Raw genomic sequence first — 60,948 nt, 5'->3', positions numbered from 1 at the left:
GGCCAAACACTGTTTTAGAAGTCTACTATAGCAGAAAAAAAGTTAAATTTCCTCTTCACCATAAGTGGAACAAAAACAAGCATGGATTGGAGAGATTTCATGAATATTAGAGACACTCTCCAATTTATAAATTATCCAAGACAGCCAATGTAGACAAAAAAGTGTAGACACGCAGTCTCTATTAGAAACATTACCAACAGGAGGTAAATCGGTATAGTATAATATAGTATATAGTCATTTATACAGGGGCAGAGATTATAGGCCTGTGAAAAACCACTAGTATACTGCATAATGGAATTTACATTAAATAATGGATCAACGTGTCTTTAAATCTCCCCTGTAGTGGATGGCCTTACCCACTTCCTTCAATCCTGGTCAAAATGGTAGTCCGGTAGACAGAGCTGGGTTTCAATTTGGTTTGATGTAAAGAAAGCTGTTATAACCCATCTTGCAGTTTGTTTTATAATATCATATTTTGCTACTACTACAAGTTAATGCGCTAAGAAAAATACATTTCCCCTTAAACTGCAGACTTAGCAGTAAACCAAGGAGAAAAATGGCTGAATACATTTGAAACGGCTGATATAATGCTATATATTTCATATCCACACCTGGGGTATTAACAGTTCGAGGCCAGCGTCCTAACCCCTTCCAATAATTTAGTTGCTGAATTAAGCAAAGGTCTGGTCCAGGAGGACAAGTTATGTTCATAGGAGGAAAGGGAAGAGTAGTTAATACAGGGCCAGTAGAGGGGTCTGTTCATTCTTGAGCCTCGGGCATATCCTTTGAACCCAAATCTATGAGCACATCTGTGTCTACATTCAAAACAAAGTAAATAAAAAACAGCTGTAAAAACTCTTACTACATTCTCAGAATAGAACATTAGCTTTATTAACTTGACCCAATACTAGAGATGAATCTCAAATTATCAACATTTTTTGAGTTCAACTACTACTGCCTCTTCTGTATATCAAGCTTATGTCATCTATTGTTTTGGAAATATAGCATATTATATATATATATAGCATATTTCTTGTTCTGAAAAACAATATATTGTACATCACATACATTTAACCTAACTAGTGTACCATAACGCTGTATATATTGTGTTCTACAAAAATAGTTATTGACATGAATAGCCTATTGGTAACGTATCATTACTAAACCGAAAGAAATCATTTTATCTATGAATGCCACTGCTCAACATTTACAAACAGTTGGAGAATACGTGAGGTGCAAAATACTGTAAGTATATCAAAAGAATACTGCAGGACACTGTATAAACCAAAATGATTACATGTAGTGACATAATATACATACAGATACGGTTTGTATGTGATCACACCAAATAAATTAAAGAAAAATTAGTGAAAAGACAGGTTCCCTAAAAATAAAAAATTTTCATACTAAATGAGGTATACTAATGACTGACTTCACACAGGTGAAAAATAGATACATCATCTTACAATAGGATGTTTTTGAGTGTTTGATCAGCAAAATGTGATCCGGACTGTGATGTAGGTAGACTACCTCACTAGATGGTGGTAACAAAATAAAATGTTCAACATGCAACTAAAGGCATATCATTATGAAGAGCGGTCATTCCCACTCTGTCTTAACTCCTTTTTTTCTGTTTTCCAGTCATCAGGACTACTATCTGTTTGCCTTCAACATTGCAATTGGTCAAACAACAATTTTCTCCGCTTCCTTCTTAATTGATGAATTTGCATGAACTTCGCACGTAGTCCCAATCCAAAATGGAAAACCCGCCTGACAGTAAGGTTTGTGTGGCAGAGTTATGTTTTTTTTTCTTGATAATTCTGATTTAGCATTTTTCTGCAAGGACAATGTTAAATGCTTGCATTCTGATGCTCTTCATTTTCACTGGACCTTGAAGCATTTTTGATTGATGCATTCTGATTTTCAGCTGGACGATAGGAGAGAGTACTCATTTTGGTACTGAGACTTGTATGTGTCCTTACTTTGGGTGGTATGTATTTCAAAAGCTGCAGGAAATGTTTCCTGAAATTCTTTCCGAAAAAACCATATAGGAAAGGATTCAAACAGCTGTTAAAGTAAGCTATGCATATGCTAATGGGCATCCCCGTGTCCACGACATCTTGAATATAACAGTTTCCGATTACTTTCAGTTGAATCAAAATATCCAAAAATGTAAACACTTGATGAGGAATCCAACAAAAGAAGAAAACGAGGACGATCACTACAATCATCTTAAAAATATCATCATTTCTCGCAGTGCCTCTGTGTGGATAACATGTTTTCTTCAGTGTTTTGCCAATTAGTGTATAACTTGTTAAAATTATGAAAAAGGGGACCAGGAAGCCAATTATATTCTTGGTTATGCCCATGCCAACCATAAGTGAGCTACTACTGTCAGTATACATAAAACCACACACTGTTGCATTTGCTTGTACAATAAAGATTAGTTTTCGATATATTATGTTTGGCATGCTTGCCAAAAAGGCAACAAGCCATATGGCAACGCATGTTATTCTGGCAATCATCATTGTACGACGAATGCGGGATCTCATTGGGTGGACAATGGCTAGGTAGCGGTCGATACTGAGGCAGGTAAGTAAAAATACTGTGGTGTACAAATTTAACGTAATGGCAGTGGAGGCTACTTTGCACAAAAATGTGCCAAAAGGCCAGTTATAATGCATGGCTGTGTAGGCGGCCCACAATGGCAAAGTGATCACAAAACACAAGTCAGCCAGTGCTAAGTTCATCAAGAAGATGCTGGCCACCGTTTTCATTTTCATATAGCAGTAAATGACAATCACAACAAGGCTGTTCCCAAATACCCCTACAATAAATATCAAGCTGTAAACTATTGGCACAGCTATGAAGATGTAGTTGTGTCTTCCTGATTTCGAGCAGTTGACTTGGATCCTTTGATCTCCGCTGTCTTGCTCTGAGGATATGTTCAGCAACATCTTGGGCAGTTCGTGCTGTATCTGTTTATACAATAATCTGCCTTTTACCTGCAAGACATAGTAGAACAAATTTTACATTAATATACAAATGGACAGCTGTCAGTAAAATAGGATGACACTGAAATTGTAGTATTGATAGCCTATCTAGTTATCAAACTAAATCATTGCAAATATACAATCTATTGAATGGAACAAATTCTTTCTAGCTGTTGGCAAGTTGGTCAGTACAAAGCAATGATACATAAACAATTAGGTCATATTTAAAAGGAAGATATACAGGTTAAAAATAAATGAATTCTGCCAGCGATTATTATTTTTTTGGACAGCATCCCTTCTAAAATTCACTAATGTTAGAAAATATTTAAGCCTGAATAAATACACATCCTTGACATTTACCATTAAACATATCCTTCTTGTGAACTTGCTACTACTACATCTGAGCCAAATAGTACCAAAAACATGGTGAATCATGTATTAAAATTGAAAAAACAAATCCAAGTTAAGATAATTAATTTATAAGTATAGAGCTAAAAAACAGTTACTGATAAAAAAACATGTGTTATCCCATTTAACCAATGTCTTTTTGGAGCTCTGTCGTGACTTACTGCAGGTGACAGGGTAAGTCACTAAGTTCACAAAAGTTGAAAAGTCAGGAGATAAATGAACACCAAGCTTTACATTGCCCTATTTTAAACCTGAAGGACTGCTGGAAAAAAAGGTGAAAGTCTGGAGAAAACTATTTTGAATATACAACTGGGTAGACCAACAGCAAAGGTCCATAAAAGATGTGCTGTTCAAATTATCTCAATATAATTTGCAATATATTAGAAGGTGTAGAAACATATTAGTTGAAAAAATATTTAACATTAGGTTCACATGTTGTAGTATATTCATTCAAATGTGAGTTCATTAAGACTCACAAATTGATCACCCCAAAACTTGCAACTGTGGGAGAATCAAGTGATAAAAGTTAAAAAAAAAAAAAAAAAAGACAAATACACTAAAGTGTTAAGTTCCAAAGTAAAATTTGCCTCACAACCCCAAGGAGTTAATTTTACTTGGGAGTTCATCCACTGAAAAAAAAACATTTAAAAAAGAAAACAAAAACAAATCATATGCCAGAACCCTCTTTTAACCAAGGGTGTGCTAAGGATCATGCCTCTTTTCCCCAACCCTTTGAATGGTAAGGCAGGAAGTAATTAATTACATAGGTGTTATACTAGTCAAGTATACCCCCTCTCCCCATCACTTGCTCAGAGGAATTAAAATGTATAAAATTTCCATATGGGAGGCACAGGCACCATACTGAGAATAGCATGGGGATGTTGAAAATAAACTAAATACCTTTTGTGGGACACACTCTGATCCCCACTATATGCCCAGAAATGTGAGGAGGTAATATGTTTTAATACTTTGGAATGGCACAGACCCCATCTTGTACCCCCCACCTTCTTCTATCCCTGCACTATGGGATAAATGGAGAAGTTTAAGAAAAAAAAAGTTAAAAAAAAATACATAGATAAAAAAATCTTACCTATATTCTACTATCTATAAGTCACCAAAGATGGGGCCCATCAGCCAACCAGCTGTGCAGAAGATGACACATTTGGATAATGATAATATTGTGTTGGTTTTTTTAAAAATAGTTTAATTATTTAAGCAAATTGTAAGGGAATATTCATAAGGGACAATATTAACACCCCCCACAAAAAAGTGAAATATGATCCTTATTTGTCTGCTGAATTTTCAGTTTACATACAGCCATATGCATTGGTTTATATATCTAACAAACTGTCTCAATTGAAACAACTTTATGTAGATGGACTTCTGTTGCTTTTTTGTGCTCAAGAAATGGCAGAAATATTAAGGAGCCTATGTAACAATGTATACATGACATAACATATGCCGTTATCTGGATGTATCGGTGTAGATTTCTTAAAGCGCATTGGAAACGTTGCACACGTTTTGAGCATTGACAGAAGTGTGTTTTTTATTTTACTATTTTCTGTAAAGTATAATCCGGTATATTTGTGTGCGGTGTCTTCTCATATCAAATGGTGCTGCAAAATATGAGGGCAATTTTTATATAATGTAAGTATATCCTATATTGTCTTGCTTCGGCATATGTAACTCATGTACTTCACGTTCGAGGAATTACTGATTTCAGCTCTTTATCTTATCAAGTCACACTCGAAAGGACTAAATATAGCATAACACAAAATAAGAAGGCCTCATCCGATGTCTGCATGGATCCAGATAGCCTCATGAGAAACAACAAACTTGAGAACAGCTGATTAAACCTAGCTTGAAATCAAAAGTGAATGAAGTACCCTCATATGTAAAAAAACAAATATGATTATTAAACTGATGACATTTCAAATTTATGAGATACTGTGTTTTAGCTAAAACTTTTTTTTAAAAATAAACTAGATTCTTAAATTCAATATGTATTTAAAAAGAACAAAGTATTTTTGGGAGTATTAGTGGAAGAAAATGGTGGCTGTACAACTGGAGACCTTTACCATGAATAATTCCATAGACATGTATCATTGAAGAGTAACAAAGAAACTAAAAAAGCAAGCAGCAGATAATTGTCTGAAGACCTCACTTATATGAGAATGTAGACATGCTGAATGGTTTGCAGATAAAAAATATCAGGAAAGACTAAAATGTATAAATATGTATAGCTTGGAAGAGATAACACAGAAATGGGTATGATAGAAACATTTAAATACACAAAACATCCAACAAAGTGCAAGAGGGAAGTATGCATCAATGGAAGAGAAATCATAGGAGTTCATAGCCTAAGACCACAGAATCTTTTATCTATATAGCGCCAACAATTTACGTAAGGCTTTTCACAGTGCATACGTTTAAAAGATATGACAAAACTAGAATTTATAGACTAAGACAAACCCACACATTAAGCAAGGAAGGGTCTTCTCACAAGCTTACTGTAAGAAAGTTTTATTTTACTGAGAAGGTGGTAGATAAGTGGAACAATCTGAAGCAGATTGGTAGAGGTTAATACAGTGAGGCAAACATGCATGGGACAGACATAATGCTGTCCAGAATATAAACCAAAGCCAAGCATTGAAAAGGTTTTTACAGCAAATGAGCAGACCAAATGGGCTGAACGGTTATTATCTTTCATCATTTCCCCTATTCTATAAACACTACAGTGGTAATGTTCCATATTCAGGGCTGGTGCAAGGATTTTTGCCACCCTAGATCATTTTGCCACCCCTGGCCCCACCCCTACAAGCCCCTCCCCTTTCCCCACACCCAACTATGTCCTACCCCTTTTAATGCTTGTTATGCTTGGCCGCCCCCAACCAAGTCTCAGCAGACAGCAGCTCAGCGTGAGCCTCCCTCCTCCTTCCAACATCTATGCGCAGGGCAGGAGCGTAATTACAATAGGGGCGCTGCGCAAGCTCTCATAAGGTCCTCCCCATAGTGACCGCGAGCCGCCCTAGGCGGGCGCCTACTTTCTCTATAGGTGGCACCGGCCCTGTCCATATTACATATCAGTGTCAATGTCACTGGCCAAGAGACCTCAGAACACGGTGCCTGTGGTAATAGAGCATGCCAAGAAACACCCAATGGCGATAATTTACTAACACACAAATCATAAAAAATCAGTGATCCACCTAGCTAGGTACCGATGACTTCTAGTTTGCCTATAAATCATTTAAGACCATATGAGAAACACAAGTGTATAATTTTACTACAGATTGGAACTATTGAACACTTTTAGAGTATCCATGTTGTATCCAAAAGCTACAGACTTGTTTTTAATGCAGTTTTAAACATAGGGCAACCATATGCTTGTCTTACGCATTGTGAAATTGGAATTTAAAAAAAATCCAATTTTGCAGGAAAAATATTTAATTAATTTTGTATATGTCTGTGCAATCAGCTGTTTAGGGACCTATTTTCTGAACAGACATGGTTGACACAAAATAATAATTGTTTTCATTTTTTAACAATTACACTTGAATTGTACAATTAGCGTCTGCAGTCCTTTTTCAATTATTTTTCGCTATAGCTTATATGGTATTGCCATGTCATGGATAAGGCTGGAGCTGACTGGCACTGAGTATACCATGTGGGGGGGCAGGCACATCTGTGAACCCATCGGGGGAAAAAAGACAAATGCATGGGGTTACTCCACAGAACGATTTATTCTAAGAATTCTTGGAAACTGTTTCAGAATTCTTGGCATATGATTGATAGTCTTTAGATTGTTTCTAAGCAAAAGGCACAATGTTGTAATTTTGACGGTGCCGCCAATGTATGACTTTTATCCTTTAATTGTATAAATAACATTACAACAAAACAAACACAAAGCAAAAAAGTAAATTGGTATGCACACCGTAAAGAGTCAGAAAATAACTCTGCTATGCTTTGTCATTGTTGATTTGGGTTCCCGTTTCTTATACAGCTGGCAGTGAGCTAGCAGACATGTAAACTTATGCTAATAACCTTTTTGTTGCAGCGATAAGATTACAAAGAACACAAAAGCACATGCAGTAAAGTTGTTAAGGCCAGACAGCAGTCTGCACAGACTATACAAGAATGTAAGACTTAGACATTGCCAAACAATGGTGTCAAATATAATAAATTCCAATTATTGCAAATTTCCAAATTCTGGTTTACATTTATATGCATATTTTGTGTCACTAAACCCAGAATTTCCATATAATTTCAGTGCCGTTACGAAATAGAAAAAAAAAAACAAAACAACTAAATTCCCAACATATGAGAGAAAAAAGGAACTGGATAAGAATAAAAATGAAAAAATGCTACAGCACATTTGTGTTTGGCATTGTAGAACTTGTAGAATACTAAATGTATAAACTGATTGAAACATCTCTGCTTTGCAATCAAATGTGTTTATTGCACATATTATTAAAATGTTACCCACCAACAGGATTGCAAGGATGGCCTGCAATCCGGTAATTGTAATTTACTCTTCATGTGAAACCAAGGTACGGTTTACTACAGTGAATGGCAAAATCTTTACCTTGGTAAGTGAAATAGAGTGTGTTAATATAATAAATCGGCATATCTTCAGTAAAAAGTAAAGGGGTGATGTTTGCTATCACTGAGCATTGAACAGCTGATATACACAGCGGTTATTAGCGGTTCTATCTATCTGGCAAATAAAACAATTGACACACAAAAAGCATGTTCAAAATAGAAACAGATGAACGGCACACAGAGAGGCACACAAACAAAGGCTGCCGTCCGTGACGACTTAATTACAGACAATAATATAATGTCGTCAAGACAGCGTGGTTTTAGAGATTACCATGGTTTGCAATACATAGATTTATTAAGTAATGGCCCTCCTCAAATCCAATGATATATTGGGAGTAAAGGAATAACTAAAGAATGCGCATGTGTGTTCCTCCCTCAAACATCTTCTATGTTTTCAATTATCACTTCAAACTAATCAGGTTTTTTTTAAGTAGGATTATGATAAGTATGAGTATGAGTATGCCAGGATCATACAAACATGGTTTCGCTAGGTTCCTGACTCATCTTGTGTCAAGAAGCGGTGAACACAAGCTATACTGGTATGAATTCCAGACTGGAAGATTTGTTTAATGAGAATACACAGCTAATACTAACAAGACTATTGAGTTTATGGGGTAGGGTTAAGGACTGCTCCGCGGACCATGTTAGTGATGGCCCTAAACCCGAGTACTATTAGGAACTTAGTGCAGAGTATATGAACTTTGGAAAACTTCCACTGAAAGGGAAATGAGAAATGAGAGAAGATGCCAGAAAATGAGATCTTGGCATGGAATGCAACCAGAATTTTAGCTCATGTTTTTACTATTTCCTTTGCCGGTTACTAATAATAGAAATATCATTATAGTGTTGATGTTCCTTTATATTTTGGTTGTTGTTATGAAGACAGCCAGTGATAGTGGATTAACATAACACATAACATAACTCCTAGTATTTAAATAGCGCCTTTCCAAATCTGCAGGTGAATAATAGTTTTTATTATTATTACTCAATGCATGGTACTCATTTATGATATGCTGGGCTTTAGAAAGTGAAGTCTTGTTGGTTTTTTACACAACGATGGCATGGTTCATTTAAAAATATTTACTTAAATTGGAAAAATCATGCATGCATATTAGGAATATTAGGAACAAAAACATATATGTTTTTAGATATGTGCTTACTGCAGGGAGACACACAGCAGATTATCAACTTGCCTCCTTTCGGCAATATCAACTTGAGCCTTGACTGCTTGCTACAAACCCATAAAAAACCTAAAAAACCTAATCTACTATGACACATACAGTGCCTCAGGGAATACTCCTCGGATGCCTTAATTCACAATAATAGTCGTATCACTTGAGACCGCTGTTGAAGATAAATAAATAACAATACCCCAGCGTAGTCCCAATCGCTAAAGCTGTAAAATCCTACGATGATGTAGAAACAGACATTTCTATGTTTCTAACCTAGCCCCAATCAATACATTTCTGATAATCCTCTAATTTGATCTGTTTTTTTTTAACCCTTATGGTGACTTATTGATTTAAATAAGCACATGTAATCGGGTTTCCTCTGGTATAAACTTATATGACCCATTTCCCAATCAAATAAAGAATTGATGATGTTTTGATGGGCCTTTCAGTCTTCAAAATTAAATTACTTCTTACAAAGCCACCAGGCTATAATTGGGAAGAAATACTGTTTTAAATCCAAACTCTCATTCACGTATGCAATAATAAGTGTCACACATACAAGATGACAAAATCCAGGAAATTCAATTAACGGCTAAAAATTCACCTTTCATTCTAATTAAAGTGCTGAGAACAAATGGAAAGCCATTGTTACTTGGTTACTTCCTACTTGATTAATACCTTTACAAATGCATCTAAATGGAGGGGGGGGAAGCTCAGAATACATTGCTAATAGCTTTTTGTTCTTTAATCAGTGGTTGGAAAAAGGAAATCTGACCGACGTTATAGACATTTATGTAACTTTCAGAGCATTGAGAAAAACATAGCGTTTCTAAAAATGATGGAAAGTATCATTATAAGAAGATCTTAAATTGCTTAGAACGTTTGTTACAAAGATGAATAAGCAACCCAACAGAAATGCAATGTTAACCCGCTGAGTGCTTTATGAAAGGGTACAATACATTGTACAAATTGTGGGGCACAGAAGGATTTATTTGTGCTGCTATTATGGGAGAAATGGTAGGGAATGAAAGCTGTTGTGCGTGTACTGGTGTAAATATAAACTGAATATCACTTCTATATTTATTGATCGCTTGTAAGCCCACCACTGCTCCAACATTTTATCAAATGACCAGAGAGGTAAAGTAGTTTTTTAGGGGTGTGGGTAGAGGTCTGTATAGGGAGTAGGCCTTTCATGAGATGCTAAAGCCTACTGATTGGAGTCATTTAAAAGAAAAACAGTGTTTTTATTTAAAGTGAAAAGATGCTTCTAAAAGAATACAAGGGACCTACTTATTAAGATAAATTCTGAGACAGGGTTCTAAACATTGAGCAACCATTTTGGAAATCAATTGGATATACCAACTCATTGCCCCACTGCCCCATGAAATAAATACATTTCTATTTAATCAATATAAAACATATAGTAAGAAAGTAATATAAGTGTCCAAAGCAAGGGCAGAGATTTAATGCGTAATATGTCAATCTGACATTTGAAGAAAGTAGTGCTTTCTACCCTGAAAACCTTGTTCTTGAGTCTACTGAATCTATATATTGTGAGAGTGTCAGAGGAAACGTAGTTAAAGAATCCTACATACATATACTCTCTGGAAGGTTTCTCACCTAAAGCTAAATCTCCCAGCAGGCACATTTCCCATTCACTTGAACCCAATTAAAAACATGTTTAAAGGTCAAAACAACAAAGGTTTAGGGCCTTCATACCCAGGGCATGAAGTTGCCCTGGAGGCCCACTACTTCACCAAGCAACATGTCAATTTGCTCCAAGTAGCTAATCAGTGCTATCTAACCCCCCAAACAGCCTTTTTGTGCCATCATTGTCCCAGCCTGTCAGTGCCCCCAACAGCTTATCTGTGCCATCTTTGTCCAAAATAGCTGGCCTGTGTCATCATTACCCTCAACAGGGCCGGCCCAAGACAAAATGAAGCCTGGGGCGAAGTTTAAAATGCCGCCCCCCCCATTATCTACCCTTCCTCTCCCTGCCCCCCCAATATTCTACCCTTCCTCTCCCTGCCGCCCCCCATTATCTACCCTTCCTCTCCCTGCCGCCCCCTCATTATCTACGCTACCCCCCCGCGTACTTACCTTTCAGCAGTCCTGCGGTGAGTCTCCCTGCTCGGTCTCGGTACCGGCTTGTAATGCTGAGCGCCGGCAATGACGTCATCTTCCGGTGCTCAACATTACAAGCCGGCACCGAGCTAGATGACTCGCAGAGGAGAGAGTGAGGGGCGCCGAGCTGGTACTGACAACTTGGTAAGCAAAAACCACTCTGCGCCCTCTCTGCGTCACTGATCAAGTTCTACATTGATCAGTGACCAGCATATCATCAAGAATGCTCTGCATAAAAGGCATTCACAGTAACACCTGACCAATTGTTCTCTGCCATGTAGTGGATGATGGGGACATCTTTATGCTTCTCAAATGAACCATCAAAAGCTAGTGATTATTTTGTCCCAGAATAATGGGACAGGTTTTATGGAAAACAAAGAAATGTGGTCTTTTTTGACTTCCTGTTATGCTATGTATATGTCTGAATTAGTTAGTACATGTACCTTAAGAAGAGGCACTTTCTTTGTATCCAGTTTGCATTTTACCTTTTAATACACCACTAGGTTAGCATTCACATATCAAAAGGCAGAAGAAAATGTAAAAACTGTCTTTTGCTCTTGTTGTTTTAAACCCTAACATAACTAACATTCTCAAAATATCAAACATGTTATTTTCTAACACTAAGCTGATTTTAAAATTATACACCACATGTTCCATGTCTTCTAAAATGTGTATCCTTATTTGATAAGATAATGCAAGTCAGTAATAGATATAATACACTATGTTATCTATGTATCCAACTGGAGTTCACCAAGTTCACTATGTGGAAATATACACAAACCTGGCTTTACAAACATCAGTGATTAATAAGTCAGTAGAACGAACTGCAAAATCCCATGAAGCCAGATTTTCTTATGCAATATGGCCGGCAATAATTGAAAAGTCATCGTTGCTGCGGAGTGTTCTGTTTCTCTGTGAGAAGCAGCAGATTTCCAATAACCTTTTGTTCCAGTTATAATTCCAACTTTTTGAAATACATTTATTCTTGGAATCAAACACTTTTAAGTAAGAACAATTAACAAAGAACATTTAACAAATGTTGATTTTTTTTTTTTATTAACCGTGTTTTATTGACGGTTTATTAAATACCTCCTAGTACAACATTTTTGTAAAATAAATGAATAAGCTTTGTTTTTTAATTATATGCACAATTTGTTCTGATTCTACCAGCAAACCCTCCAAAATATTTGGTGTTATTATGATGAAAATAAATGTAGTATCTAAGTACATTGCACATTTTTATACTGGATTGCAGTTAAGGACGGGGTGTCTTTTAAATACCTTCATAAGAATTAGACTAAAATGTAACACAGACTCAGGAAAATAACTTTATTCGCATAGCCCAAAGAAAATAAATCAGAGCTTTATAAATAATTGTGCAGCATTTATGGACAAAAAGGTATACAAATGGGTTCTATAAGTATTTTATCATTTTTATTGCCTTTTATTAGATGAGCAGGACAACCGTGTCATCTAAAACCATGTTTATTTATGCATGCAGCCATTAAAATGTTGGATTATCTATGTGTCAAATTCTCCACTAATTACGCCTTTTTGTCTTTCATTATAAACTTCACATGGTATTTTCCCAAAGGCAAAACTGCTAACTTTAGAAGAACGTCTTAAGCAAACAACAGAGATTTTATGTGAAAGTCTTAGAGTCAACATAACTTCTCATTGCTGTCTCTAGTACTTTAAATTTCTGGGAAGTACTTGCTGCGAAACAAACAAAGCAGATTTATGAGTGTTAATGACTATGGACTTAAATTCCTAGAAGATGACACGACTTTGGAATCTACAGGAAAGGAGATAGCTGAATTTTATTTTAAGATGATTTCTAAATACAAACGGACCTAATCATACATCTAGGATGAATTGCCATCAATAAGTAACACAAAGTTAATTTGATCAATTTGGAATAATATGTATTTCACAGAATCGCTCCAAGATGTGCATGAATATTACATTAAAATGCTCATCTGAGGAACGGGGTATTCCCCGAGACATATTTTACAAGATAAATTATCAATTTTCCCTCATTACTGGTGACCTTATGTATCTCAGTTACAGATGTATTACACTATAAATCCTGCGCTAATAAAGATATCTGACATGAACGTATGGAGTAGCCACCACAGCTCCTGGTAATATCTCTGATAGTAAGTATGTGTGTACATTTGATCAAGGGTGATATTAACCTCCACAGGCATGGAAAAAAAGTAATTATGCTTAAATGAATGTCCTGCCTAGCATTTAGTTATCAGGTGTTGTGAATCACAGCTGTACAATGTTCACCGTATCACCGACAGTACTTACGTACATTTCCTATCCCCTATGTAATCTTTCTTTATCTCTACTCGCTCAGATCAAGCATAGTCTTGCACGCTCTTAACTTTCCACAATTTTTAAGAAAACTAAAAATCAATGTCCTTTAATTCATCAATTCATCACAATAAGGGTTATGTATGAAAAGCTTTAAAAGTGTTCTTAACTCCATATAGACCAATTTAAAGTCTCTGCTGATTGGACCGTTACATTTGTTGCTAGGAGATAAAATAATTTTACAAACTTTTCACCATAATTTTTAATACATAACTCACTTTTTTCTGACTGGGTATTTAAATAGATCTGCAGTATTAAATGACTTTGTCCAGTTCATACATTATAAACTAGGCCCTTGATCATTGTAGAACTTTCTGAAGAGGTTAAGCTGTTCAGGACTCTGTTTGTCCCCTAGAACAGGACAGAAGATTTTTTGTGAAAATCTAGCAAGTCTTTGTGGGACATCAGGGTCTGATGATTAGGAGACCTGTTAAGGAGTATTGGTTAGTCAAGAATTACCAAGTTTAGCACTGCTGGATATAAATAGGTCTTTTATTACTCTTACTTAGTGAGAGTAATACTGGCTACACTTTTCTCTTTATTTTTCTTTTTGGCTACAAAATAAAAACCTATATCTTGGTTGTTAAGGACAGAGGACTTTCAGAAGCAGAAAGGGCTACTGGTGGCTTTAAAGAACATATTGGGCTGAATGTAATGCTAAAGGTAATATCACAAGTTACTGAATAGTAATCCTTGCACAGATTACAATGGAAAATACAAAATACTGGCACAAATTCATAAAAGATGTTGCTCCAGTTAGACAAAACAGTAACTGCACACTCCGGTATGTTAATCAAATAAACTTAAACAGATCACTCATTTTAGTCTTTCCTCTGAAAGCTTAATCACGTAGAACACCAAAAGCTCCTTGGGCTCACCTCTGCCACCACTGTCCTGACATCATATCTATCATGTCAAAGATATGCCGGCTGGGTACAGCATGTTATGGAGGCTTCTTCAGCTCTGTCCTCCATAGTGTAAATGGGGCAGTTGGGGAGATCTCCCTTCTAACAAGCCCTCTGAGAAGTGATGTGCTGGAAATCCTGACCAGACAATACCACGACTGTCTTTAACTGGGATAAGATTAATTACTGTTTTACTAGCACTAGATTTATATCCAACTTTGAATCCAGACCATTGCTGTTCTTAATGTTAATAACCCAAAAATACAGTGAGCAATTAATCCAGTACCCAGTAAGAGTGAATCAGTGATAACCCCATCTTAAGATATTTACAGTATTGGAACATAAAATAGACTTGTGTTATGTTTAACATTGAAATATGCGCACTGAGTTACAAGTCTGGCTGTTTTCTTTAGGTGAAAGGTCAATGTTTTGCCACTGTGTGCATATTTTATAGTATTTTTTTAAATAAATAACTTGAGGTTCAATAGTAAGTAAATAGAATCCTTCTCTCTCCATGCAGATACACTATTTGTATGCAGATTCGCACACAAATTACTAGAAATATCCTTTTATTTAGTTTTTTGTTTTCCACAATCCCCCACACTACAGTTTTGGTCCTCACGAATCTCTTTTAGTCGCAGAATTCCTGTGTTTTAGCATGGGAACTTGATTGCCTTCCAGTTGGTAAACTTCGTTCTGGTGATATAGCCACTAGAGATCACATCCATGTTACTGTTCCCTTGAGGAATATTAACTTTACTTCCAAAACTGTCCAGGGTCATGGGACAGTAAAGAGCAGTGTTAGGCAATCCCTGGTCTCCAGCTGCTGCAAATTACAACACGCTACAACTATTCCATCCAGGCTAAGCATCTTAGAAGTTGCAGTCTGCAGCACCTGGTGAACAGAAACATGCAAACCATTTTAGCGGTCCACTACATTATTGCAAATGCTACATGCTGTCAAATTATTCTAAAAGAACCACTGTAAACTGTACATGGGTGACAGAAAGCAATAAAAATCTCTCTTCTATATCAATGTGTATATATACCACTAGGGGGATCAAGGTAGATATTCTGGGTTCATGTATCCAAATTGCTTGGGGCAAAAGTATTTTAGATAAGGGATAATTTTGGATATCAGCTCTATCTTCTCACCTGTGTCCACTCCGTTGTTCAGGCTTCTTCCCATGGACCTAGAATGGTTCCTGTCCATTGTTCAAGCTTCCCAGAGCACTTCTGGTCTGACAAAGGGAGCGGAACTGCTCTGAAGAAGCCTGAACAACGAACAGGAAGTGTTCTGGGACCGCAGAGGAGAGCCTGAACAACAAACCGTACAGCAGGGAGAAGCTAAAAAGGAAGTGGAGACAGGTTCTACTGACCACAGGAGAGGCCAGACACATCTCTCCTGTCCCTCTCAGTCATGAGGATCCCTTATCTTAATTTCTTTTATCTAAAAAAAAATCATCCGATCATTTTGGATAAGGGATTTTCGGATAAGGGATACTCAACCTATATTAGTTTTATATTGTATTTATTATTTCTGCAGGCAGTGCCCCTGTGCATTAATCAATATCGCTGCCTAGTAGTGCTGCAAGATAATACTAACGGGTCTCTGTAGTTGCATATTGGAAACAAAACTCACATCATCAGATAGCTACTGTATACACATGCATTTGCATATAAACAACCTTTGGTGGAAATATCCACTGGTGTTTTTCCGAAAACAACAGTACCAGGTCACCTGCCTATCAGTAATCATGGTCTCTTCATAAGGCTACATTTTTAATCTGGTCAGATCTCTAATGCCCATCAAGATCTGATGCAAGCTGTTACATGCCTGGATACATGGCTGGAAATTCTAGCTGTGTTGCATAGAAAGCAACTAATTATCCCAATACCACTCCTAAAACGGATACAGCTAAACCAAATAATGGCCAATAGCCCAGATTAGCCATGACCACTATCATCTACCGTTTACACTCTATTATGCACTATATTGTTAAACTTGCACTGATACCTGCATAATTTGCCTCCTTTCTCTCCTTCATATTTGTTATCTTGATAGAAAATACAACAAGAACAGATGTACTGAGGTCAATGTTCTCCATGTATATTAAATATAATAGTTTGATTTATATAGATCAACCCTATTGAACACCTTTGGGATGAACTGGAATGAAGCTTGAAAGCCAGACCTTCTTGTCCAATATCAGTGCCTGACCTCGCAAATGCTCTACTGGATGAATGGGGAAAAATTCCCATAGAAAATATATATACAAAATATTGTGGAAAGCCTTCCCAGAAGAGTGAAAGCTGTTATAGCTACAAAAGGACATATTAATGTCTGTGTATTTAGAATGCAATGTTTATATAGTGTATATAGAGGTCCTAAGTAGATGTATATACTGTATGTGTGTGTATATATATATATATATATATATATATATATGTGTGTGTGTGTGTGTGTATGTGCTTGCGTGTGTGTGTAAACTGACAAAACTGTTCTAGTCTCACTGTAAACAAGGAAAGTTGAATGGTCTCCCCTTGAGGCGGTCTCTTTTTATTCTACATGGGAGAGCTTCAGAAATCAATCACAAATATCAATCATAAAACTATATTCTTTTAAAGAAGTACTGAAAAATCCATCTGATAAAATATAATGCAACATAAAATAAACAAATAAAACAAGATACCAGAGTATCTTCAAAAGAATGTTTTCATGGATGAATTTAAAATGTATCCTTATGAAAGTGATTTATTTAGCGAAAAAATGGATTTCTAAGTAAGGGCCTGTTGCATTCTATAGGATAAAATGGGATTTCATTGATGTTATACCTCTCCAGCTAGTCTACACTACATCAGATTTGTAAATTAGAAAATAATAAACTGCATTAGGTTCTTGTCAAAAGGAAATCTGTAAAAAATATGTTTAACTAGATATTCTTTAGCCACCCTATTGAATTACAGTCAACATGAAACAAAGCAGGATTAGCTCAGATAGAAAACACATGTAGTAAATTGAAGAGCAATAACTCAAGTTGAATGCAACATGATGCGTTGGTAGGCAAAATAATCACTTGCTGTGATAATACAATCAAGACTTTACTTACCAACTAAAAGGGAAATGATTCTCCTTCACGTGAAAAATAATATGCATCATCTGGTGGTACAACGTGATGCTGCTGAGCCGGATACAAGGGGAGGCTGGCAAGGGGGCAATTGCCCCCCGGGTTGCTTTGATTTAAATATAGTGGGCCTCCAATCTAAAGCTTTTTTGTGTTTCTTACTGGATGCTTCCTATGCACCTTTATTGGCTTTTTGAGCATTCCCTTTGTGTAAATGTGTTTTGGACAGGAGCAGACGGTACGCATTTGGCTCTGTTCACTTAATTGCATGTAACCGGAAGTCCCAACCTCAAATGTAAAAAAACGTTTAACCAAGAAAAAAATAAACATTTAACATCTTAACAAAAACATATACATTAGTGTGCAGGTGTGTAAATATGCTGTAAAGTTAGTATGCTTCCAAATTTTTTTTATTTTTGTAATTTATCAAAATGCAAAAAGTGGGCCCACAAGGCCGTTATTCGCGGCAATCTCATTAGGTTAGCTTCCCATAAGAAACGCGAGAAGCTCCGTCAGGAGCGCCTCTTACGGGCCGAGATCCGCGATCTCGAACGCATGCACAAATCCACGGGGGACCCCCAGGCTCTCCGCTCTTTGATCATCAAAAAGGGCGAGCTAAATCTGATTCTATCGGCCGAGGTTTTGAAGGCCCTTCAATGGACGAACCAAATTTTTTTTGAAAAGGGCAATAAGCCTGATACCATGCTGGCGAGGCGTCTCCGCCTCGCCACGAAGTCCCATGCTATTAGACAAATTCACACCTCCTCCGGTCATGCGTCCTCCCATCCTGATGTCATTTGTCAACAATTTACTAACTATTATACCTCCCTTTATGACGGTCATAAAGCCTCCCATACACCACAAGTTGCCCAATGCACGCAAGAGTTCCTGAGGAATTCTCGGTTGCCGACCCTCTCTCCAGGTGAGGTGCTGTCGTTATCCGCCGAGGTTACTCCAGAGGAGATTGACCTTGCCCTCAGCACCATGAAAGGCGCCAAGGCGCCCGGTCTTGACGGATTCACGGCATCTTACTAGAAACGTTATAAGCATATTTTGTCCCCTCACTTGGCCGCGCTGTTTACTAGTTTTTTATCGGGTTCTCAGATTCCTCCTGAGATGCTTTCGGCCAAAATCGTTGTGATCCCTAAGGAAGGGAAGGACGCTACCTTTTGCTCCAACTATCGTCCTATTTCCCTCATTAATGTGGACATTAAGCTATACGCCAAGGTTTTGGCGTTGCGCCTCGCCCCCTGTTTACCACGACTGATCCATCCTGACCAGGTGGGATTTGTGTTGGGTAGGGAGGCCCCCGATAACATTCGCCGCACCTTGGGTGTCGTCCATGCTTCCCGGTTGGCCCGGTCTCCAGCTCTTCTGCTCTCCCTTGACGCGGAGAAAGCGTTTGACCGGGTTGATTGGGAATATATGTGGGCGGCGCTCGGGGCCTTTGGCTTTACTGGGAATATACTGTCAGCTCTGCGTGGTCTCTATTCCTCCCCTAGCGCGGTGGTGGACACCGGGGGGACCGTGTCCTCTCCGTTCCCCGTACGAAACGGTACACGTCAAGGCTGACCCCTCTCTCCCCTTTTATTTGCACTCTGCATTGAACCACTGGCTGCCTCTATTCGTCTGCATCCAGACATCAAGGGGGTGCAAGTAGGGGATTCCCAATACAAAGTCAGCCTCTTCGCGGACGACGTGCTTCTTTCCATCACGTCCCCCCTGGTGTCTCTGCCCAATTTGTATGCCCTCCTCTCCCGCTTCTCCGACATATCGGGCTATAAAATCAATGCTTCGAAATGTGAGGCCCTGAATATTTCCCTCCCGCCCCATACGGTTAAACTACTGGACCTCAATTTTGATTTTAAGTGGCAACCCCACCGCCTCTGCTATTTGGGGTTTTTTTTGACTGTTCACCTCTCTGATCTCTATAAAGCTAATTATCTTCCGTTGCTGCAGCGTTTGAAGGGAGACCTTCGTAGGTGGATGCCCTATAACATATCTCTTCTTGGGAGGGTTTATAGTGTCAAGATGTCTCTCCTTCCTAAAATACTGTACCTTTTCCGCTCGCTCCCGGTCCCCTTGGTGTCCCGGGACTTTGACCTTTTCCAGGCGGAGATTTTCCGCTTTGTTTGGAGGGGGGCTAGACCGAGATGGAGGAGATCCCACCTTTATCGACCTTGTGCTGCGGGGGGCCTGGGGGTACCTCACCTGTTGTCTTATTTTCGTGCTGCCCAATTAGCCCAGCTTACGCTGGTCCATCTTGGTGCCTTGGCCCCGAGATGGGTCCCCCTTGAGGAGGCCATGTGTCGCTTGCCAGACATCTCGGAGGTCTGCTGGCTGGGAAGGGGCGTGCGTCCGTGCTGTTCAGGTAGCCCCACGTTGTCCTTTTCTCTTTCGTTGTGTGATCACCTTAAGTTGCGGTACTCTTTGCACCATACGCCGTCTGTTCTCACTCCTTTGTTTCGTAACCCGGCTTTCCCCGCCGGTATGTCCTCTGCGTCTTTCCTCTGGTGGCAGGATCACGGTGTAACTAAAGCTGGTCACATGTATTACAGGGGTAGTTTGCATTCTTTACACACACTCACTACTGCTTTACAGATGCCCCCTACTGAAACTTTTCATTTCCTCCAGCTTCGTTCTTTCTTGACAGCGCTCAAGTTTCCCAGTACCTTGCCACCTCTGACTCCGTTTGAACGTTTGTGCCGGTCGGGGGGGAGACGTCCGGGTGCGATCTCACAACTTTATACTCACCTTATCACCTATGCATTTCCTGACCCCCCCCCCACTGTCGGCTGTGGGAACGTGACCTGGGTCTCTCTTTAACTAAGTCGGACTGGACAGAAATTTACGTTAACACATTTTCGCTTACGGCTAATACTCTTATTAAAGAGGGGGCATTTAAGGTGGTTGGCAGGTGGTATCTCCACCCTTCCCGCATTGCCCATATTTTTCCGGGTTCCAGCGATTGTTGCACGAGAGGTTGTGGAGAGAGGGGCTCCTATTTCCACATGTGGTGGACGTGTCCCCTGGTTGTGGATTTGTGGACATGGGTCTTCGATCTTCTTAGTGAGATCATTGGTACTCGGGTGGACCGGTGCCCTTTGACGGCCCTGCTTAATAAGCGTCATCCTAATCCTCAATTCCTCAAGCATACTCACCGACTTATTCATAGAATCTGTGCTGCGGCGCGACTCTCCCTTGCTAAAAACTGGAATACATGCATCCCATCCCACTCACAGCTTCTGGCCAAAATATGGCATATTATGCACATGGAAAAACTCACCGCATACATACATGACACTTCTGAACGTTTTTTGATGGTGTGGACCCCCTGGATGTCTTCTGCTTACGCCGATGGCTCCACAGGTAGGATGGCCGCTTTGTGATCTACCTCTGCGGCTCTTCGGACCCGTTTCCATTTTTTTCTTTTTTTTTTTTTTTTCCTGTCTCTTTTCCTGTCTCTCTCTCCCTTTCTCTCTCTCTCCCTTTCGCCATTTCTCATGTCTCACCTGTTCTGAGGGTGGAGGGTCCATACGTTTGTGTGTCTGGTATTATTAGAAGGTCTTCTGCCCCCTCCCCCGCGGTGTGCCTCCCAGACAACTGCGACTCCCTTGTTATACTGCTCGCCTCTAGGCGGCTTTGCCCACTGTTACATGGGATCTCTGCCCTCGGGTCTCCTTCTTCCTTATCGAGGTCTCGGTTTCTTTGGTGGTTTCTGCCCGTACCGCCTCGTTTTTTCTTAATTTTTTTTATTTGTATGTTTCGCTTTGTATTTCTTGAATGGCTGGTATGTCAACTATGTTCACCCGGCGGGGCATACGCTTTCCACCTCTACCCTCTTGACCATTCTGGGGCGCAAGGCCCCTTCGTGCCTCTGATTCTGGTCTTGTTTCTGTCGCATTTTGTTTCCACATGTTTAATGCTGCATTTACTTCTCCATTGAAAACAAAAAAAAAGACGCCGGGACGCAGTCCTTGTTTTCCTATGCTTTATTACTATCTGATTTGTCACATGCTGTGTCTGGCTGTCAATAAAAAAATTTTGAATCTAAAAAAAAAAAATGCAAAAAGTGAGTGAACAGAAGAAAACTAAGTCAAATCAATATTTGGCATAACTACCCTTTGCCTTCGAAACAGCATCAGTTCTTCTAGATACACTCGCACACAGGTTTTCAAGGAACTCGGCAGGTAGGTTCTTCCAAACATCTTGAAGAACTAACCACAGTTCTTCTCTGGATTTAGGCAGCCTCAGTTGTTACTCTCTCTTCATGTAATACCAGACAGCCTTGATGATGTTGATATCAGGGCTCTGTGGGGGGCCATCCCATCACTTCATGTACTCCTGGTTCTTCTTTAGGCTGAACATAGTTCTTAATGACTTTGGCTGTATGGTTGAGGTTGTTGTGAAGCTGCAGATTAAATCTGGGGCCAATCAGATGCCTTCCCGATACTATTGCATGATCAATAAGTAGCTGCCTCAGTTAATGATCGTGTTTCAACCTACATATTAAATTGATGATTATTAACACCTGTTTGATATAATTGTTTACTCATATACCTAAATATCTAATGCTGTTTTGAAGGCATAGGGTGGTTGCACCAAATGTTGACTTGATTAAAAAAAAATTCTGTTCACTCACTAAATTCCTGCTTCTGGGAAGGGGCAGATTTTTGGAGTGGCAAATGCGCCTTCAGGCTCACCTACCCCTGGCTAGGGTGCTGTTCCCAGGGCCAGAATAACCAAGGAGCACATGCAGCAATTAATGTCATGGAGTATGCTCTGATTGGCTGCTCAGCCTCCTTACTCTTCCTCTGCATGTTAGATGGGCTTTTGTGCCCAACCACAGGCTTCCCCTGCTGCTGTGTGTGAAATGTTGGTAGGTTCCTAATCTCACTCAATGTGCGCCATGTGATGTATTATTCTATGTTCTCTGCTTCTCTTAAATAATCTCACTTTCATTTATAATCCATGTACATGTTACCAAATATCTGTGAAAAAAATATATGAATGGACATTTTCATCACATGAAGAATTATTTTGGTTAATATAACTATTAACAGAATTAACAAAAACTCCTGGAGCAATAGTAGAGGGAATTGCTTTATCTCTCTTCCACATCATCCACACATTATGAACTAATCGGTCTTGTTGTTTGATAAATGTGGTTATGGCTATTCTAATTTTGTTTTGTGAGAAAAGGTTATCTCATTAGGTAATGTGAATAGATTGAGAATTATGTACCTGTCAAGATATATCATCCGTACACTTTTAGCTTGAATAGTCCTTGCTTTTGCTTTGGGGCATTTTTGGTCGATACAATATTAATGAAACAATTAACAATTAACGATAACAAAGTAACAAAAAGAGCATTGTGCTATTAATAGAAATGTAACTTTTGTTACACTTTAACATAAAATAAAGTAATAATAAACTAACAAATATAAATAATAATAATGATAATTATATATAATATATGTATTCTATAGAATCTAGTGACAAATGACCAGAGATTGGAATATCTAGATCCTTCAAGTCACAGAACCCACACCCACCTGCTTTAACCCTCTCTGTACATTTTTTAATCACCTTCAACACTAAAAGGAATCTTTGCAATCTCCACCACTCACTATCCAGCTGCCTAGATGCCTCCGGGTAACCATGAAGGTCACTGCATGTATATATATATATATATTTGATGGGGAGGAAGAATACATATGTCAGATGCACATTTGATATACACGGTACAGAGACCAGTTTTGTCAGTAGGTAAAGAGTTACAGTCGGGTTTTTGGAGGTAAAATCAGTGGCATCACAAAAAATGCAGTCCCCGTCTGCAAGATGTGTGGTTGGGCCCCCCAAGCTCATCCTACACACAGACACACACATACACTAACACACACACAGTAAAGTACTTACACACACTAACATACACTCTAGCATACCTACACACAGTTACATGCTGACACACATAAAGTAACATTCTCTCACAGATTAACACACTTACACACACACAATCCATCCACGCAAAAATCTATCCAGAATCTAAGACAAGACAAAGGGCTGTCCCGGTCTTAGTAACTCTATTATAAGGTGGCGGCAGGATAGTAGCTTTCATGTGCGACACAACAAGTCTAATACTTAAGTGGATACAAACATTATTTGATATCTGGAATATGATAGTTCTGTGTGTATGTTAGAGGGGTTCTTTTCACTTTCAACTTTCTTCTAGAGGCGAGTTTCACAGAATTGCTTTTACATTATCTATTATGAGGCCATATTGCATTCAAATAAAAAATCTCTCCTAATGCCTAAAAGTGGAAGCAATGTTGTTCTGTTGTAAGCCAAAAGAAGTATACAACTGCTGTGAACTGGGTCTTCATAATCACAGACGTTTTCAAGAATAATACATAAACTGTTTTGCCAAATGAACGCTTCATTATTTTGAGCATGTGTTATTTTACCTATAATTTACCTACTACCTTTATTAGAACTGTTCGTAGATTAAGGCATTTATTGGGAAGACTCCAAATTATGGCTCAGGGAAACATCAACAATAAATGTGAGAGAGAACTACTTACAGAGAGAAGAACAGTAAATTGGATGTATTGGTGAAAAGCATAACATTTTTGGAAGAGTATAAATTTCCTTCATATGTGAGATGCTTTGTCCAAATACACGATTTTATCAGAAGGGGATTTGGATTTGTTTCAAGGTCCATTCCAGCAACACTATGATTATACAATGTTTAATAACTGATCGTTGGTTGGTTTTTGCTTAGTTTAAAAACACAAAGACAGGTCATTTAAAAGCAAATGTCAAAAAACAAATATTTCTTTACACCTTCTGGAAATGATGGGTACTCCATGTCAAATATTGGTTTACAACAAAAGATACACAGAAAGGATTTTACCTAGAAACAAAAAATATCAATATTGTGATATTTCAAAAACAGTATCTATTCTTGTCCAGAAATCTATAATATAACTATATATATATAACTATATATAACTATATATATATATATATATATATATATATATATATATATATATATATATATACACAAAATATTCGTATATTTTATTAAGATCTTGGGAAAGATGTTTATTTGATCTTGGGAAAAACTGATAATTTCTATCTTCCGTAACTACTCCACTGGATATCGGGATAGTTTTTTAAAGTAAAAATACAAAGCATCATAATTCAACTTGTTTCTTAAGTTCATTGTTTCTGATTGTGCTTCCTCTAAATACCTAAGGGTAACAAAATTAAGTACGTATTTATTAAATACAATTTGAGTATCACAGATAAAATGTTGTAATCAATCCATACTTTAGAAACAACTCAAAAATCCTTTGGGAATTTGTTCACTAAATCGTGACTTTAGCTCACGTGCGAGTGGATCGTGGAAGCGCTCAGATCCTCAATACATTCCCTAGGTGACTAGTTAGCAACAGAGTGGGGCGCTGATGAGTTTAGAACGAGTGAAGGGCCAAGATGATCCTTCCAAATCATAGATGAACAGCCCAAGATAAAAATTAACTTTGTGAATTAGACCCTTGTTTTCAGTGCGTCCAAAATAAGTTACATGGACCACTGAAAGTAGAAGTGGTTCAAACTTACCACAATTAGAAACAGTGTCATCACTATACATATGCAGCTGATCTGTGGTAAGGGGTGAGTCCCCAACAGTACTGTACTCAATTCAAATCGGAATTCTAATCAATAAAAGGCTCCTTCAACTGACAGAACTGGAGAAAGACTAGATTTTTTGTTATTTTAGAAATGTTCCCGAAATCCACTACAGAAACAATTCAAAATATATGAGATTTAAATCAAAAACACATGTAATGTTCTTTGTAGAAAGAACATTCCACAAAGTATGGCATGAGATTTTCTCAGGGGTGAAATTTTTACTCCAGTTCTTATGGAGACACAACAAGATTATTGAATAAAAACATACTTAGAATGGGGTATATAGGATGATATAATGTAAAGTAAAACTCCAGAGAACTTCACATGTTGAATGGGAAAGCTACATCCATTCCAGATGTTAGAAGTCATCATGCCACAGATTACTTTTCTATCTCTAAACATACAAAATAAAAGAATATGCTGGAAACATACTTTTTCACATGGTATTTCCACATTTAAAGAAGGATCTATCATGGTACTTATAACCATAGTTATTAAATACTGATCCAGGTTGTTTGTTATCATTCTGTTATCTGAAATGTAATCAACATGAATGAATTTGAAGTATGGGTTTCAGAACCCATTGAGGCCAATACATCGGGGAAAATAATTGACACTATAGTTTTAGGAGAACTCCCTTTGGTGACGCTATCATGTAACAAATATATTATTTGTCGGTTACATTAAATTATACAGCCAAAGTTCAATGTTAAATTACCGATTAATAGCAACGGAAATCCTTAACAACTCAGGTTTTTCGACAAAGTTCAACAGATAAATCAAGAGGCATATGAGCTTTTTATATTTACCATCTAGCAAGTTGGCAAAATGTGCAGTTCATATTAACTTCAACTGCTTGTTGAATTGAGAAAAGCTGTCAGCGAAGGATTTAGACAATCTGCTAAAATTAGTACACACTAAATGGAATTCCATACAAGTCTCCAACTACACAGCTATCCTGTTCCACAGAGCATATTAAAAGAAATGCAACTTTATAGTCCAGCCATCATAAACACTTTAATGTAAATAATAGCAGATATTAACCTTTAAATATGTTTTTTTTTTCATGGAAATCCATCTGTACAACCTATTTGCATTTGCACTCTTTCCCTGCTCACAAGCTTTTGGGCTTGCTGGAGATGCATTCAACTGAACACATCTACTCTGAATTGGGCATGCTTGCTATACTCTCCGCTTGCAAGCTTCGGTTCTGGCTCATACAAGAGATCTGAAGGTTCTAAAGTGAACCACTGCTTGCTTGCACAGAAGTATTTCCACTGATTCCAATGGGGACAAATTCCTGCTAGTGGTTGGTGAACCCAAAGCTGACGAGAAACTTTTTTTGGAAGTAAAGTACCTAGAAACTTTTTTGGAAGAAAAATCCATCTCATCATATTGTCTCCCTGCGTACTATTTAATTGATTGTTATCCCATTATTGCATTTACTTTGTTTTCTGCGTTTTTCCTATTTTTACACAAACACCATACGGTTTTCCTTCAGAGAAACAGTTTGGCAAGTCACGTTTTTTAACATTGCTTTAGGTGAAATAATGCATATAGAAGTAACTGCAAAGTACTTTTCCTTTTGAGGAAGTGCTCAGCGAGTCCTGGTTCAAGGAGAAGCAGACAAATAATTACGTCAAGTGGAGAAGCGAATGGAGAAAGAGAAACAAGAAGAAGCAGCTGAGCTGCGGGAAAGTAGACAGGGACACTGAAGCATTCAGCAGAGAAGGTAGAGAGACTTTCAGAGCGAGCGTGAGAGAATGAATGAAAAGATGTGTGAGCATCGAAGAGTAAGTGAGCATGAGTAACAGATCTGAGGTCTGAATAAAAGACAACCTCAATTATAAAATGGTCGTTTTGTATGATGATTTTTTGTTAAAAAATATGGTAATTTTTTTTGGTAATGGTAATATGGTGGCATAATTTCACATTATTTCATTGTTTTCACAATTAGCCCACAATCCGTAAATATTAACACAGTATGACTTAAGTTTTACATATAGCCACTAGAGCATTGCCTTTTTCAGAGCTAGATTGACCATGCAGGACATGCCGCACGGTGCCTTCCACGCATCTTTGTTACCGGGGATGATTTTAATCCTATAATTTGTTACCAGGGATGATTGTGCATGTTAGGATTAAAATCATCCCTGGTAAGAAATCATAGGATTAAAATGTCATTCATGTATAACAAGACGGCTATATACATCTTGTCCTTTTTGAAATAAAGAAGGACATTGCATTTTGGATTACATTCAATAAAAGTATGGCCTCCTTTTACTATGCCTGAGTAATGTATATGCTTAAAACAGTTTTTAAACCATAATAAAAAAACAACTTTTAAGAATCAAAAAGGTAAGGACCTATTTGGGACTCAAGTGGTTAAGCAAAAAAAAAGTATAATTTTATTTTAGAGTAATATTTCATTATATTTCCCATCCAAGTTATCAGTAAGAACATGATGAGTCATTTGTTTACTAAAGGCTGTGGAATTTTATCTGGAGGGTCAATAATTTTACATAGCACATCCAAGACACTGAAATATGAGCAATGTACTATGTAGAATTATCTTACATGCATTCCACAGCCAGCTCTTCACAAAAAAGTGATCATGGTGGTCAATATATTGCAGGCCTAGATTTATCTCATGTGCTTATATGTAGTTAATTGCAAACAGCCTTACCCAAAATGTTGGTTTGTGTCTAATGTAAAATAATAGATGATTCCCCCTAGAATTACAGATATTAGTGGAAGTTTAGTAAGATGGGGCCCATTCCTTAAAATCTGTTGACGTTAACCTTAATATACGAAGGTTGTCCTAACTGTAAGATTAATAAAGAGGAATGAAATGTCATAAGGAGTGAATGTGGGATAATTAAGTAAAGCAGTGAGGAAAAAAGGAAACTTCTATAACTTTGTCATTTTGTCCACAGACGCCCTTGAACATTGTCATTCCCTCCCTAGCATCTGAGATAGACTTTTGGTTGTTTTTGGAAACAAGCCAACAGAGATGTGTTCGTACATCAATAAAGAGATGGATCTCTGCTAAGTGATGCTTAGCGCTGCCAAACTACAAACTTTATGTAATTTTCAAAGGATTGTTAATAGCCAACTTGCTATGGTGTATCATATAACCAGAGAGATTTGGAGAGAGATTCAATAAGCAGTGAAATATATCAGAGGAACCTCTGTCTATACAGAAACGCTACTCCAGTAGATAAATGTTATATGGAACCTGCTCTCCAAGTTCTGATTGGTAGCATAATGGACCGTCATGGCAGGGTATGGGAGATATTAATTATTATTGAGTCAGCAATGTATAGGATGTACAATTCAAATGGCCAGGGTGGAAAGGGTAGAAAAAGGCTATTTTCTTGTGAAAATGGTGAAGCTCCAATTGGGGAGAATGATTGATCTTTATCCTCAATAATAATTGGATCTCTATGTTGCACTATAGAACATAGTCTTTTGCGGACATTAATTATAAAAAATGTTTTTATTAGAAGCAATTTCAGGGTAGTTTAGCTATTTAATATTTGGACCTTGTCTTAAACACACACACAGAAATTGTATGGAAGATGAGAGACATCTGGCCCATCTATTCATCCTATAGAAAGTGTCAAATCTTACTTTGTCAGCCTTATTTCTACTACTATGTCTACTATGTCTACAAATTTCCTGACCACTTTTTTACATTACTCTTATTTACAACACCTCTTAATCTGCCCCATTCCTCATTTGAAACATACTTCTGCTGTACTAAACTCTTTTTTTCAGATCTGTTCATTTCATGATAACCCTTCAACACCCTAATTTCCTGAGCTCCAAAGGTTTTATCAACCAAGGTACCATCCAAAATTTGAGTATCATACATTATTTAATGAAACATATAATGAAAATCATACCTATTAACAGGATTTTTCTGTATCCAACTTTACATAGCTTAATGGATCTAACCCATTATAATGTAATTAATGGCATTTAACAGTCATGTAATTTTTAGACACGTGACATAAAGATTACAACTAAAGTTAGTGCAATGTGATGCCCAATATACACTTAACTAGATGATAACACAGAAACATATTTATGTGTGTGTGTTTTTATGACATTTAAACTAAATACACCATCAACTTGTTAATGCAGGAAAACATTTTACCTGTTAAATAAAATAAAAAACTAGCGTTTTTTTTCTTTTTCCAAGGAATTAAATCTTTATATATAGGACAATGACACATATTACTCATAGTTTCAAGGTTTTCAGGGACAATATTTTAAAAAGGATGCTCCAAATTTATTAACATAAATAAATTACTAAAGTGGCAACATTTCTTGCAAATGTGTACATTGGCCAATTGAAGCATACAAAATGTAGCATCTAAAGTGACAATTACATTGAATGAGAATGGTGGTGATAACCTAGCAAATTTATTTCCTGTCATAAATACCCCCATACACCCTGGCACAGATGAAAACATTCCACTAATGCACTTCATACAATTTGCATTCACAGAGTAACATAGATAACAAGCTGCCCAAAAAGTGCTTGTTAACACATCAAGCTGAAACTTCTAATGTGCTCACTGTATAGCTAAGTATCTTTTCAAAAACACAGCTGAACATAATAAAAATAATAATAATAATAATAATACATTTTAAAGGATGCAAAGTGTTTTGTTAACACTTCTCCTTTTGAACCTGAAATCTTGAGCATCTACAACTCAGATCTTAAATCTTAAAAATCTTAAAAAATATCTTTCTGATCTTCCTAAAAGATTTTTCAGCATTTTTATACATTAAACATGAGTTGTGATCTCTCCTCTTGCAAATAAACAGTTAAGCTACCCTAATTCTAAACAGTTGCAGCTCAAACAAAAAAGTAATTCTTAAAAGAAAAACTAACTCCACATTTGTATCATCAACTTCCTAAAGATATTATATTACATAAATTACTTCTGTTTGGACTGTTTCAGGGTGGGCTCACACAAACCTGTAAGGCACCCCAGTTAATGTTTAATGTACTGACTTGACATATATGCATATATATATATATTTAAATAGTTTGCACAGATTTATGAGACAGAGACTTCTTACCTCAATAGGAAGAATAGAATTCTAGGGTATCACTTGACAGTTTCAGTGGTGATCAGATGACTGGGTAAATATGGGACAAACAGCAGAAGCAGATGAGCTCTCTGAGCAGGCTGAGTTCATTTTCAGATCAGCAACATCCAGCTCTACACAACTTCAGGCAAGCTGTATGCCTTATCCTCCACCTCAAGACACGCCTTTGCTGATCTCATCTGACAGCATCTATGGGCTCACAGCATTTTAGATGTTTATGAAATGAACTGTAATCTACAGGGTGCTCACTGGAGAATAATAAACTTAGTGGTTAAAGAAAGTCTATGATATAATCATATAATAGCAAACTTTGTAGAGATTTATATAGATTTCAGGCTACGGATCTTGTATTTTCACTAGTTATTTCACATGACCCTGGTTGTTATAAAGATTTCAAAATAGACTATATTTAAATGTATTTATAAAGCTTAAAGGGACACTCTGGCAATCATATGCATCATGTGAGAGGCCCCTTTAAATTTCTGTGGTGCCCCCCTTGCAAATGAAGATATGCATTTGCCACTTTCCAGATCTCATTGAACATGATACACTTACAGCATAAAAGCATAGAGCATAAGCCCCCCATTTCACCAAGCACCTAAACAACTTGTGAGCACCACCTTTGCCCCAAACAGCTTGTGGGTACCTTTACCACAGGCAGCTTATCAGTGCCATTCTAACCCCAAAAAGTGCAGGTCTGCATCCAGCTTGTCAGTGCCCCCAAACATCTTATCTGTGCCAACATTGCCCTTAAACAGCTTGTCTGTGCCATCATTGCCCCCAAACAATTGTCTGTGCCTTCTTTGCCCCCCACCAACATACACTCTGGCACACATATGTAAACACTTACACACACTAACACACATGTACACATTTATTCTAACACACACATTTCCTCTCACACCACTCATGCTCACACACAGTCCATCTCACATCACTTACACATCCATGCTTGCACACACACTTACACATCCATGCTCACACATGCAATGAAACATCCATGCTCACACATGAAATGAAACATCCATGCTCACACACACACATTCATGCTCACACACACTTACAGATCCATGTTCACATAAACAGTTACATATTCATGTTCACATACACTTATGCATGCACATTCATGCTTACACACACTTATACATCTACTTAGACATTCATGCTCCCGTACATACATACATACATACATACATATATACAAACAGATATAGATACCCCATCCCGCGCTTGCATACCTCTCACCTCTCCAGCAGCTTTTTCCCTGGCTGCTTGCACACTGTGCGAGCAGCCTCAATTTCACCATGGGATCAGGTGCAGTATTAAAACATGCAATTGTTGTGGTATTGTTGTGTACTAAACAATATCATTTGAATGAAAAGATTAATTGAACATATTAGATGACCTGTAGTAAATCACCTCTGTGGCGTAAAAAAACGTGATGATATACTAATAATGTGACAATACACCAATTATACATTTTTCCAGCCAAGATAGTTTTCGGTAGTGCATTAAGCTCATTAAGTGTAACAAAAGCTCATGCTCTGTATAATAATCAGTCCATTTATTCACATCTGACATGTGACCCTACACGGCTTCACTTCAGCAATAAATGCATCCTGTGCTGCATTAAATCGTCTTTTTATCATTTTACTCTGGCCTTTCTTCCCACCACCACATTTTCATAATTGGACCTTCGGAGGGGAGCAAGAGGGTGCACTGGAGCAGTAGTAGGAGAGGAAGAAAGAGTAGGCTGCTTAGGGTAGATTAACTAGACATAGAGGCAGAAAAAAACCTAGTACCATTAATTTAACTTTGTACACCCATTTGGTCTGCTCAGTTTCTTTACCTTTAGCTGTTTTTTTTCCCTTCACTCAAGTAGCTGCTTCTTCCCAGAGACCCCACCTGGGCTGAGACACAGTTTGCAGGCTACAGACAGAAGGTAGTTTTATTTCAAACATACACTATATGGACAAAAGTATTGGGGCAACTGGCCATTACACCAACAAGGACTTTTATGAAGTTGTATTCTAAAAACATAGCCATTAATATTTAGTTGGTCCCCCCAAAGGCTGGAGGGGGAGACCCGTTAGTAGAGAGTTGCTAAAATCCAGACAGGATATCACAAGGGAGTGGATTTGTTTTTTGGTAGTTTCTGGTGCGAGGAATGGGCACATTTTGGTAAGGATTTGGTAAGGATTCAATAAGGGACTGGATGTGAGGGATGAAGGAGAGAGCCGAGTCAAGTGTGACACCAAGGCAACGAACTTGGAGCTGTCAACAGTGATAGAGATGTCAGGAGTTCTTGACAGAGGGGATCCATAATGCATTTTCATAAAGACAGTCATTGAGGCGAGTTAGAAGAGATGGTGATAGTTTGAGAGAGAAGATATAGATTAGGGTGTCATCTGTGTATAGGTGTATTGGAAGCCAAAATAAGATATGAGTTGTCCAAGTGAAGAGGTGTAGATGAAGAATAGCCAAGCGCCCAAGAACTGAGCCCTGAGGAACACCAACAGAGGAGAGGACCAGGCTCCAATGAAGGAGACACTAAAGGTGCAACCAGAGAGGTAGGATTTGAACCAGGAAAGAACTGTATCATGGATGCCATAGGCAAGAAGGTGTTGTAGAAGGATGGGGTGGTCTGCTCTGTCAAAGGATGTAGGGACGTCCAAGAGGATTAATGAAAAGTGTCCCTTTGTTTTAGCACTGGGGAGGACGTGTTAGGGATTTTAGTGATTGTGGTCTCCTTGTGAGGGAAACTAGATTGTAGAAGGTGAAGCAGAGAGTGTGTAGAGAGAAACTTAGTTTATTATACATTAATTGTTCCATCAGTTTGGATGCCAATGGGAGAAGGGAAACTGGATGCTAGTTTGGTGGAGATATGAGATCAAGGGAAGGTATGATAGCATGTTTAAATGAGGATGGGAATATGCCAGAGGAAAGAGCAAGATTAAATATGTTGGTTAGGGTTGGGGTAAGGACATCAGAAAGGGATGACAGGAAGTGCGAGGGTATAGGGTTGAGGGGACAGGTGGTGAGGATGAGAAAATCACAGAAACTTTAGGAGGGGTGGCTAGACTGAAGCCATTGAGGGTGGCTTGTGGTGAGGAGGGAGGTTGAGGCACCATGTGTCTGTTTTTAAAGTAGGTGGCAAGATCTTGGGCAGAGCATTTGGAAGGAAAGGGAGGTCTTGGGGGAAGAGAAAGCCGGAGAACTGAGATATTTTACAAAGATAAAAGAGAAAAACTAGGTCAATTTGGTGACCATTCTGGTGCATGAGGAAGGTCCATTGTAAGAGATTAAGAGAGGAGGCAAGTGACAGCGGTTTGGAAGCAGCAGGTGGGGATGGGTTGTCAATTGGTATGTTGAAATCTCCCAGGATTAGCATTGGAAGGTTGAAGAAGGAAAGTGAGTCGGACGACACAGGGACAGAAGGCTGATAGATCACAGCACCACACATGGCAATTGGGAAGAAGAGACTGACAGAGTCTACTTTAAAAGATGAGAAGGAGAGAGGAAATTGGTGACATTGAAAGGTGCAGCTGGGGAATAGGAGAATTCTAACCCCCCCACCCCGAATGTCTCCATGTCTAGGTGTTTGGCTGTAGAGAGAGCAGCAGGGGAGGTGGTGTTGGAGGATGTTAACTATGTTTCAGTGAGTGGAAGGAGACTGAGGTGATTAGAGAGGAAGAGGTCATGGACAGCAGTGAGAGCATTCCAGAGAGCGCAGGAGAAAGCTGCTCTGGGGTTACAGTGGACTGATTTGCGATCGGGGGCATTGCAGTTAGTATGGAAGGTCTGGGGCCGGAGGTAGGTTGGAATGATGGGTCCAGTGTTGGATTTTATGTCCTCTTAGCACAGAAAGAGGAGGATACATACCAACAAGTGGGGTTGAGATCTTTAGTAATGGGTTGCCTACACCTGATATTGGTTAATGGTGGGGAGGGTCTGAAGGAAGGAGAGAAGGACATGTGAGTTCAGTTGGAGTGATGACAGAAGGGAAGGTGAGATGTGGACTGTAGAGAGGTTGTTAAGAGGAAAGGGAGGTGAAATCGGTTTGAGGAGTAGGGGTGCAGAGTGGAGGAGTATATACAATATGCTTCACTTTCTCCACAGATCTGTCTGCAATATGCTGGCCTCTTGGAGTAGTTCAGCAAAAGTGGGAGCTATGGCATGCACCACAGGAACAGCCTTTCTCCTGTTCCTCCATTCGAGGAAGGGGTGTGCACAGAGGTTTTGCCCTTTTGCAGAAATGCTCTGGGAGGCCTGGTTAAAGTAGCTGATACTGAGGAGAAGCTATGACAAAAATAGAAAGAAGTTCAAGAAGAGGCAAGACAAAAGGAGAGCTGCTTAACAAGAGAGAGGACATGGAAGTGGTCAGAAGACATAATAGGAAGACCTTGAGAGAGACTGTGAATAAGAGTAAGAATGAGAGTGTACAAGTGTGGAAACGAATGAGAGAAAGTGTGAATGAGTGCGAGTGAGTATGAGTGACACATTTTGGATTCTGAATGGAAAAAAGCTCTCTAAATTTCTCCCAAACTGAAAGGGCAGGAAATGAAATTTATTGTCCGAAAATGAATGGACCAAATACGAAACTAAAAATTGTTTTTGGTCCATTTGCACAAGTCTAACAAGCCTATAATAATAAAGCAGTATTTCAAAGACACCGAGTGTCCTGGGATTCTTTCTGGTTTCTGTTGGCTCCTGTTTTCCACGTTCTTACATTCCTATGCCAATGCATTTCGCTACAGCTTCTTCAGTGGACATCTTGTTTATTACAACTTCCTGCTTAGGTTGACATTAGGATTTTAATGCAATCTTAACAGCAGGGATAACAGGAATGGAGAAACATGTGCACAAAATGCTATGCCTTTAGATTGATTTTAGAGAGGAAAAACATAAATGATAACAAAAGTGATAGATCTGATGACTGTGTGTGCCAGATCAGATTCATATTTTTTTTATCTAAATCAGTTTAATAGTAGTGGCAATAACAGCATTATTAATGTATTTTTTGACCACGTTTTGGAGGGTAAAATTGCAACTCAGCAAGAACACACTGTCTAATGAATAAACGTTTTCTTAAGAACAATTGCTCTTCTTGACCATTCCTAGCTAATCCTCTGTGTTTTGTCGTATATATATATATATTTTCATGAGTTATTAGTTAGTGCTTATGGTTTTTGATCTCCTATTACTTGAGTGCCACAAAAATTTTACATCAATTTTCAAATTAAAAAAAAAATGGAATTGCCATGCAGGTGGAAAAATTACCATTAATTCTCTCTTCCTTAAAGACTCATCGTTTAAGTTAATGTCTTAACTTTTAATAATGAAATAATAGCCTCTAACTTCTTTGTAATTAAAATGAACACCAAACCTAATTGTCTATTCAACCAGAATTACTTTTTAGCTAAATAATTGCGCACAAAGAAATTTCCTTACATGCGGTGTCAGGAAGTTTGAACCCTACAGTAGCTTAAAATTACTACTGAGCATTTTGTGTTAATTTCCCATTAACTGATTATAAAATCAATCTGGTCCATTAGTTTGTACTTAAATACCGAAAAATGGGAAATTGTCACAGTGGGGCTGACAATTACTAATTTTCTAAATGTATTTTTTTTAGTGACGCTCACCAAGCTGCTAGGGATGATTGTCCTGCATCTTGTGAATATTCACAAGCTGATGTGTCTCGGTTTCAATTATTAACAAGATGACGATAGAAGAGTCATTAGCGAACATCTAGTTCAGGAATTAACAGTGAGTCATTTGCAAAATTTTCTGACGGAAAAGAGAGAACAGCTTGTGCTTTTCAGTATGTTCAATTAATTTAGCTTTTATTAATCATTTGTGGAACATACAAATTCTGCATATGTACAATGTGTATTGTTCTTTTGAGCATTAAAGGTGTAGGTATTGCAGTTTTTACAAATAAAAACATAAAAAACATCAAATAAACATTTTAGTCCCCGCCCCAAAGCCATAGGTGTTGTTTTTCCCTTCATTTTGTGAAGCTGACTCTCAGTGCTCTAAAGTGGGGCCACAATGGAAACCAGGTCCCCAATCTTCCACCCATGGAACCACACTCCCCCATGGGAATATGCTGTTAATTAACATTTTTTTTACACCTTTCCCTTTGTAGACAGTGCTTAATATAAAACTTGATCACTCATTCTGAAAATTGTCAGCTTTCAAAGGAATATGTTAACAATGGTGATGGGCCAGACATCCTGGCTACGACTCCCTGGGGTTGAAGAGGTCAATCAATGGACGCAGAGTAAAATTATGTAAGACATAATGTCTAAAAAGTGATAAGTGCATAACTTTTGTATACATTACATCACTATGCCTACAATGTGTCGGTTCCAAACATGTCATGTAGGCATTAACCTAAACGGGAGTTATGTGCAAGTATCCTTTTGCCAACTGAAATAGGAGTGGAGTTTTGTATGCAAATGATCACTGGTATCACTGGTATCAGATAAATATGACAGTCCTGATATATATTATAATTGTACAATGTGCCATGCGATTCCTGTGGCCCACGTTATATCAGGAAAAGCTTAGGCACTAAGGAGGGATGTATGGTATTTTTATATGTCTCTTTTTATATGTATTATTGTATAAAAGGCACTTTTTTCAGAATTAAATTTTAAATTAATCAGTTATGTCTTTGCTCTGTGAACTCCGCCTGGAGGTAGTCTTTTATACCACGTTACCAGGGTAATTGGATTATTGTAGCAAATCTTTTACTAGATTTCCTTTTTTCAGCATAATTGGAAAATCAGATATTGGTTGTTACCAAAGCGACTGGTTTGGGTTAGTGGTGGTTGCTTTGGGTCCTGCAGGGAAAATGAGCTTTGCAGCAGTAGTCTGGTTGGCATTAACCTTTTCATACCCACTCTCTCATGTCACTGGCTGGCCGATAGCTTGTCCATGATAATAACTTCTATTATTATATAGGAGGTCAGACGCAGATGGGGGTACAGCATTATTCCCATTGTTATATACTGAGCCAGCTTTACTGCAGTTCAGTAAGGACACGATTTTGCCAGGACAGAGCCTTTCATTCCCCAGCATATAGACTTCAAAAGACTGTTTGGTTGTTTATTGGTGTACCTTACTGTGGACCTTTTTCTATATGTGCATTTATCATTATAAAACAACTTGAATCAAGGTTGTCTTCAGATCTATCATTCAAGGTTGAATTAATTGTTCTATTCTATGCGTGTATACTGTAAGTTTCTCCATGATTACTGCTGGCGCCTAGTTTGTGAATTCATATAGTTACTCATGTGTTTAATATTTATCTTGACTTTATAACTCTATGTAGTGTTTATCTTTTCAGATTTTATTTTGCAATTGATATATTGCAATTTATTGCTATACTCAACACTTTTAAACAAGCACTATTAGATGTTTTTTGGGTTTGTGTGTCATTCTTGTGCAAAGGCATGTAAATTCAATGAAATCTCACATGTACTCACCTGAAACCGGCAAGAGTGTCTACCACAGTAAATAAAGAAATGGGGGACCATCATTAACTAAGGGGGTAAAGTGCCAAAACATACTCACTTCTCTTATGCTCATCCCCTGCTCAAATGAAAATTAAAAATTTTCCAAAAAACATGCCATAAAATAAAAAGTAAATAAAAGTAATCTATCTTCACCCAACGGCAGTGGATTGAAATAGGTACCCTCCTCACCGTAATGGGTCCTATAGACTTCAATGATGACTAAATTCCAACTAACAGGTTAATAAATATTCTACCAACTCGCTTACACTTCTGCTGGTAAGTATATGTGAATTGAGTTATTGAAGGTTAAGTGCTAATGGGAGCTGGCTCGAGTAAATATGAATTGAAATGGACTTTTCTTCAACTAATGCAAGTTTTCTGCTACAAATGCGCTCTCAAGCACTCACAGTGTAGGGAATAGACCCACATATCACATGCTGTGAAAGCACATACTATTTGTGCTTGACAAGGGCTCAGTGTAGATAGAGAAATTCAGAACAGTAAGAAACGCTAAACAGATTTTAAATACATAAATTATTATATATAATATATATAATATCTGGAGTAGTAGAGTTGTTATGTTTTATAGCAGTGCATATGACACCACTTCGTTGTAATGGAAAAGGGAAATGCGTTTATGTCTGTACCGGCTTACATCCTAACACCACAGATCTCCATTATTAGAGCTACTGTAACATGATTTTTTTCTCCTTGTTTATTTAACTTGGAGCAGCTCCAAATGATTAAACAGTCCATACCAATCAAGCCAGTCTACAAAATCATTTATGGTTCATAACATTTATTACTTACACAACCTGTGCAGTGATTTATATGTTGTTGAATTTTTCAATTTAGTCATTCTTTTCATTGATTCATTTCAGTTTCATGCAATCTAGGCATAAATAAATCTTTCAGGGATACTGAAGTTCAAATAAACTTTTTACATATTTTGCATATCATTTCAGTTTCTTGTGTGTTTGCTGTTACAGTGTATTATTTTATATGTAGCTTTTTACACCTGTAAGTGTAAAAAATATTTAGCCACAGCTAATATGCTACCCTTCACAATCTAGCCTAAGCCAAACATTTGGCTAATTCCTGGCTCAAGCCCATGTTGGTTAATCGAGCAGAATTATGAATCACTAAAACATTGAAATAATGTAAACCAAAATTTCTTAACAAATGACACTTATAATCAATACATACGGAATAAAGATTCCTCACCCAAGTTCCCATTTATTTTTCATCCCTTGAGGAGTAAACAGTACTTACCACAAATGTAATTACCCTCTGATAAAATAATCAGAATCAGATCATTCTTTCTAACTCCATGGTACACAGTGGCACTAATATGAAAAAAGTGTTATTTATTACAATAAATTTATTTGGAATGCTTAGCAACTGCAGATCATTAAAACTACCAGCATTATGCAAGTGATGCCCTTTAATGCCATTTAATTGAAAGCCAGAAATGATGCCTCCGCAGTATAATGCTGTTCATCTCAACAAAATATAATTGTCTCTTTTCTAAGGATGCACTAAAAAAAAAAAGTTTTAGAACCTAAGCTCAGGGGGTGTTCAGTGTATTTCAAGTATTGGTAACTTCTAATAAGGTTACAGTTCCCTATTTATGACAAAGTTGTTTTTTTTCATAATTTACCAAATCCAGACCCGCGTGGGATACCTATGAGGCAGAAGTAGGATACGCCAGTCTTGTTTCTCAGAAACAGTAACCAGTATGCTAATTGGAAACCCAATGACTAACTAGGCAAATAAAGCCTTAGATGACATCATAATATTATAGTAGAATGTGATTATGCTATTGTCATTACCATAGAAACAACCGAGTACAAGAAACTGCCACAGATAAATTTGGTGTTTCACTTTTTAGCGGCATACCACTTTGGGGCCAAAGTCAGAAATGTTTATGAAGCTCTGCCATTTCTTAATTTGTTACGGTTCCATTTAAATAATCAATTGTTTTATTTTCCTAATGAAATAAGATCTTGTTTTCATAAGTTATAGACAATGGACTGATTTTGAGAAGAATGATTATTTAAGTAGAATCTTTCAAAGAAAACCTTACATTGCCATTAATTCTACATCCCTTAAGGCATGCGTGTAATTAAAAAATCCAATTGTGAATGTAATCATATAAACCAAACAGAGCCCCCTTCCTTCCCCCCCTCCCATTTACTTACAAGGGTAGTACACTGAAGACAGAGATCTGGAGATTGGTTATATAAACCACAAAAGAAGGTCTACTTATTTCTTTTGACTTTAGTTCAATGTACTTAATGATTTTTTGGTCTTCAGATACACTTAGTTTGGTCTAGCTATGTAAAAAAAAAGTTTAAACAATGGTATTGGGGCAATTGTCTCCCTTCCATGCATTTTGATTTTAGAACTAGCCTGTAAAAAATGAAGCAGTTAAGCAGTTATGTCACATTTGGAATGCATGCATATTCACTAATTTAGCGGTTGTGTACAGCCAATGTGCCTGCACTCTGTCACTTCATGTTAGCACGCACATTTCAAACTCAAGAACACTGCTTCTTTACTGCTAGATCTGTATTTTGTAAGTGAGGATTAGACTTACACACGACTAATATATTTACTTTATAAAACAAGCATAGCACAAGGCATACTGTGCTGCCGCTTTACGGGACAGAGCGAGGCATCAGGTGGCTGACAACAGTGTAAAAGCCTTCTCATAATAAATATTAATCTGCTTATGTTTATTTGATATCTCATTAATGCAAGCACAAGTGCCATACTTTACCTCTTTTACTGATCTCCAATACAATATTAACCCATTTTCAAATCTTTGCTTTGGTTCTATTGTGCCTTCTTTAGCAAGACAATAACTGCAAAAGAAAATATAGATATAATTAATATGTTTGGCATTCTCTGTATTATAATATAGTTCACTGTTGACCGGTACATACATAGGAAGCAGAAACTACAGTTGAAACAGGCCAGGTACTAGTTAACAATTACCTCCTGAGAACCTCATGATGTTTTAGAGTGAGGGAGACATCTTCTCTGGACAGAGAACACATTTACATATTCTTTACATATGTTTCTAGAATACAATGTTATTTATGATGCCACAATATGGAATATTTCCAGGGAGATAGAAAGGAATGTAGAAGAAAGACATTAACTAGAGCTTGGAAATCTACAGCCTTATCTGAAACCTCAGTATTAACATTGCATGGGGTGTTCTATATGATAACTTGTGCAACACTGACAGTCATCTCCATTGTTGCATACGTTAGTCAACAACTTGTTTTGGGGATGAAGTCAATAAGTTATTTTGCACATAGTCCTGAAAACCTACAACCACCCAGTATATAGCTAATTTTGTATTTACCGTATTTGCTCGATTATAAGACGAGGTTTTTTCCAGAGCAAATGCTCTGAAAAATACCCCTCGTCTTATAATCGGGGTCGTCTTCTAATCAGACCCCAAAAAAAAGCTGCTTACCGGTCGCGAGCAGCGTCTCTTCTGTTAGAAGCAGGGCAGGAAGCTTGCAGCGTCCTCACAGAACTCTATCTCCCCCCTCCCTCCTCTGGGGGCGGGGCCAGAGAAGTTGCTACAGCCGGTCCCCTGCAGAAGTCTGCGAGTGGGAGATCTGCAGTTCAGGTGAGGGGGTGGGGGAGGGTTTTTGAGTATGTGTGAAGTGTGTGTGATTAATGGAATGAATGAGTATTTAAATGTTTGTGAATGAGTGTGAGTGTGTGTGTGATAGCATGGATGTGTAAGGGGGGTGGGGGTTGTAGCATGGCATATGGAGGCTGTAATCCCACTGCTATCATCCCCAGGTTCCAGCATGTACTGGCTGCCTTGGCTTGATAGGAGTGTGATTGCTGTTAGCAGTTTGATATATATATATATATATATATATATATATATATATATATATATATATCAAACTGCTAACAGCAATCACACTCCTATCAAGCCAAGGCAGCCAGTACATGCTGGGTTAAAAGGCATATCATGGGGCTGAGTGGCATATAGGGGGTTAAAATGCATTTCTGGACCTCCAGAAATGCATTTTAACCCCCTATATGCCACTCAGCCCCATGATATGCCTATATACCTCCAGAAATGCTTTATACCCCCCTATATGCCACTCAGCCCCATGATATGCCTTTTAACCCCCTATATGCCAGAGTGGCATACAGGGGTATAAGGCATATCATGGGGCAGAGTGGCAAATAGGGGGGTATAAAGCATTTCTGGGGGCAGAGTGGCATAACTGGGGGGGGGGGCAGGTTGGCAAATAAAAGGAAATTTAAAAAATATATTTTTCTCAATCATAGCTTTTATTAAACATGAAAATAATTTACATTAATTCATATTTACTGGTAAAACTTTTTCCCTATAGGGTAGTCTTATATTCAGGCTTTTTGTTTTTTTCCTAAATTAATATTTTGATTTTGGGGGGTCGTCTTATAATCGGGGTCGTCTTATAATCGAGCAAATACGGTATATTCCTACATGGCAACACTGGAGGGTCTAAGGGCATTTCTGACGCAGGTTATTATATTATTACTCTGCTTTGGTATTTAGTAAGGCAAGTGATCTGGTTACCTGCAGTATGTTGTAACATGCTCAGTTTTGACTACCTGTAGTGTCTATGAATGTCCACTTGTTCTCAATCTGGATTGATGAACAGTGGGTGGTTTATGGTTTGGTTGCTGGTCTGTGGGGACACCATTTATTGTCTTTAACTTGAGGTCCTTCTTTATTTTAAAAAGGACAGAATAAAATCCAGCGCCCACACTGACTTTGGGTTCTAACCCTAAAGCGGTATGGAAGCTAACACAAAAAACTTCAGGAACTTAAAGAAGGTTTTAAAAATATTTATCATAATATCATTAATAGGGCTTAAAGCCCTATCCCACTTAGTGTTGCATTCTCGCAACTGAAAAAAGTATATATTGCCCCTCTCCTGTTTACCTGCCTTCTGCTCTTCTCAGGCCTGTGTGTTGGCTGCCACGTCCCGCTGCTGTACGCTGTTCTGCAATGCTGCCTGATGCCTGTAGTTCTGTTTATATGTATGTCAGAATGCATCTGTGTGTGTTAGCATTAGTGTGTGCGTTTTAGTGTGTATGTGTAAGCATGAGTGTTTATGTATGTTAGCATGCTTTTGTATGTATAAATATGTGTGTTAGTATGAATGTGTAAGTCTGTTATAGTGTGTGTAGCATGAGTATGTTTGTGTGTGTAAGTATGAGTCAGTACAAGTTTATGTGTAAATATATGTTCCAGAGCCCATGTTGATTACCGGTGGCGAGCCTTTGAGAAATCACTTTTTTGAAATTTGTAGTGCCTTCCAATATGGCCTGATATCTACACTACATTTACATTACATTTTATTTACACATTGCCAGCAGATTCTGTAAAACTATTAAAAAAGAAATGCTGAAAATCTTCTGTGCATAAATATGCAAAAATATAATACGAATCCTCACTAGTTTAGCCCCTAGAGTGAAACTGTACGTGAAGAAGTCAAAGGTCATTCATACAAGATGTTCTATAACAGAAATATAACTGTGGGAAGTTCTTCAATAACTCATTAGGTTGAAAAAAATTATCCCTTAGTAATTCTATGGAAAGAGTGGTAAACATCCTTGTTTTGATAATAAATCCTATATTCAAAATGAACATTGTAAACAGATTTATCCCAGATGCTCTATAGTGCAGAACCACAACCATAAGCAACAGCAGCACTGCACCAATAGATAAATATATCTAGCAGAATGCCATGTGACTGAATTTCTCTACAAATTGGACCACTTTGATGAATTGATCCCTTAGAGTAAGGAAGGTGACATGGCAGCAGCAGTGGTAAGTGAGAAGACAATGGCACATATCCAGCCCCATGGTACAGGGCACTGACCCCCCCCCAAATCTGAAAAATATTTAAAGAATTGATCTCTCAGAGTAAACTAGGAGATGCAGCAGCAGAGGCAGGGCACATGACAGACACACATAATCATTCCATACAATAATTGATCCTCAGAGTAAGGAAGGACCAGGGCCGGCCCTACCATGGAGCAGAGTGGGGCAATTGCTCCAGGCGGCACTTTTGAAGAGTCGGCACTTTGAAGTACAAAGGGGGAGATAGGGTACATAATAGGGAGGGGGTAGATAATGAGAAGGTAGGGAGAGGAAGGGTAGATAATGAGCAGGGGGAGGGGCGTCTTTTTAAACTTTGCCCCAGGCGGCATTATGTCTTGGGCCGGCCCTGGGAAGGACATTGAGCAAAGGACAGGGACAGAGCAGGCACTGGCAGGGTGACACATCCAGCTACAAGACTGAATCCCCTTCCCATGTTAGAAATATAGAATTAATCCCTTAGAGTAAGGAAGGCCATTAAGGCACAGGACAGGGCATGTGGCAGGGCAGGCACTGGCAGACAAACACATCTAGCTACACGACTAAACCCTAGGCTGAACACATTTTAATTCTAGCATTCAGGGACACACTATGAAGTGGATGAGATTATACACACAGGCATATACATCTATCACATATATCACACATGTGTGGGACCCAGGACTGTCCAGGGCAATCAAGGACATGTGGTCACCCTACTGAACTCCCCCCAATATTAAAAAAAGAAGAATTGATTCCCCAGAGTAAGGAAGGCGACTGAATCACAGCAGCAGAGGCAGGACAGGGCAAGGCACAAGGCAAGTTCTGCCAGGCAGAGACATCCAGACTGTACAGACTAGATTTCCTCTAATATTGGAAAAAATAATAATTGTTCCCCCCAGAGAAAGGAAAGGCATTGAGGTGCTGATGCAGGGCAGGACAGGCACTTGCAGACATATTTTATCCAGCCACAGGGTTGATTCCCATCATATTAGAACAAGAATTGATATCCCAGAGAAAGGAAAGGAAATGTTCACAGCAGGCATTGGCAGACAGACACGTCCAGCCACTTGATTGACCCCTCATATTAGAAAAATGAACAAGAATTGATCCCCTGAGTAAGGAGGGGAATTGAGGTACAGGACAGAGTACAGGACAGATATATACAGCCACAAGTCTGAAAAATGAAAAAAAGGATCCCCCAGATTAAGGAAGCACATTAAGGCACAGGGCAGGGCAGGGTACAGGGCAAGCACTGACAGACAGACACATCCATATTGTAGAGAATTGAACAGGACTAAATTTACCCTAAAAACTGCAGCAATAGAGGTAGGGTAAGAAACAGGACATTCACTGCCAGACAGACACACCCAATTTCTTGATACAGGACTAAATTTTCCCAGTGTGAGAAAACATTACAAAATCAACCACCTCACAGGAAGGAATGAGACAGAGTAGCAGTAGCAGAAAGGCCTTGGCAGGCACATCTACCCTCTTAATGCAGGACTACATTTAATCCAATTTTCAAAATTTTTTAAAGAATTGACCAAAACTGACAAACCCATGCATGGGTGGTATCACTATACTTAGATGTTGCTGAACACATATTGGAGTGTTGTTTTGAAATGACGTATACCATGAGCTGTAAATTCATACCCAAAGTACTACCAAAAGTTTGACAAAAGCTGGTATTAAAATTAAAAAAGTGTTAACATACCAGCATTTGAAATAGCTTGAGGTGTCTAGTTTTCAAAAAATATACGGTTTGATGGAGGGTAAATTAAATTGGGCGGCTTCTACAATATCCCAAATAGGACATGGGGACAAGATTACAAGACTGGGGAAAATGGTTTTGCGCTGGCAAAACACTACTTGTACTTATTGCCCTATAAAAAACAACATAAACACATTGGGTTTTTCTAAACTCAGGACAAAAAGTACAATCTATTTAGCAGGTTTTTTGTTAGCTTCTGTTAATGAGAAACATAGCAGCAACCCGGGAATATGAATGCATATGCCTTTTTTTGCTTTTTAGGTTGTATGCTCCCCATTTTGTATATTTTTAACTAAAATCCAAACCTCATCTTAAACTTGCCTCATATTAATATATATAATAGTATACTGATTTATACTTTCATTATGTGTGGGCATTTAAATACCATCCACACCTTTTGTTTTTTTTACTGTATATTAACATTATCAGAGGATCAGAAGGGTTACCAAAACAAAGGATTACATATACAGGAAATAGTCCAAGTTAAAATAAAATCCGGTATGAATATAATGGACAAGGCAAACAAACGGAGCGGGTGGGCTATGAAGGCAAATATAGGGAAGCATGCCCTACCTACCCTGAAATAGTTTGCCTTGGTCACACATTTCTTCTTGATAAACTGTGAGTGATTTTGCCTTATGTCTTTCTTTAAATAGTTTTTAGATGTTTAGGGTTTATCTTTTCCCTGACATGCCTCATATCTGATCTACTTAGCTGTATTAAGGTTTTGAAACTGGCTTAAACATGATCTAAATTATATTTATTTATTAAGATTATTAAGAATTATCATTATCTATGGTTCTAACAGCAGCCAAGTCCCCTGGAGAAATCAAAGGGCTAATATAAATGTTCAATTACAATCATGTTACTAGCATAAAATTAACACAACTGCAAACATGTTTTACTGATGCTAATATATTTGCTTAATTTCGTTTAATGAGTAATGCGCAGCTAATCAATAATGCATGACAAGGTTAATATTGATTCACAACATTTCATTCCGGGTAGCTTCTCGACCGGGGGGGGTCTTCACATAGGTTCTCAAAGATCATATAGAAAACATGTGCGCTTAATGGAAGATCTGTTATTGTAAAACACACTTTGACTCACATATGGATAACATCTGGGTTTCTGAATGTCTGAAACCAATTAATGAGACATGTCAGTTAAAATATGCTTGTATCCTGGGAACTTACATTTTTCTATTTAATATTTCTCATCCTTTGGTCCAAAGAAGGCCAGATTTCCAACATGTTTTTTTTCCTTCCATTTACCCATGTAAAACATGTTTTTAATGCTTTGAAAAAAATCCTTATAGTTCTATGGGGTGATATTATTTTAGGTGATTGGCAAGGGGTATGGTTGGGACAGCAAACAGGACAGGAATTATGTGTGGCTGAAAACAAGTAATATTTTTTTAAAGGGATGCCTGCGCAGTCAGGGAGATCCAAAAATTGTTTTTATACACAGGTCAGGAAGAAATGCTATTTTGTGTATAGAACTTTTTTAAACATTTTCTATAGCCTACCAACTAAGGTGACTTGGCACATCGTATACACTATATGAACAAAAGTTTGTTGACACCTGACAATCACACATATACAAGCTTGTTGGACATCCCATTCCAAAACCATGGGCATTAATATGGACCCCCCCCCATGTTCCTATTAATGACAAAAGGGGTACATGGGATTAAGGTCAGAGCTTTGTGCAGGGCATATGTGTTCCTCCACACCAAACTCAAACCATGTCTTTATGGACCTTGCTTTGTGCATAGGAGCACAGTCATGAACAGGAAATGGCCTTCCCCAAACTGGCGCCTTGAAGTTGGAAGCATACAATTGTCTACAATTTTATTTTATGCTTTAGCATTAACATTAACCTTCAATGGAACTAAAGGGCCTAGCCGAAACCCTGAACAACACCCCAGACCATAACATCTCCTCCATCAAACTTTACAGCAGGCACTAAGCATTCCAGTAGGTAGTGTTCTTTTAACATCCACCAGATTCATCCATCGGACTTCCAGATAGTGAGTGATAGTGTGATTTATCATTTCAGAGAACACGTTTCTAATGCTCTAAAGTCCAGTGACAGTATGCTTTACACCACTCTAGCCTAAGCTTGGCACTGTACATTATGCATAGAAACACATTTCCCAACAGGCCTGTGCTGATGTTGCTTAAAGAGGCAGTTTGGAATTCTGTATTGAGTGATACTACTGAGGACAGATGATTTTTACACGCTACGTGCTTCAGCACTCCACTTGGCAGCCCCAATGTGAATGTGCGCAGTCTACCACTTCATAAACTGCTGTTATTCCTAGACAATTCCACATCACTTATAATAGCACTTACAATGGCCCAGGCAAAATCTAGCAAGGCAGACATTTCATGAACTGACCTATGGCAAAGATGGCATCCTATGACAGGGCCATGTTTAAAGTCACTGAGCTCTTTAGTATGACCCATTCTAGTGCCAATGTTTGCCTATGAAAAAGGCATGCACATGTGCGTGATTTTATACCTTATATCCATTAACACACAAATATTTGTGTACGATCTTCGTGTTGGTTTTTCCCTTAGCTTTCTGACAGTTTTCTAGCAGGGGTTAATGTGGGACCAATGAAGGGCAGCTGCTCTTCACCGACTGATGCTGGACGATCCCCCTGGCAGCGACCAATAGAGTCACTCTTACGGACCTGACCAAAGCCATTGGTCTCCCCAGGCCAAGTTGCTCCAAGGTGTCTTCTCCCCCAGTGGTCTGCCTTTTGCGTCGGCCGGTATTGCAGTGCTTGGGTCTGAATGTGACCTGTAGGCCAGTTCATATACCTGGTGTGAGGAACGTACTGGCTGACGCTCTCCCTCGCTTTCAGTGGGTGAAGTTTCTAGCTACGGCACCTTATGCAGACCAGGAAGGGACCCCATGTCCAGTGGAGTTATGGGCCCTTGGGTTGGACGTGTGATTCACTGGATCCGTAGTTCAGTGTCCAGAGCCACATGGGGGAGGTATGGTAAGGTGTGGGATGAGTGGGCTCAGTATGAGTGGAAATGCTGGGATTTTAGGACTCATGGCGATCAGGCTAAAGGATTAATTTCCCTGCTTTGTAGGTGGGAGTCTGGGGGGAGTCCCCCCTTGGCAGCATCCATTCGGCTGTCAGGCCTTAGATTCCTGTTCAAGTTGTCTGGCACTGCGGACTGTGTTAAGGTGTTTGCAGTTCAGTAGGCCATGCATGGGGGGTATGGTGTCTAAGGATTCTAGGAGACCGGCATCTGCAGAACTGTTGGTGATGCTCTATACTGCGTTGACGTCGTTTTTTTGTGATGTGGAGCTGGTGAGCCCGACTAGACGGGTTCCTGAGCAGGCAGCAGGTAAACTGGAGCTGCAAGACTCCCATAGACGATAAGCAGACCACCAGAATTCTGGTACAGGAGGTACGTAGATGCTAACCACCGGAATTTGTGAGCTAATGGCAACAGAAACAAGCAGCAGGAGAGCAGAACACTGGAGGAACAATAAAGGCTTACTGTTGGATACAGGGACCCATAGAAGTTGGAGGATACAACACAGGAACAGGTTTAAACAGATGGTTAGAAATCCGAAACAGAAGGCGCTAGGTAGAATGACAAGCTGCAAGCACACCGGAGCTGCAGACCAGAGGTTAAACAGTGGCAAATTCAAATATGTAATTATGAAGTTGAGATCCAAGGCCGAGTCAAAAATTGAGGAGGAAATCTGGGGGTACCAGGATGGGCAGCACAGGGTCTGGGATCAGGAAAGGAGTTGGCAGGGAAGGGTTAATAGGTAAACTTCAGGGACAAGGAGGACTAAGAACGACAAGATGCTGTCTGAGACATGAGAAAGGTGACAGTTGTTTAAGTAGTCTCAGAAGTTCCCCTAATTACCTGCTTTAAGAGTGCTGTCTTTTCGTGCATTTGCAAAGCACTCGCCGTGATGGCTGCAGAATGCCCGGCTGAAGGAGGCGTCAAGAAGCAGGTGCACGGCTACCTGCTACCCGGATAAGTATAGGTCTTAACAGACTGTGACCATATCAATGCTCTAATCAAAATTTCTGTGTGACATACATTTACTAGCCACTTTATTAGGTATACCTGTTCAATTGCTTGTTAACACAAATAGCTAATCAGACAACTCAATGCATTTAGGCATGTAGACACGGTCAAGACAACTTGCTGAAGTTTAAACGAGCATTAGAATGGGGAAGAAAGGGGATTTAAGTGACTTTGAACGTGGCATGGTTTTTGGTGTCAGACAAGCTGGTCTGAGTATTTCAGAAACTGCTGAGCTACTCGGATTTTCACGCACAACCACGGAGACAACCAAGGTATACAGAATACCATGTCTGAACACACAAAACATCGAACCTTGAAGCAGATGGGCTACAGCAGCAGAAGACCACACGGGGTGCCACTCCTGTGAGCTAAGAACAGGAGGCTACAATTCGCACATGCTCACCAAAATTGGACAGCGGGAGACTGGAAGAACGTTGCCAGGTCTGATGAGTCTCAATTCCAGCTGCGACATTCAGATGGCAGGGTCAGAACTTGGCGTAAACAACATGAAAGCATGGATCCATCCTGCCTTGTACGGTTCAGGGTGGTGGTGTAATGGTGTGGGGGACGTTTGGTTGGCACATTTTGGGACCCTTAGTACCAATTGAGCATAATTTAAACGTGACAGCCTACAAGAGTATTGTTGCTGACCATGTCCATCCCTTTATGATCACAGTGCCCCTATCTTCTGATGGCTACTTCCAGCAGGACAATGCACCATGTCACAAAGCTCATATCATCTCAAACTAGTTTCTTGAACATGACTATGAGTTCACTGTACTCCAATAGCCTCCACAATCACCAGATCTTAATCTAATACAGCATCTTTGGGATGTGGTGGAACGGGAGATTTGTATCATGGATGTTCAGCCAACCAATCTGAAGCAACTGCATGATGCCATCATGTCCATATGGACCAACATCTCTGAAGAATGTTTCCTAGCAAGGTGTACTAGCAAGGTGTACCTAATAAAGTAGCAATGAGTGTATATCCTGGTACTAACTGTTTGCATCCTAACAGAACACTAAAAACATCCCTTAAAGTGAATAGTTTGATCCGCTAATATCTATAGAAAATAAAGGTTATGAGCACAGTAAATTGGTCCTCCAGTATATCCACAGAAAAAATGTGAAGGATTGAAACATCCCCCTAAAGTCTACCAAGAACTGGCTAGGACATTAGTGTACCATAAGAGGTAACTGGCCTATATCACAATCCCAACCTACAATCTGGGCCATCAGGGTTACAGCAGAGGAGAAACTGAGTTTTGAGGCCACATCAGCTAAGCCTCACTATTTTGATCCCCTCTGTGGAGGGGCAAAACTTGTGTATCGGAGGACCCTGACTTGCAGGGGGCCCCATGTAAAGTGGAGACACTCTGGGCTGCAACCCACCCCCCCGGGCTATGCATACCACTAGGCTGGCTGCCTTGCTGAGTCTGTGTGCCTGGAAATGATGTAATTTCCCATTGCTCAGACTCAGGGAGGCAGCGTACAAGGACCGAGATGGAAGACCAAGAGAAAGCTGTCAGCAGAGATAGAGGTGTGTATGTATGTTAGTGTGTGTATGTGTAGAACTAAGTTAGTGTATGTGTTTGGAAGTATGTTGTGTGTGAGTCTAGAAGTATTATAGTATATGTGTGTGCGCAAGTATGTTAATGTATGCTAGTGTGTGTGTACACCTATGTGTATCTAGTAGCCTACATTTTTTGAAGCATTATCGTTTCACTGAAAAAAGTTACCATGATTTTCTTTAATATTCATTGCAAATAATTCCTATGTAACATTTTTTTATGATAAATTCTACACACACACACTACCAGACACGCACTAACATACCCAGACACACACGCACAACTGACATATCCTGTGGAACCTCAGCTCTTCTTCAGTCCAGCTCATACACAGCGCAAGCTTCTGTGCTACTGTGAAACATTACATGACCTCACTCAAATTACCTTATTCAACCATGCCTCCTTCTTGAAATTTTAGACATAAAGAGGACTAAGGACTTACTCTCTATGTAGATCAATGGGAAGCTCATAATATGGGCATCAGAACCTTAATTAAAAAAAATATTCATAAAATTTTTATAAAAATATGATAAAATAAAAGTGGTTGTCTGTAAGAAATAGGAGGTAAAGCCATAAAAGTAGGACTCTCAGTGTGAAACACCAATTGGACAAGGCAAGGTCATTTCGTTTCTTCTTTTAATTGATTACATTCATACCAGACACACTGTGGATTTTCTAAATCAATCTTGTTGGACCCTCTTTTACTTTTTGCTTTTTTCCTAGTTTTTACCACTGAGAAGATATATACCGGTATGTGGAATACTATTGAGAATGTCTGTGAACATTAACACTGTTCTACTTGTCTACCAAATCAGGGCCGAGCACATTTTTACTCTTGTGAGACAGGCCCAGTTTTTGTAGTTTTGTGGTAGTTAGATTGAGGGGACCACCATATAAACTGCTTACAGATTACCAAGGGAAGCCTATAAATTTTTTATTCATGACAAGTTAAGATATTCATAGATACCTCGTTTCAGGCATCCAATCACATGACATACATACATATAAAAAAGACAGAAACATATTTTTTCACCATTACTTGCAAATACAATAGTAATGAAAACTAAATGATTTTCTAAAAAGCTCATAACCTCCTTATAAAAATGATTATATACTGTATATTCGTGTAGACTGCACACAGGCTAACTTTAGAGGTAACGTATCCATTATTAATTAATTTCTTTCCTTCTCTTATTATCCTTTCGTCGCATTTCGTTGAGTGACCCATGCTGTTCAAATACTTTGTTAGTATGGTTATTTTTAATAGATGTGTTATTTTTTATCAAGAGGTTAAAAAGAAAATACATCGACTAAACCGATTGGAAAACCTAATGTAGATTCTTGTCACATTTATGTCATTCGATTAGTAACTGATGTTTTATGAATGTTTAAAATATGTTCACTCATAACTGTAAATTGATTATTTCTTATTCATAAACTGACATTTCAAAATAAACAATTAAATACAAATACATAGACAAAAATAAAACACACAATAATTTAATTCAAAGTGGAAAGTATATATATATATATATATATATATATATAAATATATAGTAGTTCTTACATAAAGAAAGCAATCTATGCGTGCATTCAAATTTAAATCTAATGCAATTACTTAATCCTAATAAGAATATAACATAATTTATACTAGCTTTTTCTAAAATCAACCTTCAACAGATAGAACGACAGATAAGGACAATCGGAAAATACTAGGTTCTTAAGGAGAATGATGCACTTAGTGTAAGCTGATATATGCTGTTATCTCTGATATAGGTTACAGTTAGAATTAGTTTTCTCAGAACATATAAAAGTGTTTGAAGGGTTTGTGTAGTTCTGGGTAAGTGAAATCTAATGGAGAACTGTCCACTCTTGTTGATATTCTGTAACTAGGATAATATTAACCCTTTCAAAATACAGGACTAATATCAGTCACCTGGGTAAGCGATCCACTGTGAAAAAATGTAAAAGTTCTCAAATCCTCAGCTTGCATGAGAATATCAAGGTTCCAACTACTTGGAGCCCTCCCTTTTTGGGAATGCGAGTGAGTGGGTCTACTGATGTCAGTCAGGCTAGCCCCACATTCTGAAAATCTAAAAGTGGTAGGAGAGGAAGTAGGTGGGGCGTACCTCAATGCTGCTACCACGACCCAGAGTGTTCACCTAGAGTCTCTGGGCAAAATCCAGAGAGTTCCCAGGTATGACCATCACTCAATCAAAAGCCACATACAATTATTAATCGCAGACACAAAAATATGTAAATACCTGCATAAACAGGTGACTACAAAAGGAGCTTCTTATTGCCTGATTATGCTACATGAGAGTAGGAATCCCCCTCTGCCTTGAATTATCATACATTACAAATGGAATCAGTTTGTGTCTCTGCAACTATCCCCAGTGCAGGAGAGAATCCCCATGGACCACTTCAGTAAGCACTGTTTTCCTGCTGAGCAGTACAGACAAGTGCAGTAGGTAAGCATTGCTATCCTAGCTCCAAAATGCACGTATGGGCGATACAATCCCCGTCTAAGGATGAAATAGCAGCAATGGTGTGGTACTCAGGTGTTGGTTAAAATTGTGGTTAAGAGGAATTTAAAGGTTGCTCTTTCCTACAGGCGTAGGTGGTATAATCCCCGCCAAGGATATTGGAGCAGCAAGTGTCCTTCTTGATAAAAAAGAAAATGATCCCAGGAGCAATGTAAAAATGTTATTTATTTATACTTTACAGAATAAAACGTATAAAAAAATATAAAATAGCACACTAGCACGCGTTTCACCTTTACAAAGGCTTTTTCAAAGTGTTAAAGGCTCAGAAGCTGCTGCCTCTGCAACCTCCTCCCCTAGGCAGAATATACCATAGCTTGGTATCCACACACTATGTACAAAAGAATTAAAGTGCCTATAGGTTGATCACATTTTTTACAAGGTTTGCACTTTACAGCTTCTGTTTCTTCTGCTGAGACAATGTATCCCAGCATACAACTGACTTCCTTTTTCCTGAACAGCTGCCCATTTAACTCCTTTTTAAATATTTGCAGTTTGGTAACTCATGCAAAAGACAAAACATTAGATGAGTGCCCCTTACGCCAAAGGAAGTTGAGTTACGCAATATTTTGAAAGCTTGTATGACACATATAAAACCTGCCGTGGTGTTTTAGAAATGTCAACACTGCATGTACACAATATTTATGCACTGCTGATTAATGCCAAGTTTATTTTTGGTGACAGGGCCACTTTAAAGACATCATGCAGTATTAATGCCCTCTTCTTTCTGGAAAGTTTTCACTGGAGCACGTCTACCCTGTCCATTTTCACAAAGTAATTATGTGTCAACAGGATAATGGATGCCATTTATCGTTATGCACTCATGTGGCACTAACATAAAGTCCTATATATTGACCAGAATAATAATATCCATAAGTTTGTAGCAAGAGAACTACAGTATCATTATTTTTGTAAATCACCTTTTACTTACACCAAAATGTATGCTATATACAGCGGCATTCCTAGAGGTGTATCTACAGTAGCAAATGAGGGAAAATGTTACCTTCCAGGAGAGGTGGTAAAGTGTAATACAACGAGAGCATTTAAACACGTATTGGATAGGGACGCAAGTATCTTGAACATTACACCACACTTTTTGTGCAGCTCCCAAAATGTAATATATGATATCCTTGCAAGCCAATTATTTTTTGTGACTATAAAACTTCCTTTAGGAGTCATGTGTGGACATGCAACTTCAGTGGAGTCTGTTCAGTGGAGTTAATACTTAACTTAGATGACAAGGTGCACACTACACAGGCCCCTTAGTCTAGTAGGTGCAAGTAACATGCGGGACCCCACGGTAGTAGTGAGAGCTCGCACAGAGAGTGCTAGCTATCGACTAGATTGTAAGCTCACAATCTGCTGGGGCTATAGAAATAAATGTAATGTATAAGAGGAAGATATAGAGAGAGAGAGAGGAATATGAGAAGAGAGAGGAAAAGGAGGAATAGGTGGGTGTGAGAAGAAGAGAAGGTAAGAGAGGTAGAGGGTGAGACAGTGAGTGTGTATGTATGTATGTATGTATATGTATGTACAAGTGTATGCTGTTAGAGTGAGTGTGTGAGCTGATGGGGTTAGGGATGAACCTAGGGTTAGGGACCCCTTGGGGAGAGAGAAAGACAATATGTGTATGTATGCTTAAATGTGTTGTGTTACAGTGAGTGTGTATGTCAGTGTATAGTGTTAGAGCGCTGAAGAAATACTGCACCCAGAGGAGGACAACTTATTTTAAGCCAACAGAGTACTTAACATTAAAATTACTGAACTTAAAAATTACCTTTACAAACAATTAACGAAGCAAACCAATTTGAAACTACTGCCCTATTTCACAATTGCAAAAAAGGGAATTATTAAAGAGCACTTGAATCATAAGATTCCTAAAGTTTAGTTCAAGTGAACACAAATGCAAATTCCCAAATAACATGTTTAAAAATAATATTGCTATTAAAACAATATGTTTTTCTATTTGATTTCCTTTTCCCTGCCAATGTGTTCCTTTTTATTTTTTGCTTGAAATCAGTTGTGAACAATGACATACATGGGGTATATAACTAGATATTGTAACACAAACCATATATAGTGTTACCATCGGGCGTCCAGCAAGTACAGCTGTATTGGGTTCAGCCTCTGGAGCGGCTCTACAATCCCATAATGGTATACCTCCCCACATGTCTACATTGAAGACCAATATTTTACTTCTTTAACATGTGGGGCCTGTGAAATGATAGGGATAGGATTTTTTTAACCTTGCATAACTAATGGGCTTTGATAGAGTGAGCCCAAAATGTTCTCACAGTGACTCACAAGGGTGCATCTAAAATGGGTTAGTAGAAATATAAAACAGAATAATTTACACATATCAGGGCCATATTACCTACAAGGCAATTTATTCATTTTTTTCTATTTTCTTGGAGGAGGGATTTTAAGAAGCAAAGATCACAAAATAATTTTTTTTGTAGTCAATAGTGTTTTTTATTTTCTGTAATTGGCTCTAACTGGTTAACTTATTTGTCAATCACTCCTGTCTAGGCCCTGTCTTATTTTCCCAGACCACTGCCGCCAATGCCCTGGCCACTGGCCACTTTCCAGAACACTACTGTCTTCTCCCTACCCTCTCTTCCAAAACCACAGCTATCTACCCAGTCTAGCATTCCTCACTAATCTGTTTTCATGCTCCCATATTCAGTTGTTTTTGATATTGTGTCTAGACATGTATATCATATAAAGCACGTTTCCCCTCCATTGAATTACAGACTATCACCTGATAATTAAACCTTATCATACTGAATAAAGACTGTACCTGCTAAGACAACTAATGCTGATCCCTGGGTTTCTTCAGAGGCTCTGGGAACCACAGCTGGTTAGCTTGGCGTTTGTATTTTTAAAACACAAATCTACAATTAGAATATGTAACAGTGCAAACATTTAAATTGGACATCATTAAAAAGTCACATTCAGGCTTGGTACAGGCTGTCACACTACTATTTCTGGATGCATACTTTGATAAGACCAATCACAAGGCATTAGTCTGTTCCGTTGGAGTTGTTGGCAAATGTTCTGAGTAATATGTGAAACTGAATATTCTCCAAGTTAGCCAGCGACAACTTCAAATATAGAGTGAAAATACAGTTGACTATCCAAATATGAACTATTCATCATTCTTAAATTATGGTAGTCACACACATTTATGCAAAATGTTCTATGCCCGCTAAACGAAAATACATTTAAATCTGAAATGCATTATCAAAGATATTTACTCAAGACAGAAAAAATGTGAAATATCATACGGATAGATTTTTTTTTTGGTACCCTTTTAAAATAAATTGCCAAAGGACAAAGTCCACTTAACTGGAATGTTGCCAAGTAAAATGCAGCCTTTCTTTTACTTTGTGAAAACAAATGTCACAATTATATAAGATTTATGTTATATATTTGCCTTGTCTTTCCTGTTTGGTCGTAAATGCACTTGAACTTGAACCACTTCATAGGACAGTGACATTGAAAATGACTGAATCTGCACATGCACTGGTTTTAATTTTCAGTATATATTTGGAAAATTACTAGTGTTTTTTTTTTACAAAGATGTCACACATAACAACTGAAATTTAATAGAATTTTAAACTTTTTTTTAATAATAGTGTTATTATTTAATTGTTTCTCTGCTTAAAGAAAAAGCAGTAGCCTTGACCTGATACCTCCACACAGGAGGAACGGGGTCTACATAAATGTGACGTTATTTAGAGTTCATGCATGTGGCACAGTATGGGTTAATTGGTTTTTATTAGTTGTGATATCTCAGCAATTTAGCAAGTTTTAATTCCAGATTTTCTATCCCTGGCAATGCAGGAAAGATATGTCAGCATAGTTGAGATCAGCCAGAGTCTGTACGGATCCTGGTATGGTATCTGATGACCCCCTTGCTGCTGAAGGCATGTACTGTGATCAGGAATGCATGGTTGCAGAGCCATGCTGCCTGATCACTGTGTGATCAGAACAAAGCAGATCAGAGTTATAACAGGTGAAGCAGAGCTTTCCCAGTTTAAAGAAATGAATGAATAAATATTTAAAATAAAAAATGAAACAAAAAGTAAAAGCATATATTTAAAAGGATCACGGAGGTGTCACCATGGATACCCTCTGGTTATAACGGAACCCTAGTTATGTTACAGTGCGCTGATAATAGTTTACAAAATCAGCTTTAGAATTCATTCATTTATAATTTTAAAAGCAATCCATGTAATTTAGTAAGTGAGGAACGACTGGGTTTATATTAGTTTACTCTTTAAGCCTTCTACATACAAAAACAGCATGTAACTTCCTGTATAAAATGCAATTTCTTAAAATATTTGAGTTTGGGCCAACGTAAATTCAAATACTGATAGCATATGTTCAGTAAATAAATTAATCCAAGTGTTACTTTTATGACACTCAAATCAACAATCAAAATAAAAAAAAAGTATACAAAAAGACTACATATAAAAGCATTAGTGTCTGAGGAACCCTAGTAAGCATTTCTAAATAAACAGATGTACGCTCTGGCAATGGTTGAAGTTTTTCACATGCAAACAAGATGTATTGTGCAGGTCAGGCCTGTTCCCATGCTCCAACCTGCACTTGAAACAGAGTGTGACTCTTATTAAGATGAAAACATGTGCTTGGAAATAGCACAGCTGTGATGTTCTGGGAGTTTCAGCTATCCTCATTGCCTATAAACTGTGCCGGTCTGGGCAACGCAAAGTGTTTTCGTTCTCCCACCCAACTTATCAAATGGACAATCATCATTCTATGCAAAAATGCAAACACACTGCTAAAAATCAACATCACCTCTTCAGTGAAAATAAGATCTGTGTGGTTGACAATGAATTGAGGGGGTATTATCAGATAACTGTTTTACAGAATATATTAAAGACTTTAAGACTTGACAGATGTTTAACAGCAGCTCTAGGATTCTGGGTCCATCAGAGTCCCTTGAGTTTTAATAACTGAACTGCCTGATCAGAAGACCTGTCCTGCATGTCAGACAATCTGATTCATGGGCAATCGACGAAATGCTGGATAAGTCACCAGTGCTCTTGCTAACCATGGAGCTAGTCCACCTGTGCTATTACACTAAAAGTCTGTCCCACATATCAGGAAACTCCCTGGTTTTGCCCAGCAAACTATAACTGTCAGATTTCATACACCTGAATGCCGGGGATGCCAGTGTTTTCAAGCTTAAAACAGCCTCAGAGGGTTGCAAGGTGAGTTGCGAGTCCTTTCTGCCCACCACACTCCATTGAAATTGAAAATAAACAGTGGGTATAAAGTGGATATCCCCAGGACCAATTATTTGCCTTATATGTGGTGGGGGTAATTAAAGAAATTTTGAGAGGGTATATTATCCTACATAACCTGGGGAAGAAGGTTCTGGCACTTTTAAGTGTGTATCCAGCTAGCAGCCACATCTGCTGCAGAAGCATAAGTAAAGGTAAGTATGTGACATTTTTCCAATTTACTAGATGGCCAATCGGGTCTGATCACAGGTCTCTTCTAGACCACTCTGGGAAACCCCTCTGTAAGGTAAATAAAAGAAGAGGCTCAGACAACAGTTTGGGTGGTTTTGTGGGGATGTTTTTGCAACATTCCTTTTTGTGCACACACAACCCTATCATATTAGTCATACCCCCACTTATTTTTATTTATTTCCCTACATAGTTTAGCAACTACATCAAAATAATATATTTTAATTGAGAAATTCAATTTTTATTAGGATTTCGTGCAGGTGTTTTTTTTTGCATTTAGTTACTAAATTAAAACCAAATCGGATTAATGTGCATGCCATTCTGAACCTTAGTCTTCTAACAAATGCAACTCAAACTTTAATCTTATTGTATTTGTAATGATTTTTTCCCTGTTTCTGAATAGGCATTAGGCATAGGTTTTTTGGTTTACCTGGACTGGTTTAAATGCAGTTTAAATAAACTCATTTGACTGAAACGCTGTTTATATTTTACACACCACTTCCCGAAAATACTTCAAGCAATGTATATAAATTCGTTTATATACAGAAAATCCTGTAAATAAAATTAAATGCCACTGGCAAATTTCAGAATGACAGAAATGAAGCCAGATCCCTTTGCTGGGATACTGAATAATGTTGTAATGATTACTAAGAGCTACTGTACGTGACTAAGGGCAGTGTACAATCTAGCAGGTATACAGGATGGGTCAATAAAATCTGCTCATTAATCTTAATATATGTTCTCTGCGTTAGTTTAATGTCTAACACGCACAATGCTTAATGATTTTGTTTACAAAACATATCATGCTCGGCACACATTAATGGTGCTCAGGTACAATCAGTGAGGACTAAAGAGGAAGCTCCTGAGTTCTATGAGCAAGATACGAGAACCGATAGCAGATTAAAAATAATTAACAATGTCTTGAGTCCTTAAAAGAGGTCTTTAAGAGGAACTTTTTTTCTAAAATCTTGGAAAATGATCTCCCTGATTGACAGGGGTGTATTGTTTATGGAGCTTTGAAGCCATGTCTTTCACAAGTTCTGCAGCTACCTCTTGGCCACCTCTGGCACATGTTGGTGGTTTTCTTTGACATGTGCAAAGGCATGTGCCATGCTCCTTAAGGCTGAGAATCATGCACAGGCTTAAGATAATACATCATCTACATTAATTGCTTCACATGATTGGTTTTCTTTAAAATGGCCTTCATATACCAAAATAAACAGATGCTTAAATTAAAAAATGTCTCTGTATTCTGTCATCTACAAAATACGGGAAACATTAATGTCAATGTTCCAGATATATGATGTGCACTTTTTATAGAAACAAAATACTAATTCCATTCTGGGTCATTAATATTTAGGCAGCAAGAATATCCAAAACATGCCATTATTGTTTCTACAAAATGTTTGACTATTGAGAATCTGTCAGGTCTATTCACTAAAGTGGAGGTGCTTGCGAGCAGGATAAAACTACAATTTAAATTTACTATAAATTTACTACATCCAACACTTATTAGCACTGGCAAAAAAAT

General features: G+C 38.3%; 1 protein-coding gene across 1 annotated transcript; it reads right to left on the bottom strand.

Annotated features, from left to right (window-relative positions):
• Positions 1-866: 866 nt before the first annotated feature.
• AGTR1 (angiotensin II receptor type 1) lies at positions 867-30,635 on the bottom strand. Its single transcript, XM_053460913.1, has 2 exons — positions 30,504-30,635; positions 867-3,005 (listed from the first exon to the last, which is right to left on the bottom strand). The coding sequence occupies exon 2, from the start codon at positions 2,955-2,957 to the stop codon at positions 1,851-1,853; it is 1,107 nt and encodes a 368-aa protein (XP_053316888.1). The 5' UTR covers positions 2,958-3,005; positions 30,504-30,635; the 3' UTR covers positions 867-1,850.
• Between the last annotated feature and the right edge of the window lie 30,313 nt (positions 30,636-60,948).

The sequence above is a fragment of the Spea bombifrons genome, chromosome 3 (genome assembly GCF_027358695.1).
Source record: "Spea bombifrons isolate aSpeBom1 chromosome 3, aSpeBom1.2.pri, whole genome shotgun sequence".
Taxonomy (NCBI): domain Eukaryota; kingdom Metazoa; phylum Chordata; class Amphibia; order Anura; family Pelobatidae; genus Spea; species Spea bombifrons.
This window is presented reverse-complemented; position numbering and strand designations above follow the sequence as displayed.

Coding starts and splice junctions, on each gene's coding strand:
- AGTR1 (XM_053460913.1), bottom strand. CDS start 2,957: ATGTTGCTGAACATATCCTCAGAGCAAGACAGCGGAGATCAAAGGATC.